The 72,089-nt window shown below is 45.2% G+C and overlaps 1 pseudogene across 1 annotated transcript; it reads left to right on the plus strand.

Moving 5' to 3' along the window:
• Window positions 1–12,715: 12,715 nt before the first annotated feature.
• Window positions 12,716–51,835, plus strand: LOC308578133 (protein CIMAP1C-like; annotated as a pseudogene). The gene is made up of 4 exons: window positions 12,716–12,767; window positions 19,823–19,933; window positions 20,554–20,667; window positions 51,086–51,835. The product of its transcript is annotated as a protein CIMAP1C-like (transcript).
• The last annotated feature ends 20,254 nt before the right edge of the window (window positions 51,836–72,089 follow it).

Raw genomic sequence — 72,089 nt, forward strand, 5'->3', positions numbered from 1 at the left:
TCATTTTGCTTTCTCTTTTTTATTGAATTTTGTTGAATCAAAAATCCTCGCATCACAGCTTTGTTTGCGTCCCAGATCACTCTTTTTTCTACATCAGCCTTTAAATTTATTTCAAAATAGTCCTTTAAGGTTTTTTGGGCCTTTCTGTGGATCTCCTCGTCTCGAAACAGGGTGTCATTCATCCTCCATCTGAATTTACCAGTTGTTGTAAGTTTCATCTCCATCTTCACGGCGTTATGGTCGGAGCAAGTCTTTGGGCAGATTTCTATTTTTTTAATCTTTGGAGCCATCCCACTAGTAATCCAAATTTGGTCGATTCTGGTCCAGGTCATCATTGCTTGAGAGAAAAAAGTTCCCTCTCTCGAGAGAGGGTTCCTTGTTCTCCAAATATCTATTAAGTCCATATTTTCAGTCATTTCAAAGAAGGTCTTCGGAAGTCTCCCTTCCTTGGAGATTGTCAGTCTTTGTGCCTTGTCCATATTTGTAGAAACCACACCATTCATATCTCCCATAATTACTACGTTATAGTCCAAATAATCCATCAGAGTTTCATGCAACTTCTTGAAGAATTCCGCCTTCCCTTCATTTGGTGCATAGATTCCAACTATTAACAATTTTTCTCCTTGTACTTGTATTTCCACTGCCAGGCATCTTCCTTGTTCATCTTTAAACATCATTTTTGGGGCCAATTTCTCTTTTGCATAAATCACTACTCCTCTTTTCTTAACTTTGTCCGATGAGATGAATTCTTGTCCTAATCTTTTATTTATAAGTAGTTTTCTGTGTACCCTGGTCACATGGGTTTCTTGTAAACAGATCAAATCCAATTGTTCTCTTTTCAAAATATGAAAAACTTGGCGTCTTTTCATGGGCATGTTCAGCCCATTACAATTCCAACTAAGGAATTGCAGGGCCATCTTGTTATTTGTCACTTACTCCTCCTACCGCTCCAAGTTGTTGCTCTTCCTCTGATGGTGGTGGTTTAAGCCCAAATGATAGATTCAGAATGTCCACTACTCTTTTTTGCTCTGAGATTGGGTCTACCGTTCCCTTCTGCAGATCCTCGTGGTTTCTCTCCAAGAATTTCCCTTTGTCTTGAATTGTTTTTATTTTCACCTTCTTTCCCTTGTAGTTAAAGGACAGTCCTTGTGGAAACTCCCACCTGAAGAGTATGTTGTTCTTTTTCAGCAGGTAGACCAGATCTTTATAGAAGGTTCTCACCTCCAAAATATATTTAGGGATGTCCTTAAAAATCTGTATATGAGAATTTCCAATTTCCAAGGCCTTTTGGTAATGTAGTTTCAGTATTTTGTCTCTTTCTTCCTTGGATCTGAAAGTAATCAGGCAATCCCTCAGAGTCTTTCTGTTTTGTCTCCTGCCCAGTCTAAATGCTGTTATTATCTTAAATTCTTCTTCCTCCAATTCTTCCTGCCAAAAGTCAGAAAACTCTTGTGTAAGGAACTCCACAAGGCTGTCTCCTTCACTTTCAGGAATTAGTCTTAATTTCAAATTTCTCTCCTTTCTCTGTAATTCCATCAAAGACAAGGCCGCATCATGTTCATACACTTTTTTAGAAAACGGTTCTAATTTTTCCTGTGTCTCCTCAGCAATCTTTCTGGCATCCTCTGCGATTTTACGTGTTGCCGAGTTTTCTTCAATCAGTTTATTTATAGATTCTGTGTTGGATATCACACTTTTCGTATTCAAATCCAGCCTTGCTGTTAATTCTGTTAGTTTTTGTGAATTTTCTGTACTCTGCTGTGTCAAAGCTTCCAGGGATTGATTTATCTTGAGTAACGCCTGTGTCATTGACTCCATGGAGACAGCCGTCACTTTTTCCTGCCCAGCTGCACCTGTCGGTGTTAAACTTGATATTGAGCCTCTTTTCTTCTGTTGCTGTTGCTGCTGTTTTGCTTTAGCTCTCGTAGTTATCTCCTCTGCTGGGCCACTCATGTCCCAAGGACGTTCTCACAGGAACAATTTCCAAATGGAAAATCCCACTGTCTTAATCTGTTATTCTGCAACTGTTACTTCTCAGCCCTCTAGAGGGGGCAAAACATAATGTCCAAGTGAAGGAAACAAAGAATATAGAACAAAGAAACCAGGAAACTTCAATATAAATGCTGCAACACTTTTTCTATGTAGTTTCTCTGTCAACACAGTCCAGTCTGGTATATTGTAGCAGCAAAACCCCAAAACTTTGTATCAGTTAAGTCCTCAACTATGTAGCCTTGTAACAAGTTTCTAAAATCTTTTCACTGTCCTGGTATCTTATTTTGACAGTCTGTCTCAGGGGATTGAGGCAGCGGAAAGTTTTTCTCTTTCAAAAATCATGCAGGTTAATGAGGTTACTTTCCCTCCCCTCTGCCCCTGCCTGCTAGAGAGGAGATTTATATCCAAATGCCAGGCTTAAATAGTCCTATTGTTATTTCCCTTCAGATGCAGCTCTTTGTTTTTCGTTGCTTCATCTGTCATGCAGTCGGGGGAAGGCAGACTTCCTTGATTTTAACCTCCCCCGTTTCCGGCCAAATTTCCAATTTAAATTTAAAAGTTCCCGATAGTCATTCAATCCGAATTCAATTTGCAGGAAGGAATCGGCGCTCTCCGTCAATGGCGACGCGGCTTCACTCTGCGGGCTGGGTAGCGACTCTCAGCACCGCGCTCTCCCGATGCCGTTCCGGAGCCTTTAAAAAGGCAGTAAAGGGGGGCGCTTCTGGTGCCCACCGAGTCTCCTTGTTCACAGGCATCCGCGCCTGTGATTTTAGGGGTCCCCCACTTGCCGTAGCGGGTCAGACCCGAACTCGTGGAGCAGTCCTCCTCCGGAGCTCGGAAAGAGGACCGCCATTAACGCTGGCGCCGACCGGAAGTAAAGGCTTTCTGGGAAATGATCTATAATGAGTTAAAAAAGGTATTTAAGTATACCTTCCTTAAGAAACCAGAGGCCTTCCTTTTGGGCATTGTCGGCCAAGGGGTGTTAAAGAAAGATAGAACCTTTTTTATGTATGCAACAACAGCAGCAAGAATACTCATTGCAAAGCACTGGAAGACCCAAGATTTACCCACACTGGAAGAATGGCAGACGCAACTGATAGACTACATGGAACTGGCTGAAATGACTGGCAGAATCCGGGACCTGGGAGAAGAGACGGTGGAAGAGGATTGGAAAAAATTTAAAGACTATTTACAAAAACACTACAAACTGTATGAATGTTAGGAGAATGCACGATTGAAAGTAACACGGCAGTAGAAACTTTGTTGTAAAATATATGAGAATAAGTGAGGTTTAAGGAAATGATGAAATTTGAAGCAATATTATGTTTAAATCAAGCAGTTTAATTTACGATAAAGTTATTTAAAAGTTGGGACATAATATCCGAGATTTACAAAATAAGAATTGAAATAAGGTAATAAATTGCTGTCTATAACTATGTGACTGAGAACGCAGGGAAGGGTGATGCGAGGAAGTCCAAAGATTATGAAAATATGACTTATGAACAACTGTGTTTTATATGTATTCTTCTTTTATTCTTTGTTTATTTCTTAACTTTGCTTTGACTTTTTCTGTCTGTATGGTGATGGTATTTTATATGTTTGGTGGTTTGTTCGTTATTTAAAAAATTGCAATAAATATTTTATTTTTTTAAAAAAAAGAATTCCTTAACGGACAACCTTCGCCTCGCCTCTCTGCGCGGAAGCCTTCTGCGCAGAGTGGGCGTGCCGAGTGGTGGTCCTCCACCCTCCACACTGACTTCACTGGAAGAGTCTCGGAGCCTCACGTCCGAGCTGCTCTCTGCCTCTCCCTTCTTCCTGGTGTCACCTGGACTTCCTTCCCCAGATGACGTTCTCTCTCTTCCCTTACTTGTCCCCTCTCCTGCAGAGTCCGGGAGCCTCGCCTCTCCCCTCTGCTCCGATGTCAGTTCCCTGACAGTATGTCCACATTGTTTTTTGTTGGAGAACCATGTGGCAAAATTCCAAGAAGTGCAAATTTCAAAAGAAAGCTGCGTTTCAGTGTGCCTCTTGTTTAAGGAAGGGTGAATTGGGTCAGTTTCATGTTAAGGGAACTGAATTTCCTCTCCATCCCTCTGTTCATATTGAGAAACATTCTCTTTTGCTTTGAGGTTCATTTTTTTATGCTTTCTGGACTTTTTGTTTCATTTTAACTGGGATGTGGTCATTGTTGCCCAGGCAGCCTGTGCAAACACCCCTCTCTGAGCTCCTGGGAATGGGGAAAGGTTAGAATACAAATGCTGCAAATAAAACGAAAAAATGGAACCAAAAAAATCAATGAATACTATATCATATGAAGGCAAAGGAATGGGGAACATGGTCTTAGCATGGGCATAGCGAGGACTTTTGTTAGCGGGGCAGAAATGACATGATTGGTCAGTTAAGTATTTCTATTGTTTTATTTGATAGGGAGCAGCTGCCCTCTGTCCCCGCCCCCCTTAGCTATGCCCATGGGTCTTATGAAACAAAATGTGGTATTTTGGGCTTGTGGCTCTCCCCCCCCCCCCCGGGCTGGTAACTTGCAAGGAAGGAGGACTTGTATTAGCAGCACACAAAGAGAGAGAGAGAGAGAGAGAGAGAGAGAGAGAGAGAGAGAGAGAGAGAGGGAGGGAGGGAGGGAGGGAGGGAGGGGGAGAGTATTCTGCCAGAACCATGGTAATATGGAAATAAACAAGTCTGGTTCCACACTTGCATCAGCATCGCCTGGGCAACCTGGGAGCGAATTGCGACATGAGGCATTGTTTATGTTCCAAAAAGGAGGGGGTAGAGGAGGAATTGGAAAGCTGAGTAACATCCCCACTCCTTATTGAAATCTACATCCAGATTTCCATTCCATCCAGAGAAGCAGCATCAGCGGTATGGGTGACTGACACAACCAATTGCTACTTTGATTGGTAACTGAAATCCTAAGACCTTTGTTTGCTGTGTATTAGCATGATTAGGGTTAGGGAGCATAGCAATGCAAAGGCCAGTTGCCACCTCTCTTAGAAACTCCAGAGAATTAGAAAGACACAGAAGAAATTGTTTGTATTCTCCAAATGCTGCCCCACAGACCATGCCACTACAAGGAGATGACAAAAGGCATTGTTTTTGTGCCCTGTATTTAAGTTTTATTCCCCACCCCCTCCAAAGTGCTCAGGGTGAGGGATCAGGCCTGGTCTCATGCTCTGGAGGTGGTGCTCCCTTCATTCTGCTCCTCTGTCCTGAAGGGCTCTGGGATTAGGGTGGACACAGTTGTGGTTTTCCGGGGGGAAGGGTCAGACTTATGCTTGGAATGTCTGGAATCAGTATTTTGGTACCTGGAAAAGGGCAGGTGACAGCTTACTCATGCCAAATATAAGCAGGATATAAATGTAAGAAAACAACTAGCTAAATAAATACTCCCCCTTCAATGCCATCTAGGTCTTCAGCTGGTGGGTCAGGACTTCCACCATGCAAATATATGGTCAATGATGAAGAAATGGGTCCCCAAATGCATGTTACTGAAAAGGATGGAGATCCCTATCTAGCCTTTCGTCCATCATTGAATCACAGAACTGTAGAGTTGGGAAGGCCCATGAGTGTCATCTAGTCCAACCCCCTGCCATGCAAGAATCTTTTACCCAACATGGTGCTCGAACCCATGACCCTGAGATTAAGAGTCCCATGCTGCACCAACTGAGTTATCCTAGTTACAGATGGGTAGCCGTGTTGGTCTGCCATAGTCAAAATAAAAAAATTCCTTCCTGTAGCACCTTAAAGACCAACTAAGTTAGTTCTTGGTATAAGCTTTCGTGTGCATGCACACTTCTTCAGATACACACACTGTGTATCTGAAGAAGTGTGCATGCACACGAAAGCTTATACCAAGAACTAACTTAGTTGGTCTTTAAGGTGCTACAGGAAGGAATTTTTTTATTTTGAGTTATCCTAGGTTCAACAAGTCTTGTGGCAGCAAATTCCACACATCAATGGTGAGTGTGCTTTGCTGCGAACAAATAAGAACGTAAGAACATAAGAATCTGTTGGATCTGGCCAAAGGGCATCTAGTTCAGCATTCTGTTCTCACAGTGACCAACCAGATGCCTGTGGGAAACCTGCAAGCAGGATCCAAGCACTCTCCTCCCATGTTTCCAGCAGCTGGTATTCAGAAGCAGGACGTAGTCATAGAATCATAGAATCATAGAATCATAGAGTTGGAAGAGACCACAAGGGCCATCGAGTCCAACCCCCTGCCAAGCAGGAAACACCATCAGAGCACTCCTGACATATGGTTGTCAAGCCTCTGCTTAAAGACCTCCAAAGAAGGAGACTCCACCACACTCCTTGGCAGCAAATTCCACTGTTGTCCTGACTAGTTGTCATTGATAGCTTTATCCTCCTCTGTGAATTTATCCAGTCCTCTTTAAAAGCCATCCATGTTGGTGGTCAGCACTGCCTCCTGTGGGAGGGAGTTCCATAGTTAAACTAACCACTGTTTATTGGGGCTTTGCTTAATGCTATCAACACACATGAAACTATTTCCCCAACTCCTGCCTGCTGGTTCCCCTTGCATGTTTCTTTTGGTGTGTTTTCTACATGGCTATTTTGCTATTAATCATTTCTATTGTTTTCCTTCTGCTGTTTGGGATCGTGGTACTGTTGCTTGAGCTGCTTGCAATTATATTTTATGGTTGCAATTTCATTCCATGTTGTTCATTTTAAATTGTTCTGAGCTGCCTTGGGGACCTTGTTGTTGAAAGGCAGGCTGGGGGGGGGGGCAGTAAAATCAGGGGTCGATAAGCTTTTTTTCTTAGTGCAAGGGCCATATTTGATAACCATCTGAGGGCCATGTACCAGTGTTGAATGGGGTTAGATACAAAAACTGGGTGGAGCAACAGGAGGGACTCTTTGTGCATTAGGCTATAATCCAGCTCCACATACCCTCCAAGTTTCTATACCTACCCCTGCCCCCATCTTCATTCAGGAAAGCAAGAGGCTTTGATCTCACATTCCAGCCAGGCAAAAGCACTTGAAGAGGGCACAAAGCAGGGGCAGGGAGGCTTGTGACCTGGAGAGAGTGCTAATGGTCAGAGAGAGAGAGGTCTGGTTGGTGGCATGTGGCTCCTGGGCTGAGCCTCCCATTCCTGGTTTAAATAAACAAAGGCACACAGACCTCTGGATTCACCCTCATTCCCTTAGCCCTTACAGTGCAGGGGCTGCAAAGGGGCTCTTCTCTGTCTGTTGTTGGACTAAAACTCCCATCATCCCATGGTGACTGGGGCTGATGGGAGTTGGAGTCCAACAAGCTCTTGGGATGTTGGCTACCCTGGCCTAGGTACATGCCGTTAAATCACATAAACAAGCAGCAATCTCCATTCTTTTAGCACTTATGGTCCTTATGTGGCCAAAACAGCACCATCTGTGCAAGACGGAGGGCTCAGCAAGCCTGGAGAAAACGGCAAGGTTTGAAGATAGGATAGGAGGGCAGGGCATCAGTTGAAGAAGGAGCAAAAAGGGTTTTCTTGTGTCTGTGTGTTTCTTTGTGGCTGATTAGCTGTTTTCCCTGTGTAAAGGTCAGAGGGGGCAGGGTTTCTGTTGAGGCAGGGGATTAGCTGTGGGAGGAGCTTATCAGAGTTTGCAGGGCATCAGTTGAAGAAGGAGCAAAAAGGGTTTTCTTGTGTCTGTGTGTTTCTTTGTGGCTGATTAGCTGTTTTCCCTGTGTAAAGGTCAGAGGGGGCAGGGTTTCTGTTGAGGCAGGGGATTAGCTGTGGGAGGAGCTTATCAGAGTTTGCAGGGCATCAGTTGAAGAAGGAGCAAAAAGGGTTTTCTTGTGTCTGTGTGTTTCTTTGTGGCTGATTAGCTGTTTTCCCTGTGTAAAGGTCAGAGGGGGCAGGGTTTCTGTTGAGGCAGGGGATTAGCTGTGGGAGGAGCTTATCAGAGTTTGCAGGGCATCAGTTGAAGAAGGAGCAAAAAGGGTTTTCTTGTGTCTGTGTGTTTCTTTGTGGCTGATTAGCTGTTTTCCCTGTGTAAAGGTCAGAGGGGGCAGGGTTTCTGTTGAGGCAGGGGATTAGCTGTGGGAGGAGCTTATCAGAGTTTGCAGGGCATCAGTTGAAGAAGGAGCAAAAAGGGTTTTCTTGTGTCTGTGTGTTTCTTTGTGGCTGATTAGCTGTTTTCCCTGTGTAACGGCACGCGCAGTTAGATCCATCTTTTAGATTTAGGGGAGCTAGTCTCAAACGTTTGTTGGGGGAGATCTAGGTGGTTTTTTTTGTGTGGGGGAAGTTATTTGTCCTGTCTTCAAGCTTTTTATGATGGAGGACTTCTGTAGCCAACCCCAACGACACGATCTCAAGATGGAAGGGGAGGGAACAGCTGCAGTCGCCTGCGATTCCTGCGCAATGTTTGCCATCTTGCCAAAGGTTGCAGGCAGCTTTACCTGCAGCAATTGTATGTTGATTGCCCTCTTAAAAGACAAAGTCCAGCAACTGGAGGAACGTGTAGCTACGCTCCAAAGAATTAGAGAGCTGGAGCTCTTCTTGGAAGCAACAGAGCACACCGTCTCCACCAAGGAGGAGACAGGGGACTCCCCTGAGAAGGAGTCTAGTTCACCAACACAGGAGCCAGATATATGGAGAAACGTGACTCAAAGAAGTAGGAGGCCCAGGCTTCACTCTGATTGCTTAGAAATACACAATCGCTTTGAGGTCCTCTCCCCTAGTATGGAAGACGAAGAGCAGACTCCATTTGAGGATCTCTCCCTCATTACAGTCGATCAGGTATATGAAGACGAGCAGCAAAGTCAGTCCTCAGGGAATGTGCAGGCGACCTTGGAACGGACAGCTCACGGAAGAACCCCGACCAAACCCAAGAGGAGGCGTGTAGTGGTGATAGGGGATTCCCTACTGAGGGGAACAGAAGCAGTGATCTGTGGGCCTGACAAGATGTCTCGGGAAGTGTGCTGTCTCCCCGGGGCTAAGATCCAAGATGTAACTGAACGACTGCAAGGAATCATAAAACCCACTGACAAATACCCCTTCCTCTTGGTTCATGTGGGAACCAATGACACTGCAAGCAATAGCCTCCAGAAGATCAAAAGAGACTACGAGGCTCTCGGCAGGAAATTGAAGCAACTAAATGCACAAATTGTCATCTCATCTGTCCTCCCAGTTGAACGACGTGGCCCAGGGAGAGAGGGGAAAATAGTGGAAGTGAACAGCTGGCTTCGCAAATGGTGTAAACAGGAACGGTTTGGATTCTTAGATCACGGACTGCAGTTTCTTGAAGATGGACTTCTGGCAAGTGATGGGCTGCACCTCACAATGGTTGGGAGAAATGTTTTTGCCAAAAATCTCAGAAACCTCATCAGGAGGGCTTTAAACTGACTAATATGGGGGAGGGAGACAGTGCTCCTGAAGGTAGGAGTCTATCAATTAATGAAGATGATCATCCAAATGTCATAGACCAAATGGAGCAAACAGCACGCGGACCTAGTGGTGGGAGGAAAAAATCCTTAAATAGGAGACACGGGGGAATGATTAATGGACTTCAATGTCTGTACACTAATGCGCAAAGCATGGGAAATAAACAAGATGAGCTTGAGCTCTTGGTACAGCAAACTAAATATGACATAATAGGCATCACTGAAACCTGGTGGGATAAGTCCCACGATTGGAATGTAATAATGGGGGGATACAATCTATTTCGGAGAAACAGACCAGACAAGAAAGGAGGAGGAGTGGCGTTATATGTCAGGGATGTGTATACCTGTGAAGAGATCCAAGATTTAGAACCTCAAAGCCAAAGTGAGAGCATTTGGGTCAAAATTAAGGGAGAGAAGAATAACAGAGACCTCATTGTGGGAGTTTACTATAGATCCCCAAGCCAAACGGAGGACATAGATGATGCCTTCCTGGAACAGATGGCCAAGCATGCAAAAGGAAGGGAGATAGTAGTAATGGGGGACTTCAATTACCCGGATATTTGTTGGATGTCAAACTCAGCCAAGAGCATAAGGTCAAACAGATTCCTCACTGGCCTTGCAGACAACTTCATTGTCCAGAAAGTGGGAGAAGCAACAAGAGGAACAGCCATTTTAGATCTGGTCCTAACCAATGTTGATGACCTGGTTAGTGGGGTAGAAGTGGAAGGATCATTAGGCGCGAGTGATCATGCTCTTCTGAAGTTTACTATACAGCGGAAAGGAGCAGCCAAGCATACTAGGACTCAATTTCTTGACTTTAAGAAAGCCGACTTCATAAAACTTAGGGAAGTGCTGGGTGAGATCCCATGGACAACAATACTAAAAGGAAAGGGAGTTCATGATGGCTGGGAGTTTGTTAAGAGGGAGATACTAAAAGCACAACGTCAGGCAATACCAATGAGACGGAAACATGGAAGGTGCCTAAAGAAGCCAGGGTGGCTATCTAAAGAACTTTTAACTGAATTAAGATTAAAAAAGGATGTGTACAAAAAATGGAAAAGGGGGGAAAGCACCAAAGAGGAATTCAAACAAATAGCCAGCACGTGTAGACACAAAGTCAGAAAAGCTAAAGCACAGAATGAACTCAGGCTTGCTAGAGAGGTTAAAAGCAACAAAAAAGGCTTTTATGGGTATGTTCGTAGCAAAAGGAAGAACAAAGAAACAATGGGGTCACTCAGAGGAGAAGATGGTGAAATGCAAACAGGGGACACAGAAAGGGCTGAACTACTCAATGCCTTCTTTGCCTCAGTCTTCTCCGATAAAGAAAACAATGCCCGACCTGAAGAATTTGGAGCAAATGATTCAGCAAAGGAAACACAGCCCAGAATAACTAAGGAGATAGTACAAGAATATTTGGCTAGTTTAGATGTATTCATGTCTCCAGGGCCAGATGAACTGCATCCAAGAGTATTAAAAGAACTGGCAGATGTGATCTCAGAACCACTGGCAGTCATCTTTGAGAATTCCTGGAGAACAGGCGAAGTCCCGGCAGACTGGAGGAGGGCAAATGTTGTCCCTATTTTCAAAAAGGGGAAAAGAGAGGACCCAAATAATTACCGCCCAGTCAGTCTGACATCAATAGCAGGGAAGATTCTGGAGCAGATCATTAAGCAAACAGTCTGTGAGCACCTAGAAAGGAATGCTGTGATCACCAATAGTCAGCATGGATTTCTGAAAAATAAGTCATGTCAGACTAACCTGATCTCGTTTTTTGACAGAATTACAAGCCTGGTAGATGAAGGGAACGCAGTGGATGTAGCCTACCTTGATTTCAGCAAGGCATTTGACAAGGTGCCCCATGATATTCTTGTAAAGAAGCTGGTAAAATGCGGTCTTGACTATGCTACCACTCAGTGGATTTGTAACTGGCTGACTGACCGAACCCAAAGGGTGCTCATCAATGGTTCCTCTTCATCCTGGAGAAGAGTGACTAGTGGGGTGCCACAGGGTTCTGTCTTGGGCCCGGTCTTATTCAACATCTTTATCAACGACTTGGATGATGGACTCAAGGGCATCCTGATCAAATTTGCAGATGACACCAAACTGGGAGGGGTGGCTAACACCCCAGAGGACAGGATCACACTTCAAAACGACCTTGACAGATTAGAGAACTGGGCAAAAATAAACAAGATGAATTTTAACAGGGAGAAATGTAAAGTATTGCACTTGGGCAAAAAAAATGAGAGGCACAAATACAAGATGGGTGACACCTGGCTTGAGAGCAGTACATGTGAAAAGGATCTAGGAGTCTTGGTTGACCACAAACTTGACATGAGCCAACAGTGTGACGCGGCAGCTAAAAAAGCCAATGCAATTCTGGGCTGCATCAATAGGAGTATAGCATCTAGATCAAGGGAAGTAATAGTGCCACTGTATTCTGCTCTGGTCAGACCTCACCTGGAGTACTGTGTCCAGTTCTGGGCACCACAATTCAAGAAGGACACTGACAAACTGGAACGTGTCCAGAGGAGGGCAACCAAAATGGTCAAAGGCCTGGAAACGATGCCTTATGAGGAACGGCTAAGGGAGCTGGGCATGTTTAGCCTGGAGAAGAGGAGGTTAAGGGGTGATATGATAGCCATGTTCAAATATATAAAAGGATGTCACATAGAGGAGGGAGAAAGGTTGTTTTCTGCTGCTCCGGAGAAGCGGACACGGAGCAATGGATCCAAACTACAAGAAAGAAGATTCCACCTAAACATTAGGAAGAACTTCCTGACAGTAAGAGCTGTTCGACAGTGGAATTTGCTGCCAAGGAGTGTGGTGGAGTCTCCTTCTTTGGAGGTCTTTAAGCAGAGGCTTGACAACCATATGTCAGGAGTGCTCTGATAGTGTTTCCTGCTTGGCAGGGGGTTGGACTCGATGGCCCTTGTGGTCTCTTCCAACTCTATGATTCTATGATTCTATGATTCTATGATTATAGGATAGGATAGGATAGGATAGGATAGGATAGGATAGGATAGGATCCCTCAGAGGAGAACACTCCCCCCTCCCCAAATAGCCCAATGTGAACTTAGCATACTTATTGGAAATTGAATACTGTTTGGGGTGGGGTAGAACGGAGTAGCTGGAACCCTGAGCTGCAACACTCCATGGTGCAACATTTTATTGCAGGTTGGACTTGCATTCATTCATTTACTTTCATTCCCCAGAGCACTGGTGACACATACGACTCCCCACTGCAGTGGGCACACTCCAATGCCGACTTCCAGAGCCAAAGGTGCAGCTCAGCCTGTTAGTTGTCTTTCTGGTATCTCTAAGCATCCAGCCAGAGTGCCGGCCATCAAGAAGCAGTATGCGTCCATCAGTGCCAAGTATAAAGGTGAGCTGTGGGAATAGATGGGGCAAGAGAGAGAAGGAGATCAGGAATACAGAGGTACCTATATCTTTGCCAGTCTGGATGTGTTCAACAGCATTGTTGAAAGACCCTCTGGCATCTGGTTAGCCCCTGTGAGAACAGGATGCTGGACTCGGTGGCTGGCTGGCTTGATCCATCAGGGTTCAAAGAAATTTCAAAGAAATTTTATTGCGGCCGTAGGCCCATACAGATAAAAACAAGACATAAATAACAGTTTTTGCACGTGGGAAAAAACAGCCACTAAAACACCACTATAACAATAAAATACTGTAGTATGGAATGGAAGGAAGGAATGACATGCTGCACCTTAATTAACTTGTAGTGCTCCTTGGCAGCGCTTTTGGGTAAGGACAGCGACCAGGAACCTAGCCACTTTCAGTGTCGTATGGATGTCCTTATCCTGCAAGATTTGGGCAAGGTGGAATTTTGGTGGGGTACCCTCTAGCTTCTGTATGATTAATCCCAACAAATTTGCCCGTGGCACATTGAACAAGGGGCAAGTGAACATAATGTGCTGAAGCGACTCCGGCGTCTCCTTATCACATTCGCACATGGCGGAGGCTTGGCCCTTTGAGAATCTATGTCTCAGGACATTAGAGGGGAAAACGTTAAACCTCGCCTTGGTGAAGGCCAGCCTATGGGCAACAGACGAAAGGGAGGAGAGGTATGATGGAACGCAGTAAGTTAAAGTGATACCAATGTTCTGGGGCGAACAAACACCTCCCCCCAGCGTATAATTTCGCTGTAAATCGATGTCGTCCAGTCTTTGGCGGATCAGTCTTTGAGCAGTGATTTGATCTAGTTTTAGGGAATCTAGGGGAGAGATTCCATAACTCAGGAGTTTGGCATGAATTCTACTAGTCCAAAGGCTGGAGAATTCATCTCGCCATAGGCATTGGACAAGGTAATGGTCTGGTAATCTGTGCCACAATGATAACCAATAATTGAAGACTTGCTTCCACAGGCAAGTTTCTAAGGATGCGATCTTCAATTCTAATCGGATGGCTGCGTTGCTTACGCACAGGGGGAGCATTAGGAGCCGACGTAGGAATTGGTTTTGCAAAGTCTCAAGAGGAGCAAGATCTGTCATCACGGCCCAGAGCGGGGCAGCATAAGCAAGCACGGGAACCACTTTTGCCTTGAACACCTTTAGGGCCGAGGGAACATTGCAAAGCTCCATCCGAAAAGAAAAATCGGAGGAGCGCATATGACAGAGTTTTGGCCTTGTTGAGTAGGTGTTGAATTTGTGCTTTCCACCCCAAATTGTGTTGAAAAATAACTCCTAGGTATTGAAATTTTAGGACTTGCTCTATTTTTGCTCCACCAAGCTTCCATTTGTATAATCTCCGATTTCTGGCGAAAATCAGAATCTTAGATTTAGCATGGTTGATGGTTAATTGGTTGAGTTGACAGTACGTGGCAAAGATCTTCAGAGCTCTGGTTAGTCCAACACGTGTATAAGATAGAATTACCGCGTCGTCCGCGTATAAAAGGAGTGGACAGCGGTAATCCGCTAGTCTAGGCGCGTGTGTACTTGGAGATGAGTTGACTAGGGGTGCTCGCATGTCGCTGATGAATAGGTTGAATAGGCAGGGAGCTAATATACATCCTTGGCGCACTCCCTTGTTTATTGGAATCGAATTTGTGAGGTCGCCCGCAGGAGTAAGTCTCACTCTGGCAAGGGTACCTTCGTGGAGCTGGCTTATAAGCCATAAGAGTCTTCTATCGATGCCCTGTTTTGCAAGTTTCTCCCAAAGAATATTTCTAGGAACGCTGTCAAAGGCTGCCTTTAGATCTAAGAAGGCAGCACAAAGGTAGCCCCGGGGGGGGGGGGGGGGACGAGTACTTCCGTGCCAGATGGTAAAGAACTATCGCATGATCAGTTGTTGAACGTTTAATTCTGAACCCTGCTTGTTCGTGACCAATCTGATTAGTCTCGTCTGCCCATCGCAATAGTTTAGTCAGCAAAAAGCTGGCATAAATTTTCCCTATGATCGAAAGGAGGCTGATGTTACGGTAGTTTTCCGGCTCCATTGGAGAACCTTTTTTATGAATTGGTACTATAATGGCCTCCTTCCATATTTTGGGGATGAGACCAGAAGCGTTGATTGCGTCGAAGGTTTTGGCCAAGATGTCAGCCCACCATTTTGGGTGTAGTTTGATGGCTTCAGCAGGGATCAGGTCGGGCCCTGGGGCTTTGCCCGGTTTCAGCTGGGCTATTAGCTTGGCTATTTCATCCGGATCGGTGGGAGGCCAAATAGGTAGGTGGGAAAACAGATGCATCAGATGGTCGGAGGGAGCATCTGCCTGTGAGAAACATTTCTTCAGGAACAATTCCCATGTCGGTGCTGGGATGACTGCCCTTGGGAATTTCCTCGCCCTTCTGTTAATCAAAGACCAGAATTCCCTGGATCTATGTGGTTTTGAAGCAGTAATCAAGGCCTGCCAGCGATTGTGTTGCCACTCGCGTTTGGCAGTTTTCTGCGTGCGTTTGTAAACTTGCTTGGCTTGTGCATAACTAGCTGGCAGAGTAGATGCATCGGAGGTCTTGTACACATTATATATAGCACGGAGGCGCTGTCTTGCTTGTTTACACTGAGAATTATACCAGGGGGCACCGTAAGTATACTCGTTTCGATTTAATATTTTGGGTGGTAGCCTGAAGAAGGACGTAAGATCAGTCGTATGGTGGTGGAAGCGTTTCAACACTATGCTATACTCGTCTGAGGCAGAGTCTATGTTGGAATGGGGCCCGAGGATTTCTTTTTGAAAGAATTCCTGATACCTTTGAGCCTGGGTCTCCGACCATTTGATTCCTCTTACTTGGAGAGATTCGTTGGTTACCATCTGGGTCGCATGTCTATGGGCCTCTGACTGCCAGTTCAGGGAGAGCTTGGCTACAAGGGGAAGATGGTCACTAGATTGTACATTCTCGATCTTAAAGGTGGAGATACACTTAAGTATATCACTGGAAACCAGCAGGTAATCGAGAACGCTGTTTGATTTAACGCTCAGATGAGTGAAATCCCCTGGAATATCAGGGAGGCATGTTCCATTTAGGGGGACCAGATTTAAACGGATGGCCATTTGATAGAGGAGTACTCCAGCCTCGTTAACTCGTTGGTCTTTAGAAGTTCTCCTCATGATATGTTCCAGCTCATAATTATCAAGGTTTGGGGTAACCCACCATTTGGCTTTGGTTAGCGAGTCCCAATTTGCTGCTGTGCGGGCATTAAAATCGCCACCTATTATGGCCGGGGTGTTAGGAAACTTAACATAGCATGAGAGCAAATGCTCTTCTAGCGAGCCCCATTTAGAGCCCAGTTCGGAGGAAGAGCCCCCAGGTGGCAAGTAAGCATTTGTAACTAGAAGTGAGATCTTTTCCCCCGCAATCAGTCCAGTAAGGGCATAAGGAGGCAAGGCCTGTACTAGAGTAAGTTTAGAATGTAGGTTGAGGGAGATGCCTATTATTAGGCCCCCTTTAGGGCGGCCTCCTTTCAGGGAGGGGCAGGCAGGGAGTTCTAGAAGCTCAAAGCCATTTAGGGAAATTTTCTCTACTTCCCACGATTCTTGGAGCAAGATGATATGAAACAGGTTAATATACTCCAGAAATTCTGGGTCAAGTTTTTTCCCCCTCCAGCCCGCAATGTTCCAGCTGAGGACTGATAGGGGGGAGTTCCTGTTGTGCCCAATTCGCTGTCATTTCAGGGAGAGATGTGAGTCCTTTGGAGGCAGGGCAGACCCCGCAAAAAAGTCAGTTATTTTACTTTGCATGGCAGGCACCTGCTGAAGGTACCTAGTCTTGAAGTTGGTAGTGAAGTATTCTGACTGAGGCGACAAAACGGGTCTCCCGCTGGGTAACCCAAGGGTGGACACTTCAGTGGGAAACTCCACAGGATTTGCTGAGACTGCCCCACCGCGAGGGCTGAAGGTCGCCAATGAAACCATTTGATTTATATGTCCGGCCGGGTCTTCAATCAAATCCGGGCCATTTTTTGATGTAGGTGGAGCACTCCCATGACCTGATGCTGGTGAAGGTACAGGGGATGCTTGGCGTACTGGTACCGTTTGTATGTCGGGTCTATGCCGCTCAGGGGAATAAGAGGACTCCAGTTCCGGCATTGATGGATTAGATGGTAAGGAATTGTTTTGGTGGAAGGAACTCTGAGATACACTCCTCAGCAGGGGACTCTTGGAGGGCGAGTCAAAATTTATCAAGAGTTGCGGTGAGAGGCCAACTTGTGGGGCAAGACCTGGGTCTGCCAGGCGTCGGTGGGTTTTGCCCACAAATGGGGGAGACATGGGTTTAGGAGCAGGACTAAGGTGAGGAAGACTTCCTGCTTCCTTAAAACACGACTCCGAAAAGCTGGCAGGGTAGTCCTGAAAAGTGGGCAGAACTTTTCCGTTCTTCTGGACATGTATGAGCTGATGATTAAGTACTTCTAGTCTATCAATTATTTCTTGTTATTCTCTCGTTGGAAGGTCGCCAAAGGTGGCTAAAAGCTCTCTTTCCTCCGGCGGGGTCAGAGAATTACTTGCGCCAGTGGGTTTCTTTAGAGCTCGTGGGGGCGTAGGGTAAATCCAGTTTCGGTGCGGGTGGATATCCTCCGGGAGAGGAGGCTCAATGTCCTGAGGTACTCCCGACCTCTCCGACAGAGTCCGCTCCGTGCCGTGACCGGCAAGTAGAAGGGGGTGGATCATGCTATCCATAAAAACTCTTGTTGGGATGATATCATACCTAGCCAAGAGTGATTTCTGCCTGATGATAGCTGAAGGGATCCTTGGAGAGTAAAACGCAAGCATCACTTTCTGTTGCCTGAGGTGCTGGTTCAAGGGTAATACTGCAATGAGATCACATTGTGAGATTTCTATGTTTAGGAGATTGCTTAGATGCTTTTTAACCCCACTCAGAGTAAGCAACCTTGGTGACCCTGCCCCGATGTTTAGGCAGATTTTCTTAGGTTGTAGGGACAACGCTTGGTGTTTCAGTGCAGGATTTGGTTTATATTTAGGGATCACACTTCTTTTTTTGGTTGAAGGTATGGACCTCTGGCACTTCAATTCCCCTGTGTCTACAGTTGGTTTAAACTTTGACCAGGAGTTATCAATTTTCTGTTCGAGGTTACATAGCTGGGAGGATAGCACATCAATCTTCTTGAATATGCAATTAAGGGTTCTGACCACAAGATGGAGATGTTCATGTTGTTCTTGTCTTGCGCAGTCCTCAGCTCCGGCGTCCTGCACCACCCTCAGTGGGACACACCCTCTTCCTCCAAGCTTGCCGTCCGCAGATTTAATCTGAGGTAAAAATAATTCCTCTGGTGTTGACATTGTTTCTGGAGACGTTAGAGGGTAGAAACGGTTCTGAGTTTTCACCCTATAGCAGAATTCAATGGGGTCACTCCGTTTGCCAGGCACGGGGGGGTCGGTTTTTAATTGTTTGGCTCTTGGGGAGGGCAGAGCCTCGTCACAATCCCTTAGGCGTTTGCCTTGGCCCATCGTTATAAGTCTTTTAAAATAGCGGTGCTTAAAAGGTAGTAAAAAGTGGTAGAAAGGTAGTAAAAAGTGGTAGAAATAAAAACAACAACTGAATGTGAGCTGGCGGAGAGCCAGTAAGTCGAAGGCTGCTTCCAAGGCTGCCGGAGAATACAATTATCTGCTCATTAAAGCTGATTTACGATGCAGGCTTTACAGTTATCAACAATGTGAACTCCTGGCATGGGCTCCAACACCCTGATACAATCTTCAGCAAAAACTTGCAAGGCTGGGAGCCACAACACAGATTTTAAAGAGGATTCGAGATGAACTCCGGCAAATGCGTCTTACCTCATCGCCATCTTGACGCCGCCTCCCATCAGGGTTCCTTTTTTGTTCTTGTGGAAACCAAAGAAGGAAACTGATCTACATTTCTCAGTCACCATCAGAACTTTCTTCCAAGAGTACTGCTAGCATGCGAGACAGTGCATATTTCCTTGTTAATAAATAATAATAAATAATAAATTTTATTTATATCCCGCCCTCCCCAGCCGAAGCTGGGCTCAGGGCAGCTAACAACAATAAAATAATACAACATTCTAAAATCATTTCATTATAAAATTTATTCAAATCAAATTGATGGCAACCATTGGGCTAGAGTTCTGTGAAGATTGCCAAAGGAGGGAGTCAGGCTAATAATATTTTTTTTCTTTTGTTTTCCTTTTCCTGTGGCTGGTATGTCACCACTGCTGTTGTCCTACCAGGGTAACGCTTGTTTAAAGGGGATGAAGGAAGGGGGTTGGGAAAGTACAGGCAGAGCATAGGTGGTTGAGTAAAATGGGAAATCTTCTCTGGCTTGAATTATAGTCCGAGCCACAGAAGAATTCAGGTGCCTTGTAATGCTCACTTCCTATTGCAATGCAAATATCCTGGCCCAAGGCTAGCGAGATTTTACCAGAGGGAGAAGAAAAGTATGTTGTGGGACTTCCATCAGCCCCAGCCAGTCTGGTTCAATGGTCAGAGATGATGGGAGTTGCAGTGCAGCAACACCTGGAGATCAAACACATCCATTCTTAAGGAAATTAGCCCTGAGTGCTCACTGGAAGGACAGATTGTGAAGCTGAGGCTCCAATACTTTGGCCACCTCATGAGAAGACTCCCTGGAAAAGACCCTGATGTTGGGAAAGATGGAGGGCACAAGGAGAAGGGGACGACGGAGGATGAGATGGTTGGACAGTGTTCTCGAAGCTACAAACATGAGTCTGATCAAACTGCGGGAGGCAGTGGAAGACAGGAGTGCCCAGCATGCTCTGGTCCATGGGGTCACGAAGAGTCGGACACGACTAAACTACTAAACAACAACAACAACACCTAGAGAGCTGTAGCTCCAAAACCCAATATATTATTCAATATATTATTCAACACAATATATTATTCCATTTTGCCCTTTTACCCAGTGTGGCAGCTCATAATCTGCAAATGCTAATGGTTCCGGGTTGTCTTCCCATTATTTTATTCCTCCCCCCCTTGTGGTTCTCTTGCAGGGCCAGGACCTGGGAAGTATGGTAGGTAGCCTCTCACTGGCATTAAGGACCATGACTTCACCAAGTATGCTGAGCCAGCCTACACAATGCGTGTGAAATCCAGTGAAAGATGTAAGATGCTGACAAGTTAGGTTCTGTGTTATTTGGGTTTTCCCAACAGCATTAACTGACCCACAGGGTGAAGCTGGCTAAACAACTGTTAAATTTGCTGGCAAAACATTTGAACAGAGATTGACAACCTGTGTTTTTGGGACTCTCTAATTATCGGGGCCACAGTTGATGGGACCTGGGTGATCCATGATCAAGAGCTGGTTGGCTTTCCAAAGTTTCCATTCCAACTGGATCAATGGCACTGCATGTAGGGGGCTAATGTAGTTGTTTCTTGACTACAACTCCCATCAGCCCCAGTCAGCATGGTCAAGAATGATAGGAGTTGTAGTCCAGCAAGGGCTGGAGGGTCTTATACTGCTGATTATTATGGTTGCACAAAAATCAGGGTTCTCAGTTGTACAGCTGTGGACCTTAGTGGGAAGAGGATGATCTACACTTAAGACATGTTGAAGGATAACAGGAATGGAGGTGCAGGGGGGCGGAGCTTAACATATTCACTGCTATCTAGCTAGTGGGTGCCTTTAATTGATATCGGATAGGAAGTCAGTCATTGCAACCAAGCTAAATAGCTCAGAATCCACACCATGCCTCATGCAGACAGTTCTTCTTTCCTTTGCAAGTGATCTCGATCACGGAGAGTCCTGGGCCCTGCTACTATGTGGACCCAAGCATTTCCCGTCTAGGGATATGGAGACCAGTTTCATTCCGCATGGTGCAAGAGAGAAAGCGGGCATGTAAGTTGAAAGATGAGAGATACTATGATGGTCAAGATGGGGCTGGAGTGGCATCTGTGCAATTTTGTGATGAAAATGTTTCTTTCTCACCTTGTGCAAAGAAGGCTTGTTGGTCAATCCCTGAACATGAAAGAGAGGGAATGAAAAAGAATGAGTGTGAGTGAATGAGCAGGTGTGTTATGCATGAAAATGGATGTGTGGGAGCATTATGTGTGGAGCTGTGGTCTTAAACCACTGAGTCTCTTGGGCTTGCTGAGCAGAAGGTTGGTGGTTCGAATCCCTGAGACAGGGTGAGCTCCTGTTGCTCTGTTCCAGCTTCTGCCAATCTCGCAGCTTGAAAGCATACCTGTGCAAGTGGATAAATAGGTACTGCTCCAGGGGGGAGGTAAACGGCGTTTCCATGCACTCTGGCTTCTATCACAGTGTCCCGGTGCACCAGAATGCTGGCCACATGACCCAGAAAGCTGTCTGCTCCTTCAGCCTGAAGTGAGATGAGCGCCACACCGCATAGACGCCTTTGACTATGTATGTAAGGCCCTTTACCTTACATTTACCTTTTACCTGCATGCTTGTGGATTTGTGTATGAATGACAGAGAGCAGGGGTAGACTTTGGTAATACGGTTTTCTAAGTGAGGACAAAATTTGGCACTTCCCCCAATATATTTTATTTCCACAGTAATTCCTTTTGGTACAGTTGCTTTTTAATGGGGTTTCTCAGTAGGTACCCACATGAATATAAGTATTAATTATTACTATTATTATTACTATTATTATTGCTACTACCAATATTATTATTACTATTATTATTATTTTATGCCCCCTTGGCTCAGCACCCTGAGCAGGGGAACAGCCTGCACTGCCCTAGATCTGGCACTACAGAGAGAAGCATATGAAAAAGAGACAGGTGGCCTCACCCTCTTTTTTTATCAGCCACACTCACTGTTTGTCCCAGCCCCACTGGTTTGCAGGCCCTGGAAGGTTGACTGCATGGGAGTGTTGTCCATAGGCTGTAAAAGTTTATTCACTCTTTGATTAAAAAAATATTTCTGAGTAGGGGGTTTTCAAGAACCAGACAGGAAAACCAGCTATGTACAGAGACCTTACCTAAGTGGGCTGTTTGATGTGGGAGATTGTCTGGGGTGATATCAAAGTGTAGTTTAAAAGTGTCTGTGACGCCCATCCATCCCTCCATTCATTCCATGTGTGTGTGTGATCCCTATTGCTTTCCAGCTATTGGCCTTGACCGAGTGGGGCTGCTCTGGATAAAGGGGCATTCAAGGAACTGGGGGAAATATAGTTTTCCTGATTGGTGTTCCACCAAGTCAACTGGGTTGAAAAACACTTTTTACCATTAGGGTGTCTAAGTGTCCTACTTTACAGAGGGCAGTCCTCTAGCCAAAGGGTTCTTCCATGTGCTATATATATCAATAGTAACACCTTGAACCTGGCCTGGTAGCAAATCAGCAGCCAGTGCAGATCTTTGAGCACAGGTGTTATATGCTGACAAGGTCTCACTCCTGCCAGCAATCATGTTGCAGCATTCTGGTCAATCACGCTGGAAGTCTCATCTTCCTGATGCCAAGGGACCATAAGATGTTGAGCATGTGGCTGATGAACGGACAGAAAGGAGAGCCACCAAAAACAGCATAAGGGAAAACAAGAGGGTCATGTTGCTTTAGAGTCATAATCTAGGAAGTAGTCTGGAGGGTACCTATGGAATTAACAGTAAATGACAGTGAATTGCAAGGGAAGATGTCATGGAAGAGATTAATAGCAGTGCACTCTTAACTCCACAGGTGATGAACTTAGTTGGAAAGGCTGCTAGAAGAGGAGATTGGAGGACAATGCCATGATTTTTAAAAGTGGGGGGGATTTTCAGTCAAGGCAAGGAGGATAGTGCCTCTTCCTCCAACATCCTCAAAATCACAACAGTTTACAAATGATTCAGCTTAAGAACAAATAGAATTCTCAAATTTAGAGAGAGAAAGAGAGAGAGAATATGCAAGGCTTGTCATCTACAAGGAGGAGCAGAGTATTGTAGCAAATACATGGGGAATGCTTTTCCCTTTCGTTTGAGAAACATCAATGGAAGCTTGGGATCTACTAATAGATCAATAAGTGGGTTTTTTTTACTCCTAACATTAGCAAGTAAAACAGCAACTTAAAAAACAAACAAACCCTGCATGGCAGATTGCTCCTTCTCTTTAAGCCTCAATGTTTCTCACCTGTCAGATTTTACATCCATCATTCCTGCCTCCTCCTGTGCTCCTGTAGGATATGATGTATCTGTTACAATATAGAAGCAATGCGGCCGCGAGCTGGTAGCTTGAAAGCAAAACATAATGGGAATGTTGGGACTGTTCCGTGGGAAACAGAGGGACAGTCAATTAACAGTGCAGAGAGCACCGGAATTAGCTGAGAGCGTAATATGAGCTGTACAGGAAGTACAGGTGGAGTTTGTCTCTCGGCTGTTGGAGTTTGAAGAGAGCAGTCGTGTTTTTCTGTAACGCTGCAAAGACAGAAATAAAGGCATGTAAATACGTTTCTGTCTATCTCTTTCCCCTGCCTGGGGGGGGGGCAGGAAAGAGGGGGGGTGTTCTTCTCACGCTGAGAAGGATCGCCTATCACGACCTAGCCTGTATCCTGCTGGGGAATGCAGACAGGGAGGTCATCAGGAGATCAAGCCGGGTGCCTAGAGAGTTGCCAGTTTCTCCTAATAAAGGCTTGATTCCCAACATCTGGTAGCAGAGGATGGTTTTGATCCATGAAAGCAACAAGAGAGGTTGATGGAGCATACTTCATCCTCTGCAAGGAGATAAGGAAGATATGGTAGCGTGCGGATGGAAGCACCGGAGGAGGTGTTTTTGCTGAGCAACGGAACCCCTAAGGTATGCTAATTTTATGGCTGTGAGAGTGAACGCGAATTGAGACATTCTTCGGTTCACTGAGTGTCTGCTTTTTGATGAAACCAGCACTGAAAGAGAGCCACATATTTCGCATACCTGAGTCTTGATAAGCCTGGAATGTCCAGTTGCTAAGCAACGAAACGTCAGTAAAGTGGAAAGTTACCGGCCAACAACGGAAGAGGGGCTGGGACTGTGAGAGTCTGGTAAACAGCATTTGTTTTGTCTAATATCTCACTGCTCTTGAAAGGACTTTCAAAACAGCCTGTGTTTAACTGCCAAGTGAGGCAGTAAACAGCCAATAGACTCTTGGAATTTTACAGGCTCGAGAGTGAGAGCTGAGGCTTGGATTCAAAATGGATGCCAAGAAGGGAGGAGGCTTACCTTACCCACCTCCACTGACTAATGACAATTATTCCTCATGGTCTGTAAAGATGAAAGCCCTGCTTCAGAATCAGAGGATTTTTGGGGTGATTGAAAACCCCATCCCTGCTGCACCAACGCCAGGTTGGAATTCACAGAATGTGAGAGCCAGGACGGCCATAATTCTGTGTATCTCAGATGATCAACTCGTGCATATTCAGAATTTGCAATGCGCGCGTGAGATTTGGCAAACGCTGCTGTCAGGGGTTCAGGAGCAGAGGCACAGGAAAGGGAGGAAACAGAGAGCGAGGGGGAGGAATCCGGAGGTAATATGAGCGATGACAGCGGCCCGAGATCTCTGAGTCTTTCCAGTGAATCGGAAGATTCACAGAAAGGGGCGCCAGTGGTCAGAGCAAGGGGGGCGCCTAGGGGGACACCCCAGGTAGAAGGGACCAGAGGGGACTCAGAGAGCAGCAGTTGGAAATCGGGACCAGCTTCCCCACCAGAGCGCAGTAGGGGGGAGGGGTCCCAGGTATCGGGATCTGGCGGCTCGCCGCAAGCGGGAGGGCAGGAGTTAGGATTGGCCACACCTCCATCGGGGAGCGAGGAAACAGTCAAGAGGAAGGTTGAAGGCTGCGCGCGCGCGCCAAGTTCAAATGCACAGGAAGCCCGCCGCAAGGAGGGAGAAGAGTCGGGGGGGGTCAGCGTCAGAAGAGTCCAGGAAGGAAGAGACCACGGGGGGTAGAGGGACCCAGAGGAGAAAGGAAAGACGGAAGAGGTGGAGTAAGGCTAGAGTATTAAGTTGGTGTACAGGAGGCGGAGACTCAGACGGAGCTTCGCCGGTCTAGCTTCTAAGACGTAGAGCTGCGCGCTGCGGCTTGAAAATGGAAACTGTAGCTCAATAAAGAAGTTTGTACAATACTGCCGGCTAGCGTGGTCCTCTGAGAGCTGGGACCTGGAAGCGGCTCTGACAGCTGCGTAGAATACATCAAAGAGATGCTGGTTCTTCAGCGTTGCTGCATTTTGAAAAGCTGACCAATCTAAGGCTAGTGCCAGATGGAGATGAAATTCTTACGCCAGCAGATGGCGGAATGCAATTTCCCTCTACAGGAAGAGATATTCTGCTTCATGATTATTAACAGCCTTAATCGGACTTACGCTGCTGCATCGTGAGTGTCGGAGAAGGCCTCTCCCTCCTCAGGCTCATTCCATCCGGCCTAGGGGGCGGGGCCCAGGCTCACCTTCGCCACAGCTTTAAGAGGCCTCATTGGGGTCTGGGACATCGCTGCTGCTGCATCGTGAGTGTTGGAGAAGGCCTCTCCCTCCTCAGGCTCACTCCATCCGGCCTAGGGGGCGGGGCCCAGGCTCACCTTCGCCACAGCTTTAAGAGGCCTCAATGGGGCCTGGGACATCGCTGCTGCTGCATTGTGAGTGTTGGAGAAGGCCTCTCCCTCCTCAGGCTCACTCCATCCAGCCTAGGGGGCGGGGCCCAGGCTCACCTTCGCCACAGCTTTAAGAGGCCTCATTGGGGTCTGGGACATCGCTGCTGCTGCATCGGAGTGTCGGAGAAGGCCTCTCCCTCCTCAGGCTCACTCCATCCGGCCTAGGGGGCGGGGCCCAGGCTCACCTTCGCCACAGCCTTAAGAGGCCTCATTGAGGCCTGGGACATCGCTGCTGCTGCATCGTGAGTGCTGGAGAAGGCCTCTCCCTCCTCAGGCTCACTCCATCCAGCCTAGGGGGCGGGGCCCAGGCTCACCTTCGCCACAGCTTTAAGAGGCCTCATTGGGGTCTGGGACATCGCTGCTGCTGCATCGGAGTGTCGGAGAAGGCCTCTCCCTCCTCAGGCTCACTCCATCCGGCCTAGGGGGCAGGGCCCAGGCTCACCTTCGCCACAGCTTTAAGAGGCCTCATTGGGGCCTGGGACATCGCTGCTGCTGCATTGTGAGTGTCGGAGAAGGCCTCTCCCTCCTCAGGCTCACTCCATCCGGCCTAGGGGGCGGGGCCCAGGCTCACCTTCGCCACAGCTTTAAGAGGCCTCATTGGGGTCTGGGACATCGCTGCTGCTGCATCGGAGTGTCGGAGAAGGCCTCTCCCTCCTCAGGCTCACTCCATCTGGCCTAGGGGGCGGGGCCCAGGCTCACCTTCGCCACAGCTTTAAGAGGCCTCATTGAGGCCTGGGACATCGCTGCTGCTGCATCGGAGTGTCGGAGAAGGCCTCTCCCTCCTCAGGCTCACTCCATCCGGCCTAGGGGGCGGGGCCCAGGCTCACCTTCGCCACAGCCTTAAGAGGCCTCATTGGGGTCTGGGACATCGCTGCTGCTGCATCGGAGTGTCGGAGAAGGCCTCTCCCTCCTCAGGCTCACTCCATCCGGCCTAGGGGGCGGGGCCCAGGCTCACCTTCGCCACAGCCTTAAGAGGCCTCATTGGGGTCTGGGACATCGCTGCTGCTGCATCGGAGTGTCGGAGAAGGCCTCTCCCTCCTCAGGCTCACTCCATCCGGCCTAGGGGGCGGGGCCCAGGCTCACCTTCGCCACAGCCTTAAGAGGCCTCATTGGGGTCTGGGACATCGCTGCTGCTGCATCGGAGTGTCGGAGAAGGCCTCTCCTGAGGTATCTAATCATAGCCTGCATTTTTATCAAGGCTTATAGTTTGATTAGGGTCTGTATTTTAAAATGAGCTTAAAGATTTTCAAATGTTTTATGCCAGGCAGAAGTACTTTGACAAGATGTTTATCCTCCTGGACAAGGGGCCCCCCTGATTTATAGCAGAAAACAATTCTCAAAGTCGTAAAAAGGGAATTACAGGCTGAGACCAAGGCTACACTGACCCTACATAATTAATAGTAGGTAAACATTAAAATAAAACCATGTGCCTTAAACTTGAGCCATATCTTCTTAAGGTTAAAGGCCAAGAGTAAATGGAAAAGAAAACAACTGGCTGAGAAGGGAAGTGTAAATAGAAGAAGAGGCTTTTATTTTGAGGCTGTAAACTGGTCCATCCTTTCCTTTGAGAAGGTTTATTCTTCTAAAAAGCTATCTATGGTAATGTATGAAATATACTGGCTTAAATATAATTATGCAAAGGATCTAGAAAGAAAGAAATGTTAAATTCTTATTTCATAGAGTCATATTGCTGTAGGAGACCAGAGGGGCAGATGAACCCAGCCCCCTGCCAGACAGGAGACGCCATCAAGCACTCCTGATATATGGTTGTCAGGCCTTTGTTTAAAGACCTCCAAAAAGGAGATATTTCATTGATGATGCATGAGAATGTGAACCCAAGATCCCTGACATCTGTCTAAGATAAAAATTTAAAACTATTAACCATCTGTTTTGGAGGGCCATAGGGCAAGGAGGGCAAGAGGTGAGCTGGTAATTAAGGTTCCTTGTTGAGACAAATGTAAGATATATGACTACTTATTTGTCATTTATAGATAGAAGAATATATAGCTTTTTGTATCCCATAAAAGGCAATAGGAAATGGGTGTATCTTTTAGGATTGGTTATAGCAATCAGCCAATAGGAAATTCAACCAGGCTGATTGGACAGAGGCAGCCAAAGGAGGAGCAAGGGGGCTGGACTGAGGGAATATAAGTGCTGGCCATAATGACAGGAGACCAGGCCAGAGCTTGGTAACCATATACCACTGTGCCTCTCATTTATTTGTCTGACAAATAAATTATTATTTTAATTTCTCTATTGCTGCGTTGAATATTTTATTCCAGCTAAGCGTTAACCACAAGCAGGGTGCTACACTCCCTCCTCAGGCTCATTCCCATCCGGCCTAGGGGGCGGGGCCCAGGCTCACCTTCGCCACAGCGTTAAGAGGCCTCATTGGGGTCTGGGACATCCCTGCTGCTGCATCGTGAGTGTTGGAGAAGGCCTCTCCCTCCTCAGGCTCACTCCATCCGGCCTAGGGGGCGGGGCCCAGGCTCACCCCCGTAATAGCTTTAAGGACACTGCTGCTGCTGCAGCAAATGTTGAAGATGTTTATATATATATTAAGGTGTTTTAAAGGTGTTTTTATTGTTTACTTTGTTGTACCACCGTGAATGGTGGTTTTTATCTATGTATTTTTGTTTGTTCCGTCTTGTTTTGTTTTTGGGGTTGGACATCGAGTGGGGTGGGGATTGGTTTTGTTTGGGCATAATTGTTTTGGTTGTTTTGTTTTCTAATTTGTAAATGGAGGTTAGTATGAGGCTTGGGATTGCTACCGTGGAGGGGCGAGGGAGGTATGGAGGTGGGGGCAGATGTTATAGGCGAAGGGGATTGAGATACGGATATGCTCGTACCCCTTCCAATCTGCGCCCCATCTCGAGGGACGAGGGTAGGGTGAGCAAGGATTACTCACCTCCTTCACTGGTGTTGTGCAATGCCAGGTCTATAGGCAACAAAACCGCTACCCTGCGAGATTTCTTTACCTCGCAGGGGGTTGACCTGGCTTGTGTGATGGAGACCTGGGTGCACGAAGGGGTAACTGTTACCTTACGAGAGATGGCGCCCCCGGGTTTCTCCGTCCTCCACCAGTCACGGACTGTGGGCCGGGGGGGAGGGGTGGCAGTATTAATCCGGGAAGATTGTTCTTTCAGGGCTCTACCATCACCATTGATCCCCGGCATTGAATGTGTTGGCCTAGTGTGGGGCTCCGAGGAGAGCTTGGCTGTCTGGCTGGTGTACCGGCCACCTAGCGTACCAGCAGCCACCCTGTCAGGCCTGTTGGAGGCGGTGGCCGGCTGGGCCTTGGAGTTCCCTAACCTATTGGTATTGGGAGACTTCAACTTCCACGCTGATGCCACTCCCTCCTCACAGGCTCTGGACCTGGTGTCTTCCATGGCGACACTAGGGCTCTCCCAGTTTGTTTCGGGCCCCACACATCAAGCAGGCCACACGCTGGATTTGATCTTTGGCGCCGGTATAGATGTGATCATGTCTCCTTCGATGAAGGTGCCATGGTCTGATCACTATGCTCTGAAAGCCAGGATTGATGTTCCACCCCCACCCTGCTTAGGTGGCGAGCCGATTTGGGCTCGCCCGCAGAGGCTGATGGACCCTGATAGATTCCGTCAAGCCTTGCGGGACCTTTCTCCCCCTGGCGACTCATTGACTGAGCTTGTTGAGGGCTGGAATACCCAGCTCCTGGCAGCCATCGATGAGATTGCACCTAAGCGCCCTCTACGACCCCGCAGAAACCGGGCTCCCTGGTTTACCGAGGAGCTTCGGAAAATGAAGCGGGACCTCAGACGGCTAGAGCGAGTATGGCGGGGTGCCCGTGACGGAGCCTCAAGAACATCTTATAGGGTTTTTATGAAAACCTATGAGATGGCAGTGAAGGCCGCTAAGAAGTCTTACTTCTCGGCTTGCATTGCATCCGCTAGCTCTCGCCCGGCGCAATTATTTAGTATAATTCGGTCTTTAACATCCCTTGAAGGACAGCCAAATTTAAATAACAATCTGACACACAGCTGTGAGGCATTTGCGAGCTTTTTTGCGGAGAAGGTCCTGTTGCTCCGCCATGACCTCCCTGCCAATTTGGATACAATAAAGGAACTGGAGGCCCCTCGACTGTCCTCGGGTCCAGTATTGGACCACTTTGACCGGATATCTCCAGCCGATGTGGACAGATTCCTCCAAGCTGGAAAGCCCACCACCTGTCCTCTTGACCCGTGCCCGTCATGGCTGATTAGAGCGTGTCCAGACGAGGTGCGGGCCCCCCTGGGGGATATCATCAATTTGTCCCTTGGCACCGGGATATTCCCAGGGGAACTGAAGGAGGCGGTGGTGCGTCCGCTCTTAAAGAAAACATCATTAGATCCCTCAAATCTATCCAATTACCGCCCGGTCTCGAATCTTCCATTCCTGGGTAAGGTGATTGAGAGAGCGGTTGCTGAACAGCTTGGTAGGTTTCTGGATGAAACATCTGCTTTGGATCCATTCCAGTCCGGCTTCCGCGCTGGTCATGGGACCAAGACGGCTCTGGTCGCCCTAACAGATGATCTCCGCAGGCAGCTGGATCGAGGCGGGTCGGGGCTGCTGATTCTTCTAGATCTGTCAGCAGCCTTTGACATGGTCGATCACGAACTCCTGGACCACCGCCTTGCCGACGTGGGGATCCAGGGCACAGTCCTTCAATGGCTGCGCTCGTTTCTCTCTGGTCGGGGACAGAGGGTGGCGCTTGGGGGGGAATTGTCATCGCGCCACTCCTTGGTGTGTGGAGTGCCTCAGGGTGCAATTCTCTCCCCGATGCTTTTTAATATCTTTATGCGCCCCCTCGCCCAGCTTGTCCGGAGTTTTGGGTTGGGTTGCCATCAGTATGCTGATGACACCCAACTCTATCTGTTGATGGATGGCCATCCTGACTCGGCCCCAGACACACTGACCAGATGTCTGGAAGCTGTGGCTGGATGGTTACGTGGGAGCCGGTTGAAGTTAAATACTTCGAAGACAGAGGTCCTCTGGCTGGGGCGGGACGATATGGGATTGAGGGGGCAACTCCCATCTCTTGCGGGGGTGCAATTAGTGCCAGCACCGTCCGTTAAGAGTTTGGGTGTAATCTTCGATACCTCCCTCTCCATGGAGGCGCAGATTACAGCTATAACAAAGGCGGCATTTTTTCATCTCCGCCAAGCTAAGCAGTTGGCCCCTTATCTCTCTCGCCCTGACCTAGCCACTGTGATCCATGCGACGGTCACCTCCAGACTGGATTATTGTAACTCGCTCTACGTGGGGCTGCCCTTGAGACTGACCCAGAAACTCCAGCGGGTGCAAAGTTCTGGAAGACACCAGATTTACCCACACTGGAGGACTGGCAGACGCAGCTGATGGACTACATGGAGTTGGCAGAAATGACTGGCAGAATCCGAGATCTGAGCGAAGAAACAATGGAGGAGGACTGGAAAAAATTTAAGGACTATTTGCAAAAATATTATAAGTTGTTTGAATGTTAAGATTGTGCACGATTAAGAAACGTTATGCTTCTGCAATTTATTTAAGTAAATGATAAAGTAAGTAATGACGAAAAAACGAGATAAATTAGAAACAAAATATTATGTTTATTAAAAGTGTCAAAATTAAATTACAAACTTCTGAAATTGGCAACATAATAAATTCAAAGGTACAATAAGATGTGAAACAAGATAACAAATTGCTGAACTGGCTAGAATAATGAATGCAATGTTGAGAGGATGTGAGGAGGTCCAAAAGAAAGTGAGTTGTTGAAGGACGTTGTGAAAGATATTTAACTTTTTCTTCTTTTTTTATTTTTCTTCATATATAAAAAAAGTTTCTTGCATGTTGCTATGTAAACTAATCTGTTAACCTATGGAAAGAAACGCAATAAATTTTTTTTTTTTTTTTTAAAAAAAGAAACTCCGGCGGGTGCAGAATGCCGTGGCGAGACTCCTTATGGGGTCTTCGCTGCGAGATCACATTCACCCGGTACTATACCAGCTGCACTGGCTCCCGGTGGAGTACAGGAGAAAGATACAGTGTTTATAGAGTGCTGGTTTTAACCTTTAAAGCCCTATACGGCCTAGGACCCTCGTACCTACGGGACCGCCTCTCCTGGTATGCCCCACAGAGAAACCTACAGTCTGCCAATAATAACATCCTCAAGGTCCCAGGCCTCAGAGAGGTTAGGCTGGCCTCAACTAGAGCCAGGGCCTTCTCGGCTGTGGCCCCAATCTGGTGGAATGCTCTGTCACAAGAGACTAGGGCCCTGCGGGACCTGACATCTTTCCGCAGGGCCTGCAAGACAGAGTTGTTCCACCAGGCCTTTGGTCAGGGCGCAGCCTGACTCCCTCCTCTGGCAACCTGCACATAATTTTGCTTAATTGGTTGCCTTCAATTTGATTTAATTAATTTTTATAATGAAATATTTTTAGATTGTGTAACTATTTTACTGTTTGATTATTTGATTGTTGTTAGCCGCCCTGAGCCCGGCTTCGGCTGGGGAGGGCGGGATATAAATAAAATTTATTATTATTATTATTATTATTTATTATTAAACGGTTGCAAGTCAGCTTGGTTCTCTACTTGCCGCAGAACTCACGACGGAGAGAATCTGCGCCGTGATTCTCAATGAGAAAGATCGCCTTGCTGCAATAGATGTCAAAGACAGGGGGAGAGAAGCTCGGAGTTCTGACACCCCCACTGCTATTGCTAGTGAAGAACAGGCTGTTGCTTTGAACGTTGTCCATTGTTTCAATTGTGGACAGACTAGGCATCTTCAGCGGAATTGTAAGAAGCCATGTCAACACAAAGGAGCTAAGGGGAGCTCTGCAAAGCCTGAAGCGTCAGGCAAAAGTCGTACCAAGTCCCAGGTGAAACCTGCAAAAGACTTCCGGTCAGCACCAGCGACAAATGGCGGATTCCCTCTGAGCTCCGGAGGGAATCGGCTCCACGGGGACAGGGTCTGACCGCTGCGGCGAAGCGGGACCCGAAGAAATCTCAGGCGGGGAAGCCTGAGAACTTGGAGACTCGGCGGGCTCCGTTTGCGCCCCCCTTTTTAAAGGCTCCGGAACGGAAAGGGGGTGTGTGGCGCGGAGAGCGCTGATTTCTTTCTGGACAATTGGAAGCTAAAGCAACTACCCGTGAGTAGGAGTAAGCAAGTAATTGGAAGAAAAATTTAGTTAATTTGGCACCGAAACGGGAAAGGCACAAACAGGAAGTCTGCCTCTTCCGACTTGTAAATAGATTAAAGTAAAGAGACTGTAAAGCTGTAACCCTGAAAGACGACTTTTAAAGGTCAAATCCAGCACCAAAAAAGACGACTCCCCTCCGGTTTGCAGGAGTGGAGGGGGGAGAACCGAGCATTATTTTACCTGCAAGAAAAGAGGGTGTAAATATATTTCTGCTGTCTCGGAAATCTGGGAACGGACTGCCTATGACAGGGAAGGTCGACCAGTGGGAAGAATTGTCTGCATGTTAAGGGTAAAGAATATTGACACTTTGAGAAAGATACAGTGTTTATAGATCTGCCTTTGACTATAAAGTAACTTTTTAGAGACACTGAAACTTTTCTAAAAGCATTGAAACTCTGGCTTTTGAGGGATATTGGAACTTTTAAGAACTATACTTGTTTTTAACAGTTGCATAGTGAAGTTGGAAGGGTGTCCCCCTAGAGGAGACTACGTTGTAACAACTATTTTGTCATCAAGTTACCAAGCTCTGGAAAATTACTTTGCAAAACAAACTCACCAAGCGTGTGACTGACCTTGGGCTTGTTATGGCAGATGGGAAAGGGAAGATAGAGCTGGTGAGTGGCATACAGGATAAAACTACCAGATCCGGCAGACAATACAAGACTGATATTACTTTTCAGAGAAGGGCCTCAACATCCGGAGCGGCAGGCACAGTAGGAGCTGCTGCTTCGCAAGTAAAATCAAAAGCTATGTCATCTGAAGAGCTATTGGCTCAGGCACTTGGCAAAATTGATGCATCTTTGGAAAAATTAGCCAAACAGGTTGCAGAGACAAATAAACAAGTAGCTGGGGGCTCAGCAAAAATAGATTTGAACACTCCAAGTATTAATGAACTGGGGAACAAGGTGAACTCCAATACACAGTCCATTGAAAAACTATTAGAGGAATCGGCCTCGACTCGACAGATTGCAGAGGAAGCTAAGGATATTGCAACTGCTGTTCAAGAGAAGATACCACCGGTATATAAGAAATTAGAGGATCACGACCTGACACTCTCTATGATTGAATTACAAAGAAAGGAGAGAAACCTAAGAATTAGAGCAGTACCTGAAAGTGAGAAAGACAACTTGATAGACTTCCTTACAAAGGAATTCACAGACTTTTGGCTACAAGACCTGGGGAAAGATGAATTCAAGATAGTGAGTGCATTTAGACTCAGCAAAAGACAAGGAAAGAACAGAGCAAGAGATTGTTTGATCACCTTAAGAACAAAAGAAGAAAGAGATAAAATCTTGAATCTGCACTACCAAAGAACCTTGGAAATTGAAGACTCATTTGTTGAGTCCTTCAAGGATATACCTAAACACATTTTGGATATAAGGGCTTATTATAAAGATCTTGTCGGCCTACTTAGAAGAAATAAAATACTCTTCAGGTGGGAATTTCCCCAAGGTTTATCTTTTAAATACAAAGGAAGGAAAATAAGAATAAGGACAGTGAATGATAAAGACAAGTTTCTGAAAGATCACGAGGAGGACTTACAGAAGGAAGTGGAATCAGGAGAGGAGCTGACTGCATCAGGAAAAGGAATTCTAGACATAGCAAACTTGTCATTTGGATTCCCGGGCCCAGGGAAAGACACACCACCGACAGAAGAACAACAACAACTCGGTGCAGTTGGAGGGAAAGCTAAGTAACTTACCATGGCTCTGCAACTTTTAACCTGGAATTGTAATGGACTGAATTCCCCTTGGAAGAGGAAATCTGTTTTTCATGTATTAAGGAAAGAACAATTGGACTTGATTTGTTTAAAAGAAACACATGTAATGAGGCTACACAGGAAAATGCTTATTAATAAGAGATTGGGACAAGAATTTATTTCGTATGACAAAGTTAAAAAGAGAGGCTTGGTGATATATGCAAAGGAGAAATTGCTACCAAAATTTCATAGAATCATAGAATCATAGAGTTGGAAGAGACCACAAGGGCCATTGAGTCCAACCCCCTGCCAAGCAGGAAACACCATCAGAGCACTCCTGACATATGGTTGTCAAGCCTCTGCTTAAAGACCTCCAAAGAAGGAGACTCCACCACACTCCTTGGCAGCAAATTCCACTGTCGAACAGCTCTTACTGTCAGGAAGTTCTTCCTAATGTTTAGGTGGAATCTTCTTTCTTGTAGTTTGGATCCATTGCCCCGTGTCTGCTTCTCTGGAGCAGCAGAAAACAACCTTTCTCCCTCCTCTATGTGACATCCTTTTATATATTTGAACATGGCTATCATATCACCCCTTAACCTCCTCTTCGCCAGGCTAAACATGCCCAGCTCCCTTAGCCGTTCCTCATAAGGCATCGTTTCCAGGCCTTTGACCATTTTGGTTGCCCTCCTCTGGACACGTTCCAGTTTGTCAGTGTCCTTCTTGAATTGTGGTGCCCAGAACTGGACACAGTACTCCAGGTGAGGTCTGACCAGAGCAGAATACAGTGGCACTATTACTTCCCTTGATCTAGATGCCATACTCCTATTGATGCAGCCCAGAATTGCATTGGCTTTTTTAGCTGTCGCGTCACACTGTTGGCTCATGTCAAGTTTGTGGTCAACCAAGACTCCTAGATCCTTTTCACATGTACTGCTCTCAAGCCAGGTGTCACCCATCTTGTATTTGTGCCTCTCATTTTTTTTTTGCCCAAGTGCAATACTTTACATTTCTCCCTGTTAAAGTTCATCTTGTTTGTTTTGGCCCAGTTCTCTAATCTGTCAAGGTCATTTTGAAGTGTGATCCTGTCCTCTGGGGTGTTAGCCACCCCTCCCAGTTTGGTGTCATCTGCAAATTTGATCAGGATGCCCTTGAGTCCATCATCCAAGTCGTTGATAAAGATGTTGAATAAGACCGGGCCCAAGACAGAACCCTGTGGCACCCCACTAGTCACTCTTCTCCAGGATGAAGAGGAACCACTTATACCGAAAACAGAGACTGAAAAGACTCAACTTAAGAACTACCGTCCCATATCCTTATTAAATGTGGATTACAAAATTTTTGCTGATATTTTGGCTAAGAGGCTGAAAAAAGTACTGATTGAAGAGATTTAGATAAATTTATTGTCATTGTCCGTATATACACAGTATACACAACAACGAAAATCAAACACCCACCCAAAGACTGGGTTCACATATACATTTGCACATATCTCCGACACTCTCATCCTATTCAAACATAATCTATAAAAACATAAAATCCAGAATATAACATGACCTATTAAGGCATAACATAACCTAAAACATAACCTAAAACCTATCTCATTCCTTCCTACTCTCTTCTTGCTAAACCTTGCAGCTGGCCCTGAGATCATTATTTAGTGCAGTCAGAGCTCTTGGATAGAAACTATTCAGAAGGCGTGTGGTTCGTGTTTTCATTGTCCTATATCTTCTGCCCGAAGGCAATAGTTCAAAGAAGTTGTGAGCAGGGTGGGTGGGATCTCTCAGGATATTATGTGACTTCTTCAAAATGCGAGACGTGAAGATCTCATCCAGGGTTGGTAGTCGGAGCCCAATAACATTCTGGGCAATTTTAATTGTTCTCTGTAAAGCTTTTTTATCCGTTTCAGAGCTGCTCCCATACCACGATAATATACTATAGGTTAAGACACTCTCAATGGTACTATGATAATAGGACAGAAGTAGGTGCTGGGATAGATTCAGTCCCCTGAGCATTCTCAGGAAATACAACCTCCCCTGCACCTTCCTCACAACCATATTAATATTTGCAGTCCATGAGAGGTCCTCCGAGATATAAATGCCCAGGTATTTAAAACTACCAACCCTCTCCACTTCCTCGCCATTTATGTGCAATGGTAAAAATACACTTTTCTTTCTCCTAAAGTCAATTATGAGTTCTTTGGTTTTTTTGGTGTTAAGCATGAGATTATTTTCTTTACACCATTTCATAAGGACCAAGCGGGTTTTCTGCCGGGAAGACATTTATCTGATAATCTGAGGAACGTAATTGACATTTTGGAAAAGTTAGAAGTGAATATAAACACTAAAGCAGTTTTGATATTCGTGGATGCAGAGAAAGCCTTTGATAATATATCTTGGAGTTTTATGAAAAAGAACTTGCAGGGTATGGGGGTAGGCCAAGGTTTTGAAAATGGTATAGGTGCAATATATTCTGAACAAAAGGCTAAATTAATTGTAAATAATGTGGTTACGGAACAATTTAAGATAGAAAAAGGAACACGACAGGGGTGCCCAATTTCCCCATTGCTTTTTATATCGGTCCTGGAGGTTCTGCTCAATATGATCAGAAGAGACCGGCAGGTTAAAGGTATACAGGTCGGAGCTAAACAATATAAATTGAGAGCATTTGCAGGTAACCTAGTTTTGACGTTACAGGAGCCAGAGTCTAGTACCAAAAGAGTATTAGAATTAATTCAAGAGTTTGGTCAGGTGGCAGGATTTAAATTGAACAAATTAAAAACTAAGGTTTTGGAGAAAAACTTAACATCATTGGAAAGAGAGAAGTTCCAGAATGAAACAGGTTTGACTGTGGTTAAGAAAGTGAAATACTTGGGGATTAATATGACAGCTAAAAATGGAAATTTGTTTAAAGATAACTATGAAAAATGCTGGACGGAAGTTAAAAAAGATTTAGAAATTTGGTCAAACTTGAAGCTTTCCTTGTTAGGTCGAATTGCTGTTATAAAGATGAATGTATTGCCAAGAATGTTATTTTTGTTTCAATCATTGCAAATTTTGGACAAAATGGACTGTTTCAAGAAGTGGCAGAGAGAGAAAAAGGTTCTAGAAATAATCCAACAGTTTGGCCAGGTAGCTGGATTTAAGTTGAATAAACAAAAAACCAAAGTTTTAGGAAAAAATTTAACAGATACCGAAAAGGAGAAATTCCAAGAGGAGACAGGGTTGACAGTGGTCAAGAAGGTGAAATACTTAGGGGTTTATTTGACATCTAAAAATGTGAATTTGTATAAGGATAATTATGAAAAATGTTGGTCAGAGATCAAAAAAGATCTAGAAATATGGTCAAATTTGAAATTGTCAATGTTAGGCCGAATTGCAGTGATCAAAATGAATGTATTGCCTAGAATGTTATTTTTGTTTCAGACCTTGCAGATTATTGACAAGATGGAATGTTTTAAGAGGTGGCAGAAAGATATTTCGAAATTTGTCTGGCAGGGCAAGAAGCCCAGAATAAAATTTAAAATATTAACTGATGCAAAGGATAGAGGTGGATTTGCCCTGCCAGACTTTAAACTCTACTATGAATCAGCGGCATTTTGCTGGCTGAAAGAATGGCTGCTTCTTGAGAACACAGACATTTTGGATTTAGAAGGTTTTAATAACGTTTTTGGGTGGCATGCATACTTGTGGTATGACAAGGTTAAAGCACATAAAGCATTTAAAAATCATATTGTCAGAAGAGCATTGTTTAATGTCTGGATAAGATATAAAGATTTACTTGAAAATAAAACCCCAAGGTGGTTGTCACCGATGGAAGCAAAGGCCCAGAAAAAGCTCAATATGGAGGCCAAATGGCCGAAATATTGGGAAATTTCGGAACAAGAAGGAGATAAACTGAAATTACAGAGTTTCGAGAAATTAAAAAGTAAAGTGAGAGATTGGCTCCATTATTATCAGATAATGGAGGCCTACAATTTGGATAAAAAAGTTGGCTTCCAGGTGGAAAATACTAAACTGGAAACAGAACTGTTAGAACCCAAAACCAAGATTTTGTCAAAAATGTATAACTTGCTGTTGAAATGGAATACTCAGGATGAAACGGTTAAATCTGTCATGATTAAATGGGCACAAGATGTTGGACATAATATTAATTTTGCTGACTGGGAACAGTTGTGGACCACCAGAATGAAATTTACGGCATGTAATGTCTTAAGAGAAAATATTATGAAAATGATTTACAGGTGGTACATGACCCCAGTCAAGCTCGCAAAAATCTATCTATCATTTGCCCGATAACAAATGTTGGAAATGTAAAGAAATGGAAGGTACATTCTTTCACCTTTGGTGGACGTGCCCAAAGATTAAGGCTTTCTGGGAGATGATATATAATGAACTGAAAAAGGTATTTAAGTATACCTTCCTGAAAAAAACAGAGGCCTTTCTCCTGGCCAATTGGTGCCAAAGAAGGACAGAACTTTTTTTATGTATGCAACGACAGCAGCAAGAATACTTATTGCAAAGTATTAGAAGACGCAAGATTTGCCCACTTTGGGAGAATGGCAGATGAAGCTGATTGACTGTATGGGACTGGCAGAAATGGCTGGCAGAATCCGTGACCAGGGAGAAGAGTCGGCAGAGGAAGATTGGGAAAAAATTAAGGACTATTTACAAAAATACTGCAAAATTAAGGAATGTTGAATGATGTTGGATTGAAATTAAGCGGTTTTCAGCTGTAATGGTAAAAGGAATTTGATAAAATGGTTTTCTATTATTCAAAGTTATAATAATCTAAGAAAATAAGGTTTTTTTTCTTCTTTTTCTTTTTAAGCTGTAATGCTTTCAGATAAGGATTTGCTGTATGAATAATCTGAATTGGATATACAAGAAGGGGAGGTATGAGGAGGTCGGGGAAAGATGTTATGAGAAAATAAGCTGTGAAATTTATGTGTTTTGGGTTTTTTTGTTCTTTTTTCTTTTTGTTTGTAAAAATTGGAAACTCTAATAATTTTTTTTTTAAAAAAAGAAAGAAACCTGCAAAAGCATTGCTGTCAACAAAAGCCGCATTTTCAACGGAGAACGCTTTTGTTCTTGACACGGGATGCACACAGCACATGACATCGCACAGAGATCTGTTTTCAACATTTAAGAAGCAAAGCTTCACTGTGAAACAGGCCAATGGCCAGGAGCTGAAAGCGACCGGGTTTGGAACTGTGCATCTTGAAAGTCTGAACTTGACTATAAACAATGTGTATTTGGTTCCTGATGTAAAGTTCAATCTGCTGAGTGTTTCGCAGATCACAAAGAAAGGACTGACTTTGTCCTATGATAGAGAAAGCTGCAAAATCTTCAAAGATGGGCTGTATTTGTTGACTTTTAATCAAAATGATTGCATAAATTGTAATGCATCTGAATCTAACATGATTTCTTTCGCAGGTGTGTAGAATCATAGAATCATAGAGTTGGAAGAGACCACAAGGGCCATCGAGTCCAACCCCCTGCCAAGCAGGAAACACCATCAGAGCACTCCTGACATATGGTTGTCAAGCCTCTGCTTAAAGACCTCCAAAGAAGGAGACTCCACCACACTCCATGGCAGCAAATTCCACTGTCAAAAAGCTCTTACTGTCAGGAAGTTCTTCCTAATGTTTAGGTGGAATCTTCTTTCTTGTAGTTTGGATCCATTGCTCCGTGTCCGCTTCTCTGGAGCAGCAGAAAACAACCTTTCTCCCTCCTCTATGTGACATCCTTTTATATATTTGAACATGGCTATCATATCACCCCTTAACCTCCTCTTCTCCAAGCTAAACATGCCCAGCTCCCTTAGCCGTTCCTCATAAGGCATCGTTTCCAGGCCTTTGACCATTTTGGTTGCCCTCCTCTGGACACGTTCCAGTTTGTCAGTGTCCTTCTTGAATTGTGGTGCCCAGAACTGGACACAGTACTCCAGGTGTGGTCTGACCAGAGCAGAATACAGTGGCACTATTACTTCCCTTGATCTAGATGCTATACTCCTATTGATGCAGCCCAGAATTGCATTGGCTTTTTTAGCTGCTGCGTCACACTGTTGGCTCATGTCAAGTTTGTGGTCAACCAAGACTCCTAGATCCTTTTCACATGTACTGCTCTCAAGCCAGGTGTCACCCATCTTGTATTTGTGCCTCTCATTTTTTTTGCCCAAGTGCAATACTTTACATTTCTCCCTGTTAAAATTCATCTTGTTTGTTTTGGCCCAGTTCTCTAATCTGTCGAGGTCGTTTTGAAGTGTGATCCTGTCCTCTGGGGTGTTAGCCACCCCTCCCAGTTTGGTGTCATCTGCAAATTTGATCAGGATGCCCTTGAGTCCATCATCCAAGTCGTTGATAAAGATGTTGAATAAGACCGGGCCCAAGACAGAACCCTGTGGCACCCCACTAGTCACTCTTCTCCAGGATGAAGAGGAACCATTGATGAGCACCCTTTGGGTTCGGTCAGTCAGCCAGTTACATATCCACTGAGTGGTAGCATAGTCAAGACCGCATTTTACCAGCTTCTTTACAAGAATATCATGGGGCACCTTGTCAAATGCCTTGCTGAAATCAAGGTAGGCTACATCCACTGCGTTCCCTTCATCTACCAGGCTTGTAATTCTGTCAAAAAACGAGATCAGGTTAGTCTGACATGACTTATTTTTCAGAAATCCATGCTGACTATTGGTGATCACAGCATTCCTTTCTAGGTGCTCACAGACTGTTTGCTTAATGATCTGCTCCAGAATCTTCCCTGCTATTGATGTCAGACTGACTGGGCGGTAATTATTTGGGTCCTCTCTTTTCCCCTTTTTGAAAATAGGGACAACATTTTCCCTCCTCCAGTCTGCCGGGACTTCGCCTGTTCTCCAGGAATTCTCAAAGATGACTGCCAGTGGTTCTGAGATCACATCTGCTAGTTCTTTTAATACTCTTGGATGCAGTTCATCTGGCCCTGGAGACTTGAATACATCTAAACTAGCCAAGTATTCTTGTACTATCTCCTTAGTTATTCTGGGCTGTGTTTCCTTTGCTGAATCATTTGCTCCAAATTCTTCAGGTCGGGCATTGTTTTCTTTATCGGAGAAGACTGAGGCAAAGAAGGCATTGAGGAGTTCAGCCCTTTCTGTGTCCCCTGTTTGCATTTCACCATCTTCTCCTCTGAGTGACCCCACTGTTTCTTTGTTCTTCCTTTTGCTACGAACATACCCATAAAAGCCTTTTTTGTTGCTTTTAACCTCTCTAGCAAGCCTGAGTTCATTCTGTGCTTTAGCTTTTCTGACTTTGTGTCTACACGTGCTGGCTATTTGTTTGAATTCCTCTTTGGTGGTTTCCCCCCTTTTCCATTTTTTGTACACATGCTTTTTTAATCTTAATTCAGTTAAAAGTTCTTTTGATAGCCACCCTGGCTTCTTTAGGCACCTTCCATGTTTCCGTCTCATTGTTATTGCCTGACGTTGTGCTTTTACTATCTCCCTCTTAACAAACTCCCAGCCATCATGAACTCCCTTTCCTTTTAGTATTGCTGTCCATGAGATCTCACCCAGCACTTCCCTAAGTTTTATGAAGTCGGCTTTCTTAAAGTCAAGAAATTGAGTCCTAGTATGCTTGGCTGCTCCTTTCCGCTGTATAGTAAACTTCAGAAGAGCATGATCACTCGCGCCTAATGATCCTTCCACTTCTACCCCACTAACCAGGTCATCAACATTGGTTAGGACCAGATCTAAAATGGCTGTTCCTCTTGTTGCTTCTCCCACTTTCTGGACAATGAAGTTGTCTGCAAGGCCAGTGAGGAATCTGTTTGACCTTATGCTCTTGGCTGAGTTTGACGTCCAACAAATATCCGGGTAATTGAAGTCCCCCATTACTACTATCTCCCTTCCTTTTGCATGCTTGGCCATCTGTTCCAGGAAGGCATCATCTATGTCCTCCGTTTGGCTTGGGGATCTATAGTAAACTCCCACAATGAGGTCTCTGTTATTCTTCTCTCCCTTAATTTTGACCCAAATGCTCTCACTTTGGCTTTGAGGATCTAAATCTTGGATCTCTTCACAGGTATACACATCCCTGACATATAACGCCACTCCTCCTCCTTTCTTGTCTGGTCTGTTTCTCTGAAATAGATTGTATCCCCCCATTATTACATTCCAATCGTGGGACTTATCCCACCAGGTTTCAGTGATGCCTATTATGTCATATTTAGTTTGCTGTACCAAGAGCTCAAGCTCATCTTGTTTATTTCCCATGCTTTGCGCATTAGTGTACAGACATTGAAGTCCATTAATCATTCCCCCGTGTCTCTTATTTAAGGATTTTTTCCTCCCACCACTAGGTCCACGTGCTGTTTGCTCCATTTGGTCTATGACATTTGGATGATCATCTTCATTCATTGATAGTCTCCTACCTTCAGGAGCACTGTCTCCCTCCCCCACATTAGTCAGTTTAAAGCCCTCCTGATGAGGTTTCTGGGATTTTTGGCAAAAACATTTCTCCCAACCGTTGTGAGGTGCAGCCCATCACTTGCCAGAAGTCCATCTTCAAGAAACTGCAGTCCGTGATCTAAGAATCCAAACCGTTCCTGTTTACACCATTTGCGAAGCCAGCTGTTCACTTCCACTATTTTCCCCTCTCTCCCTGGGCCACGTCGTTCAACTGGGAGGACAGACGAGATGACAATTTGTGCATTTAGTTGCTTCAATTTCCTGCCGAGAGCCTCGTAGTCTCTTTTGATCTTCTGGAGGCTATTGCTTGCAGTGTCATTGGTTCCCACATGAACCAAGAGGAAGGGGTATTTGTCAGTGGGTTTTATGATTCCTTGCAGTCGTTCAGTTACATCTTGGATCTTAGCCCCGGGGAGACAGCACACTTCCCGAGACATCTTGTCAGGCCCACAGATCACTGCTTCTGTTCCCCTCAGTAGGGAATCCCCTATCACCACTACACGCCTCCTCTTGGGTTTGGTCGGGGTTCTTCCATGAGCTGTCCGTTCCAAGGTCGCCTGTGTTGGGAAACTGCCAGGGAGATAACGTCCATCACGGCCCCCAAGCCGGAGTTCGGAGATTCCATCGGCCTCCCGTAGTCACGCAGATCCAACAGTTAGGGGCACAAAGCCTTTGGAATTCCTAGCCACATTCCAGGGCTTGGTGCACCCTCTTTCAGCAGAAAGCACAGTCAAAAGCTTGCACCGCAGAAGAGCAGAAGAGCATTTTTACAGACTTTATTTAGAACATGAACAGAACAAAAGAAAACACGTCCATTCTCAGTCAGCGTCTCTGACCATCTGACAAAAACGAAAGGAATATCTGAACAAAAACATCCTGTGATCAGGACATGCGCAGACTCTGTGACTCCCCAAAGCCTGCTCCCTTTAAGGTGGAACGGAAATATCCTAACATCCTCCCCCTTTCCGTGTAACCTGTTGTACCTGTGGTTCACCCAATTGCAACCTTTGTACATAAGCCTTAAGTTGTTCTTTGTTAACAACCTTAGACAACAGATCAGCAGGAATTTCATTTCCTGCCATGTAGGACACCCGAATCAGTCCTTTCTGAATACACTCTCTTGCACGATGTAGCTTAATCTGCAGGTACTTGGTTCTCTGCTTGCAACTCTCCGAGTTCAGCAAAGCCAAACAAGATCTATTGTCTTGATACACTTGTACAGGACATTTCACAGACACTCTGATGTCCTTAAACAGTTGCATCAACCATTCACAATCCATGAGTGAAAATGACAGAGCATTGAGTTCTGCTTCACAGGAACTTAGGCTCACTGTTGTCTGCTTCCTGCACAACCAGTCAAACAGGCAGTGGTTGTACATGTAGCATACTCCAGAAGTGCTTGTACCATCCGTGGTGTCACTTCCAAAACTTGCATCTGCAAAGATTTCAAGACCTCCAGTCTTCTGACTGGTGAACCTCAGCCTGTAGTGCATAGTCCCTTTCAAATAGCGGGCTATGCGCTTCAGAGCTTTCCAATCCTGAACCGTAGGATTGTTGGCATGTCTGCTAAGCAGATTACAGCTTACAGCTATGTCAGGTCTTGAACATCTGGCAATGAAATTTAGCTTGCCTAGAATGCATCTGTATAGCGTTGTGTCAGAAAACGCTTCAGCAGTACTGTCTACCTGGTAACCTGTCACCATCGGTGTGTCTGCTGGGTTTGCATCAACCAAATTCAACCTGGTTAATACATCAGCAATTTTCTGTGTTTGGTGTACCAGAAAATTACCTGCTTGGTCCTTCTCCACCTGCAGAGAAAGATAGTTGGATACCTCACCAAGATCCTTCATGTCAAAGTGCTCCTTCAGTTGAGCTAGGGTGCTTTGGTAAAATGCCTGATTCTTCCAAAACATCAGAAGATCATCAACAAAACATAAACAATACAGTTTGTTTTGCCCCTCCTCCTTGACAAACACACATGGATCAGCTTTGCCCTGGTGAAAACCTAGAGAAAGCAATGTCTCAGTGAGTTTTGTGTTCCAACACCTGGCACTCTGCTTGAGACCATATAAGGATTTCCGCAGTTTACAGACCATTCCCTTCTGTATCTCCATCCCATCAGGTGGAAGCATGAGACCATATAAGGATTTCCGCAGTTTACAGACCATTCCCTTCTGTATCTCCATCCCATCAGGTGGAAGCATGTACAGCTCCTCCCCCAAAACCCCGTACAAAAAAGCTGTATTAATGTCATGATGGGTAACATGCAGTTTCTCCTCCGCAGCGATCTTGAGCATTAGCCGAATGCTCTCATATTTGACTGTGGGAGAGTAGGTCTCGTGGTAATCCTGTCCTGGTACCTGTGAAAAACCTCTGGCAACCAATCTGGCTTTGTGTCTGACTACCTTGCCATTCTGGTCTGTCTTGGCCTTGAAGACCCATTTGCTGCCAACCAGTCTCATTCCTGGGACTACCGGTACCAGTTCCCAAGTTTGGTTCCTGTTCAAGGAATCAACTTCAGCCTTCATGGCATTAAGCCAAGGCTCAGCATCTTTAGAGGTTAACTCCTGAACCTCTTTGAAGCTTGAAGGTTCCCATACCTTCTCTGAGCTACCAAGAACAGCAGTTGCTGTCTTAGCAAACTCATCAGCATACCTCTTTGGAGGTCTGCCCTTGGTCGCCCTTTCAGACCTACGTACTAGACGCAAGTCTTCTGGACTCATCTCCTCTTTCTTAGGAGAAAAGTGACCAATGGTGAACAGTGGTTCTTCCAGTTCATTGTCAGACGCATCAGATGGTCTGACTGAGGCCTTTGCGCTCTGGTAGTCTGCTGTGTCATCACTTTCACTGACATCAGCAGCAGCGCCGCCCACTGAACTGGAATCCGAACTCTGATCATCATCATCATCATCATCTTCATCCTCATCATCAGCAGCAGCAGCTTTCTCATCTTTAGCTGCTTGCTTGACATCACCTTCATCCTCCTCTGGGTAACTCTGGAAAATTCCCACATTTTCCCCCCACTTAGGATTGTACTCAACACTCCTTGTGAACTTAATGGACTTAGAGTCAGTCATCCATACCCTGTATGCACCTTTTTCGTACCCCATGAACAAACCATGTGCCCCACGCTTCCCAAGCTTGTTGGTTTGTTGTGTGCGTACCCACATGTCCGAACCAAAGATTTTCATGTGTTTGGTGTTGGGTTTCTTGCCAAACATCTTCTCATAGGGGGTACAACCAATGGGTGATGACAATCTGCGATTAAACGCGTAAACAAAATTCCCCAGAGCCTCCCCCAAAACTTATCAGGGAGATTGGCATCATGCAACAAGGTTTTTATTCCTTGCAGCAATGTTTGATTTGCTCTCTCCGCAAGACCATTCATCCATGGCGATCTGGGCGTTGACATGTCATGCTGGATTCCCTTCTCAGTCAGGAAAGCTTCAAACTGCTGAGAAGTGAACTCCCCGCCCCGATCAGTAAACAAAGAAGAAATATGTTTACCGTGCACATTCTCCAACCAAGCACAGAATGCCTTAAACTTCGGAAACGCTTGCGATTTCTGTTCGAGCAAATACACATGAATGTACCTGGAAAAAGAATCAATCAGAATCATGAAGTACCTTGCTCCTCCTAAAGAGGGCGCAAGTGGACCAACCAGGTCCGCATGTACTAGCTGGTAGGGTTTGGAAGCCTGCCTGCTAGACTCCTTGCCTTTTGGAGCAACCTTCACCTTGTTCTCTGCACAAGATACACACTTCATGTGAAATTTACAGGGTTTGATGTTCAAACCCTCAACCACCTCTGGCATCTTGGCCAGTGCCTTCCAAGAGAGGTGACCAAATCTTCGATGCGCATCGTGAATGCAACCTGCATGAAGAACTTTGTTAGTTTGTGCAACACAACAAGAATCAGCCTTAGATACAACAGCAGTGTCATCATAAGATATATGGAACAAACCATCCATAAACTTTGCATGCAAATAGTCCTCTTTTCCTTTACTGATGACACAGACGCTCCTCTTGAAGGAAATCTGAAAACCACGCCCAGTAAGCTGTGGGACGCTCAGCAAGTTGCTTGCAGCTCCTGGAACAAAAAGTACATTACTGATGGTAGTGTGCAGACTTGCAAGTTTCACAGTCCCTTCTCCTGCAATTTGCAACGTCCTTCCATCAGCCAGGTGGATCTCACCTTCCTGAGGCTTGAAGGAGATAAAGAGATGGCGATCCTTCGAAATGTGGCGCGTACAGCCTGAATCAACAACAAAGCTGCCTTTGGCTGTTGGAGCAGTCCTTACAGCAAGCAAACCCTTGTTTTCCACTGGTGTGGGCTTTTGCAGCTTGCCCCCCTGCTTCTGGTCAGCAGACGTGCCTTTAGCCTTTGGTGAAGCTGAGCCAGCAAACAACGCTTTGTTTTTCCCTTGCGCGGGCTCTTCACCCTCCCTCTGCTCCTGGCCATCTGCAGGCGGCTGCCTGTGTTTACCTTTGCCTTTCCGGCCTCTGCAAAGGCGATGGCCTTGGTTCTCACGAGAACCAGAGCTCTCAGCTGCCGACTCCTTGGCTCCCCCTGGAGGCTGGAATGCTGCCTGGGATGACGTGACGGTCAGCTCCCCCTGCAGCTTGCAACCGGTGCCCTCAGCATCCCTACATTCATTCGCATTCTGGGAAACAGCTAGGACCTCCGATGCAGTCAAACTCTGGGCTGGGATTATTGGCTTGTGAGCTTTCATCAAAGCAGTCCACATCCCACGTGCAGTGGTGTTGCCAGCCAGCGTCTTAATTTCCTCAAGAGATACGGATAGGACTATTACGTCTATCGCTTTCGAATCATGCGATTTCCATCTCTCTGTCAGAGGAACCGGAGGGGGCTCAGAAACGACATGCCACACCCCAAACTGACGCAGCAAACTCTCACACCATTTTGCCCAGGTTTCATAATTCTGCCCATCCAACTTAGGGCATTCAGCATTTGCCTTTGGGCACTGAGTGGCCTCTGAAGCTTCAAAAGCGTGGAAAAACTCCATTCCAGCTTTTACAATTAGCTGTGAGTCTATTTTAACTCGAGAGACTCCTTATCTTGGCAGCCATTAATCACGAAGCCTTTTTGGCTCAGCTCGCAGGCCAATTAGGCCTTGCCGGAGATCAAAGGCTCCTTGCGAGGTAAAACAGAAAAGCGTCCCTTTCCTTTCGCTTTTCCCCCAACATACCTCAAACGCAGTCTGTTGCAGCTTTACTCTCCTGTAGGTGCTATGAATCTGGGCCCGAAACCTTGTTGTTGGGAAACTGCCAGGGAGATAACGTCCATCACGGCCCCCAAGCCGGAGTTCGGAGATTCCATCGGCCTCCCGTAGTCACGCAGATCCAACAGTTAGGGGCACAAAGCCTTTGGAATTCCTAGCCACATTCCAGGGCTTGGTGCACCCTCTTTCAGCAGAAAGCACAGTCAAAAGCTTGCACCGCAGAAGAGCAGAAGAGCATTTTTACAGACTTTATGCTTTTCTGCTCTTCTGCGGTGCAAGCTTTTGACTGTGCTTTCTGCTGAAAGAGGGTGCACCAGCCTAGGAATGCAGCCTGAATTTCCAAAGGCTTTTGTGCCCCTAACTGTTGGATCTGCGTGACTACGGGAGGCCGATGGACGTCCAGAACTCCGGCTTGGGGGCTCATGATGGACACTAATGGATCCAACAGTTAGGGGCACAAAGCCTTTGGAATTCCTAGCCACATTCCAGGGCTTGGTGCACCCTCTTTCAGCAGAAAGCACAGTCAAAAGCTTGCACCGCAGAAGAGCAGAAGAGCATTTTTACAGACTTTATTTAGAACATGAACAGAACAAAAGAAAACACGTCCATTCTCAGTCAGCGTCTCTGACCATCTGACAAAAACGAAAGGAATATCTGAACAAAAACATCCTGTGATCAGGACATGCGCAGACTCTGTGACTCCCCAAAGCCTGCTCCCTTTAAGGTGGAACGGAAATATCCTAACATCCTGCACATTCTCTGAGGACTGACTTTGCTCCTCGTCTTCATATACCTGATCGACTGTAATGAGGGAGAGATCCTCAAATGGAGTCTGCTCTTCGTCTTCCATGCTAGGGGAGAGGACCTCAAAGTGATTGTGTATTTCTAAACAATCAGAGTGAACCCTGGGCCTCCTACTTCTTTGAGTCACGTTTCTCCATATATCTGGCTCCTGTGTTGGTGAACTAGCCTCCTTCTCAGGGGAGTCCCCTGTCTCCTCCTTGGTGGAGACGGTGTGCTCTGTTGCTTCCAAGAAGAGCTCCAGCTCTCTAATTCTTTGGAGCGTAGCTACATGTTCCTCCAGTTGCTGGACTTTGTCTTTTAAAAGGGCAATCAACATGCAATTACTGCAGGTAAAGCTGCCTGCAACCTTTGGCAAGATGGCAAACATTGCGCAGGAATTGCAGGCGACTGCAGCTGTTCCCTCCCCTTCCATCTTGAGATCGTGTCGTTGGGGGTGGCTACAGAGGTCCTCCATCATAAAAAGCTTGAAGACAGGACAAATAACTCCCCCCCCAAAAAAAACGTCCAGAAGACGACGCAAGTAATCAAAGCTTTTCAGCGAGTGTATGCTGATGTGATTGGTCCTCTAGCACCATCTAGAGGCAATGCAAGATATTATCTTGTGTGTGTGGATTATTTCTCTCATTATGTGTGGGTATATATATTGCAGAAACCACAAGAAGCCTTAGAAAGGTTTAAAGAATTTTGTGACAAGGTTAAGAATGTTCATAATGCTAACATTGATTGTCTTTTCACAGATGAAAAGCCAGTTTTTCTTTTACAGGATTTTCAGGATTTCCTGGATAAGAAAGGGATAAGGCACAAGACACAAGACTGCTGTTTCTGCAGAAGCATGGAACAGAAGTGTCTGTGTGCAAGTGAACAAAGAATTGTAAAATGGCATGAAGGCACAATTGCTGAGTTCACATTTGCCACATGAGTATTGGGCGGAGTCGATATTGTGTTATTGTTAGTCTTGATTGAGAAAGGTTTCAAAAGATTTGGGAAGTTCTCCTTTTGAGAAGCTGTTCCGTAGAAAACCTTGTGTTGCCCATTTTAAGGTTTTTGGGTCTCATGTGAAGACAGAAGCTCCAGGTGGAGTAAAGAATGCTAGAGGCATTTTTGTGGGTTATGAAAAGGGTCTCTACAGAGTAATTTTGTCTGAATCTGGTCAGGTGATTCTCAGAAAATTTCTAGAGAGTGCTCCTGAACAGGAGAGAGTAATTGTTCACACATTTCCCACTGAGGACAATTCAGATGTTGATGATGATTTTACTGATTACAGTGGTACTCAGAGTGACAGTGATAGCTCAAAGAGCTCAGTTGACACAGTCATTGAGAGGAAATCTCACACAATGGCTAGACCTTCACAAATGAAGGATGAACCACTGTTTACTATTGGAACTGGTTCTCCAAAGAGTCCTGAGACTGAACCAGTGAGCAAAGAGGATCAGCACCTCATACGTAGGTCTGAGAGAGTTACAAAGGGTGTACCACCCAAGAGGTATTCAAAAGAGTTTGCTAACTTAGCTGTTGCATGTGTTACTATTGTTGACAAGTCAAGACAGGTTGAAGCTGTGTCTAAGTCAGAGACAAAGACACAACAGGGAGTTGCTAAGTGTAACACTACATTCCCTAGCCAAGGTAATGCAGATGCACTCATTCCTTGGAAGTCAGACTACCAGAGAGGTACACTGGGAAAACCAGTGGCGGGTAGTTCCAAGGGTGGAACTGAAACAACAGGGGAGTGTTATATGTATAACAACTGTTTGTTTTCTTCTCTGGATCACGCTTTGCTCGCAGCGCACATTGATTCATATGGGGGAGTATGTTACGATATAGAAGCAATGCGGCCGCGAGCTGGTAGCTTGAAAGCAAAACATAATGGGAATGTTGGGACTGTTCCATGGGAAACAGAGGGACAGTCAATTCACAGTGCAGAGGGCGCCGGAATTAGCTGAGAGTGTAATATGAGCTGTACAGGAAGTACAGGTGGAGTTTGTCTCTCGGCTGTTGGAGTTTGAAGAGAGCAGTCGTGTTTTTCTGTAACGCTGCAAAGACAGAAATAAAGGCATGTAAATACGTTTCTGTCTATCTCTTTTCCCTGCCGGGGGGGGGGGCAGGAAAGAGGGGTGTGTTCTTCTCACGCTGAGAAGGATCGCCTATTGCGACCTAGCAATGCAGACAGGGAGGTCATCAGGAGATCAAGCCAGGTGCCTGGAGAGTTGCCAGTTTCTCCTGATAAAGGCTTGATTCCCAACAGTATCCACAGGTTTATCCACATGCTCGACAGTGGGGAGCACCAAGTGAGGGGTGTCACCTCCTATCTGCTCTTGGCTTGCAGTTATATCTTGTACGCCTGCCCCAAATGAGTACTACGTGGAGAAGATACACCCACTTGAAGAGTCGAATGCACCAGCGTACACTATGGGCCTTTGAACGCACTACTGGGTGAGCAGCCCAAACCCAGCACCCAACCAATACACCCTTCCACAGACACTGGGTCCAAAGCTGCCTGTCAAACCTGCAGCTCCCTGCCTCTCAATGGCATCCAGTGCCTCTGTGTGGGGCTATGCTAAAGACCTGGTGAGAGGGCCTGGCCCGGCAATGAATACCATACCTGAACCAGATGTTTACCTGTGCCACCAGCCATCCTACAGCATCTCCCAAAGGTTTGCTTCCTCCAGCAAGAACTATACACCAGGACCCCCTGACTACAATGCGGAGCTGGTCACCACCGACAAACCCAGAGCCCCACAGTTCAGTCTTGGGATTCGTCACTCTGAGTATTCTCATGGCACACCTCCAGTTTGTTTACTCAAAGAGTGAGGGTGGACTCACAGGCCACAGAGGTGACTTGCCCCTTTGGGTAGACCCACCTCCAAATAATTCCATTGTGACACAGTGTCAGGAAGCAGGTGTAAATAGCTTGTTTCAGAGGGAGAGATTCTGATGAACTTTGAACACGTTTGGGCTATGCCAGGGTCAGGTAATTGGGGAGGGGGACTAGATAGCCCTCCTTTGTGAGACAGGGGGTCTGCCTTGGTTCTTGGCAAAATCCTTTCTCTATCCTTCCTCCTTCCAGTGTGCATTACTAGTGAAGTGTTTCTCACCCCACCACTTAATTCGCTTTCTGTTACAGAAGATTATTGGGAAGAAGGCTAAGATGCTCTTTTTGCTCATATAAGAAATAGTTTTATAATTTTATAAGTATTACCTTTTTTTTTTTACAAAGCTCCATAAATATTTATTTTCCTTGCTACTATTCTATTTACACTGAGAATGAAATGCAAAATGAGAGAGCTGTTTTTAATATTGTGTTTTACCAGTGTATATTGAAGAGCCTTCCAAAGAGTGAATTTATAGGGCAGTCTATGTAACTTGTTTACATGTTACTTGCTTTGCGTAAGTAAGTAAATAAATAAATCCAATTTAGATCGCAGTTTTGGATTTTGTCAGCTTGGGATGACTAATGTACCTTCTAACATGCCATCAAACCACATTCATTATGCTCTCAATTGATAAATGTAGGCTACATTGATTATGTTTATGAGCTCTGTGCATCCCTTCCCCCTCCATACCCAGGTGATTCAATGTATGAAAGGGAGAGTGAGACTGGGCTGCTTAGGTATCGTTTTCTATCCTAACCTCTTATTTGTTGCATGCAGCACCATTTCTGTTCTGCTACAGTTTGTCTCCTGCCAGCAAATATGTTATTTGTCATCCAACAAATATGTGGGTAATTGAAGTCCCCCATTACTACTATCTCCCTTCCTTTTGCATGCTTGGCCATCTGTTCCAGGAAGGCATCATCTATGTCCTCCGTTTGGCTTGGGGATCTATAGTAAACTCCCACAATGAGGTCCCTGTTATTCTTCTCTCCCTTAATTTTGACCCAAATGCTCTCACTTTGGCTTTGAGGTTCTAAATCTTGGATCTCTTCACAGGTATACACATCCCTGACATATAACGCCACTCCTCCTCCTTTCTTGTCTGGTCTGTTTCTCTGAAATAGATTGTATCCCCCCATTATTACATTCCAATCGTGGGACTTATCCCACCAGGTTTCAGTGATGCCTATTATGTCATATTTAGTTTGCTGTACCAAGAGCTCAAGCTCATCTTGTTTATTTCCCATGCTTTGTGCATTAGTGTACAGACATTGAAGTCCATTAATCATTCCCCCGTGTCTCTTATTTAAGGATTTTTTCCTCCCACCACTAGGTCTGCGTGCTGTTTGCTCCATTTGGTCTATGACATTTGGATGATCATCTTCATCAATTGATAGACTCCTACCTTCAGGAGCACTGTCTCCCTCCCCCACATTAGTCAGTTTAAAGCCCTCCTGATGAGGTTTCTGAGATTCTTGGCAAAAACATTTCTCCCAACCGTTGTGAGGTGCAGCCCATCACTTGCCAGAAGTCCATCTTCAAGAAACTGCAGTCCGTGATCTAAGAATCCAAACCGTTCCTGTTTACACCATTTGCGAAGCCAGCTGTTCACTTCCACTATTTTTCCCTCTCTCCCTGGGCCACGTCGTTCAACTGGGAGGACAGATGAGATGACAATTTGTGCATTTAGTTGCTTCAATTTCCTGCCGAGGGCCTCGTAGTCTCTTTTGATCTTCTGGAGGCTATTGCTTGCAGTGTCATTGGTTCCCACATGAACCAAGAGGAAGGGGTATTTGTCAGTGGGTTTTATGATTCCTTGCAGTCGTTCAGTTACATCTTGGATCTTAGCCCCGGGGAGTCAGCACACTTCCCGAGACATCTTGTCAGGCCTACAGATCACTGCTTCTGTTCCCCTCAGTAGGGAATCCCCTATCACCACTACACGCCTCCTCTTAGGTTTGGTCGGGGTTCTTCTGTGAGCTGTCCGTTCCAAGGTCGCCTGCACATTCCCTGAGGACTGACTTTGCTGCTCGTCTTCATATACCTGATCGACTGTAATGAGGGAGAGATCCTCAAATGGAGTCTGCTCTTCGTCTTCCATGCTAGGGGAGAGGACCTCAAAGCGATTGTGTATTTCTAAACAATCAGAGCGAACCCTGGGCCTCCTACTTCTTTGAGTCACGTTTCTCCATATATCTGGCTCCTGTGTTGTTGAACTAGCCTCCTTCTCAGGGGAGTCCCCTGTCTCCTCCTTGGTGGAGACGGTGTGCTCTGTTGCTTCCAAGAAGAGCTCCAGCTCTCTAATTCTTTGGAGCGTAGCTACACGTTCTTCCAGTTGCTGGACTTTGTCTTTTAAGAGGGCAATCAACATGCAATTGCTACAGGTAAAGCTGCCTGCAACCTTTGGCAAGATGGCAAACATTGCGCAGGAACCGCAGGCGACTGCAGCTGTTCCCTCCCCCTCCATCTTGAGAATGTGTCATTGGGGGTGGCTACAGCGGTCCTCCATCATAAAAAGCGTGAAGACAGGACAAATAACTCCTCCCACAAAAAAAACCCTAGGTCTCCCCCAACGAACTTTTGAGACTAGCTCCCCTAAATCTACACGATGGATCAAACTGCGCGCGCTGCTGCCCTGCAAGCTCTGATAAGCTCTTCCCACAGCTAATCACCTGCCTCAACAGAAACCCTGCCCCCTCTGACCTTTGCACAGGGAGAACAGCTAATCAGCCACAAAGAAACACACACACACAAGAAAACCCTTTTTGCTCTTTCTTCAACTGCTGCCCTGCGAACGGCGATCTGGCACTTCTCCCTCTTTACCTTGAGCGCGGCCTCCTGGAACCTGGTCAGTACGGTGTGGAGGCGCTCGAACAGCTGCTGGTGTGAGTCTGCGGACACCAAGACATCATCAAAATATGGTACCATGCCCGGAAGCCCTTGCAGGAGACGCTCCATAAGGCTTTGGAAGATCCCAGGAGCCACATTTACTCCGAATTACAAACGGCGGCAACAGAATGCCCCTCGGTGGGTGACGATTGTCGGGGCTTCAGCGGTGGCATCATCGACGGGCAGTTGTTGATGGGCTTGGGCAAGGTTCAGCTTAGCAAAGACCTTACCCTCATCCAAGGAACGCAGCAGGTGTTGAACAATAGGAACCGGGTAAGCGTGCTGCTGAAGTGCCTTGTTGATTGTGCACTTGTAGTCGGCACAGATTCTCACCAACCCATCCGGCTTGACAGGCGTGATGATGGGGGTTTCCCACTTGGCGTGGTCAACTGGCTCCAAAACTCCTTGGGCGATCAGCTTGTCCAATTGTTCATCCACCTTAGCCTTGAGAGCAAAGGGAACCCGGCGTGGCTTTAGCTTGATGGGGGCGACTTGTGGATCAAGGCTAAAGGAGATGGGCGTACCTGTATATTGCCCCAAGTGCCGTCAAAAACCTCAGCAAAGTCTTTGACCAGATCCTCAGTCTCTGCGTTAGAGATGCGGTTGATGCTGGTGACTTCCATCAAACCAGTCTAGCCCTAGGAGGCTTGGCCGCTGACCTTCGACCACCACCAGTCAGAGCAGGCCTGAAAAATCCTTGAAGGTGATCTGGAACCGGCCAACGCCTACCACGGGAATGTTGTTTCCCTGGTAGTCTCTCAGGTGTACACGGTGAGAGTCGAGTTGCCTTTTAGACACTCTGGGTACCAGTCTTTTGATGGTGCTCCAAGACACGATGGACAGGGCAGACCCAGTGTCAATCTCCATGTCACATGGAGCTCCTTCAATGAGCACCGTGACGTTTAGCTTGCGTCGCGTAGGCGAGTCGGTTTGGCTAATAGTGGTTCCAGACGGGCAGTGGCAGTTGGTGAGAGCGAAACAGCTTTCCTTGGCGGACTGGAGTGAAGACTTGGACTTGTGAGGCAGTGAAGGGGGGGTGCCGGACGGAGCCAATCGGCAGACCTTAGCAATGTGGCCCCTTCTGGAACACTTCCGACAGATGGCATCTCTGAATCGACACTTGGCACGGGAATGGTTGCCTCCGCAGCCGGCATATTCCGATTGACCTTTGGACTTCTGTTGGAACTTCCTGCGCTCCCGCTTTATCTGGTGCACGTCATCGTCTTCACTGGAGGATGCCTCATCACTGCTGGCCTCTTCATGATGCACTGGAACTGGCTTCCTAGCAAGACGTGGGCTGCTGGCTTGAGGATCAGCAGCTTCCGAGGCCACGGCCTCCTCAATGGCTTTCTGCAGCGTGAGGTCTGGTTTGGTGAGGAGACACCGTTGCAGACAGATGTCCCGGACCCCGCAGGCGAATCGATCCATCAGGGCATCGTCTAAGTCTCAGAACTTGCAGTGCATTGCAGCCTGTCGCAGGGTGGTGGTGTAGTTGTTGATTGACTCCCCCGCTGCCTGGTTCCGGTGGTAAAACGCATGGCGGGCAGCAATCTTGGATGGCTTTGGCGCGTAGTGGTTGCGGAGCTTCTCTTGAATCGTGTCCCACGGAGCTGCCTGGACTGCTTCAGGTGCAAGCTGCTTCAGGTGCAAGCAATGCTCAGGCCATCTCAAACACCTCAGGCCCACAGAGGATTCTTCTTTCTATGTAGATGGAACCCAAAACAACCTGTTTTGCTTTGTTTAGCCTTATTACACTTCGCTTTGCTATTTGTGGGTGAATGAACAATTTGTTCAGGACCTGAGACAGTGGTGGGCAACCCAAATTCCCTTCTAAATTCCCTTCCTGGCAGGAACTACATGGTACAGCGCTGCAGATCTATGCTATGCATTCTTCAGTCTCCCTCTAGCCCCTGAGAGTCAATTCCTCTTCGCCTTCACCTGGGGACCTAGTTAACTAACCTGGACCAGACTACCCCAGGGTTATGCGGAATCACCCGCTATATTTTCTGCAATATTACACCAGGATTTACAGGATGTACATCTGTCTGGTCTACCTATCTGCTCTATGTAGATAACATTTTAATATGTTCTACCAGCGAGGAGGCGTGTAAATTAGACACAAAACACCTCCTTCTCGAGCTAGCATATAAAGGACACAAGGTGTCCCCTAAGAAGCTGCAATACTGCAAGCAGGAAGTAAAATACCTCGGACATATCCTGGGGATAGGCACCCAAAGCCTACCAACTGACAGAATAGAGGCAGTCACCAAAATCCCCCTCCCCAAAACAAAGAGACAATTGCCAGGCTTCCTTGGTATGGCAGGCTTCTGCCAAGCTTGGATTGCCGGCTACAGCGAAATAACTAAACCCCAGTCCACTATGACCCGCCAAGATCATCCTGATGAACTGATTTGGGGAGAGGAAGCCTATAACACCTTTGAAAGCCTTAAGAGGGAATTACGATCTGCCCCCGCCTTGGGCCTCCTGGACTATCGCATCCCTTTCAACCTATTCATTCATGAACAAATGGGGGTAGCCTCAGGAGTTCTTACCCAGCCCTTCCGAGATCAAGAAAGGCCAGTGGCATATTACAGTCTATAACTCAATACTGCAAAGGGAGCAGTGAGTTGCTTGAGAGCCATTGCTGCCACTGCACTCCTCCTTCAAAAGGCTCAAGAGACAGTGTTGGGACATAAGATCACAATACACGTTCCCCACGCAGTCTCAACCCTTCTAGCTCTAAGGGGCTGCCACCACTTCTCAAACCCACGTCTAAACCGTTATGAAGCCCTCCTGTTAACTCCATACAATGTCACTATTAAACAGGTCAACTCCCTAAACCCAGCAACCCTACTACCCCTCCTGTTGCGTTCGCAAAGTAAAGGAAGGATTGAACTCTGATTAATAAGAATACACACAGAGGCTTGAACCAGCAAGACTCTGGGAAGGGTGCATATAAATCGTCTCTCTCTCTCTCTGTGCCTGTCCATGTGCAGCCCCTGGCCCAGGCCGTTTTATTCACAAAAGAACTTTTTACAGAGTGTTCGTAAGAACCAATCAGATTTCTTCTGAGCATTTCCACAAACCCACGTGGGGACAAGTTAAACTACTAAAACTAATTAAGCACAAATATTTCTGGGGTAAACAAAGAACAGAACTACAAAGAGCATATGGCAACCCCGGAGGTAATAAACAATCAGTACATATGATAAGAAGGATGACCAGGAGGACAGCGGATCATTATCACCTTCATGTGAGATCTGTTTCCTGGCCCTAAGATTAACATCCTAAGATTAATATATAAGAAACTGCTTCAAAGAAACTTGCCCACTATCTTTATGGCCCATGATGCCTGCCTGGTGAAGCAACTGCTGTGTACGTGACATGTGAGGAAGAGAGGAATGGAACAGGGATGCAGGGGTGTAGATTGATCAAGAATCATATCAAAATATGATATGTCAGGAAAAAAGCAGCAATGTGAGAGCGAGCTGCAGGTGGCTGCAAAGCAAAACAGGATGTTGATGTTTGGGACTGTACCATGGGAACGAAGGGGCAGTCTATTCACTGTTCTGAGCACCGGATGTTAGCTCAGAGTGTCATCTGACCTGGACTGGAAGTACAGGGGTGGAGTTTTTTCTCTCTACTGTTGGAGTCTGATGAGTGCAGACGCGTTTCTCTGTACTGCTGCAAAGACAGAAATAAAGCGATGTAAATAGAATTCTGTCTGTCTCTTTCCCCCTCCCTGAGGGAGGCAGGGAGGAGGGAGGAGTGGTGTGTCCCTCTCACGCTGAGTGGGATCGCCGATAGTGACCTAGCCTGTATCCTGCCGGGAGACGCAGACGGGGAGGTCAACAAGGATCTTAAGCCGAGTGCCTGGAGAGTGGCCAGTTTTCCCTCTGATAAGGCTTAAGAATCCAACATAAACCCAGTCAACGCAATGCTTTCATTGCTGACACAGATGGCTTACCCTATATCTGTTATAATTCCTCATAGCAATCCCACCTGATCACTACATCTCTGGATATTTGCACTCCTACACCCTCCCAGATGATGGCACCCTGCACCATGATTGTACAAAGATAGTCCAACAAGCTGAGAAACCCCGAGAAGATTTAGACCACCTCCCTCTAGAAAACCCTGATCTAATACTCTACACAGACGGCAGTTCCAAAGTCATAAACGGGGAAAGGAAGACTGGATATGCCGTAGTCTCTGACTTCAAAGTCTTAGAAGCCAACCCTATATATATTTTTTTTTATAATAATTTTTATTACATTTTTTTACAACAGAAAAAAGAAAGAACATAGAAAATAGAAAGAAAAAAGAACAGAAAGGTCAAACCATTTCAACAACTTATTTCAAATTTCCATCGGACTTCCCCACATCTCCCGCCCAGTGCATTCTTAACAATAAAAATTATCAGCAAGTTATACCCTTGTTTCTTGTGTTTCTTTGTACTTTCAATTGCAATTTTAAGTTTAAATCCCTTATTTTCCATTTACTCTAAAAATATAGCATATTATCGTTTTTACCCATTTAAACTTTGATTCTTTCATGAATATTATCCAATTTCTTATATAATCCACTCTCATTGCTGGGGCTGACCTTCCAAATCATACGGCATCTCACAGTTCATATAACTTATAATACTTTTGCAAATAGTCCTTAAATTTTTTCCAGTCCTCTTCCATTGCTTCTTCTCCCAAATCTCGGATCCTGGCAGTCATCTCAGCTAGTTCCATGTAGTTCATCAATTGCGTCTGCCAATCCTCCAGTGTGGGCAAATCTTGAGTCTTCCAATATTTGGTGATAAGGATCCTTGCTGCTGTGGTGGCATACATGAAAAAAGTTCTGTCCTTCTTTAACACCTTCTGGCCGACAATGCCCAGGAGGAATGCCTCTGGTTTCTTAGGAAAGGTGTATTTAAACACCTTTTTTAACTCGTTGTAAATCATTTCCCAGAAGGCCTTCACTCTTGGGCAAGTCCACCAGAGATGAAAGAATGTCCCTTCAGCCTCCTTACATTTCCAACATTTATTATCGGACAAATGGTAAATCTTAGCAAGCTTGACTGGGGTCATGTACCACCTGTATACCATTTTCATAATGTTTTCTTTCAAGGCATTACATGCCGTAAACTTCATACCGGTGGTCCATAACCTTTCCCAGTCCTCAGACATGATGTTGTAACCAATGTCCTGAGCCCATTTTATCATGGCTGATTTAACTGTCTCATCCTGAGTGTTCCATTTAAGTAGCAAGTTATACATTCTCGATAATAACTTGGTCTTTGGTTCTAACAATTCTGTCTCAAGTTTCGATTTTTCCACCTGGAATCCTGTTTTTTTATCTAGCTTAAAAACCTCATTAATTTGGGCATAATGAAGCCAGTCTTGCACTTTACCCTTTAATTTTTCAAAGCTCTGCAACCTCCAGTTGTCTCCAATGTTTTCTATTATTTCCCAATATTTCGGCCAACCGGCCTCCATATTAGGTTTTTTCCGAGCCTTGGCCTCTATTGGTGATACCCACCTCGGAGTTTTGCTTTCTAACAAGTCTTTGTATTTTTTCCAGACCATAAATATTGCTTTTCTGACAATATGGTTTTTAAACATTCCATATGTTTTTGCCTTGTCATACCACAAATACGCATGCCAACCTAGCGAATTATTGAAGCCTTCCAGATCTAGGACATCAGTGTTTTCTAACAAAATCCAATCTTTCAACCAGCAGAAGGCCGCAGCTTCATAATATAACCTTAAGTCTGGCAGGGCAAACCCCCCTCTCTCCTTTGCATCAGTTAATATTTTAAACTTTATTCGGGGCTTTTTGCCCTGCCAAACAAATTTAGAAATATCCCTCTGCCACTTTCCAAAACATTCCACTCTGTCCACAATCTGCAAGGCTTGAAACAAAAACAACATTTTTGGCAAAACGTTCATTTTTATAGCTGCAATTCGGCCTAACAAGGATAATTTCAGTCTTGACCAAATTTCTAGGTCTTTTTTAACTTCTGACCAACATTTCTCATAATTATCTTTGAATAAATTCAAGTTCTTGGAAGAGAGATTGACCCCCAGGTATTTCACTTTTTTAACAATATTTAGTTCTGTTTCCTTCTGAAACCCCTCTGTTTCAATAGTTGTCAAGTTTTTCCCTAACACCTTAGTTTTTTGTTTGTTCAACTTAAAGCCCGCCACCCGACCAAATTTCTGGATCAATTCCAGAACTCTTTTTGTACTAGATTCTGGCTCCTGTAATGTTAAAACCAAATCATCTGCAAATGCTTTCAGTTTATATTGTTTCACTCCGACCCGTATTCCTTGTACCTGCCGATCCTTCCTTATCATATTCAGCAAAACCTCCAGGACTGAAATAAACAATAAAGGGGAGAGGGGGCACCCCTGGCGTGTTCCTTTTTCAATCTGAAGTTCTTCTGTCACCACATTGTTCACTATCAACTTAGCTTTTTGTTCAGAATAGATTGCTTCTATTCCGTTCTCAAACCCCCTTCCCACTCCCATCCCTTCCAAGTTTTTCTTCATAAATTTCCAAGAAATATTGTCAAAGGCCTTCTCCGCATCAATAAAAATTAACACTGCTTTAGTGTTGATATTTGTTTGTAAAAGTTCCAGAATATCGATAATATTCCTAGTGTTATCAAACAAATGTCTACCTGGGAGAAAACCTGCTTGGTCCTTATGAATTACTTCATTTAATACTTTTTTAAATCTGTTTGCCAAAATATCTGCAAATATTTTGTAATCCACGTTTAGGAGTGAGATGGGACGGTAGTTCTTAAGTTGAGTCTTTTCAGTTTCCACTTTGGGTATCAATGTGATGAATGCTTCTTTCCACGTTTCTGGTGCCCTCCCTCCCCCCATAATCTGGTTACAAACCTCCAGTAATGGTTGTATCAAGTAGTCCTTTAACATCCTGTAGTACTTGGAGGTAAGTCCATCAGGGCCTGGAGATTTGCCTAGCTGCATATTCTGGATGGCAACCTCAATTTCCTGTTGTGTTATTTTACAATTCAAGATTGATCTCTTCTCTTGGGATAGTTCTGGTAGGCCATTGTCTTTCAAGAATTGTTCTATCTCAGTCAGTTCCTCGGGCCCTTGGGTGTACAGTTTTTTAAAATATTTCTGGAAGCACTTTCTAATTTCTCCCGGTTTCTGAATACTTTTTCCTTCAACTTCTAAGTTGGTAACATAATTTAGTTTTTGTCTCTTTTTCAACTGCCAAGCTAGCAGTTTCCCACATTTATTTGCAGATTCAAAAGATCTTTGTTTCATTTGTTTGATTTTCCATTCCACTTCTTGGTTGATCAATTTCATATATTGTGACTGATGGAATTTAATTTCTCTTAGAGTCTCTTTTGATTTTGGATTCAATCTTAATTTTTTCTCTCCATCTCTTATCTTCTCTAATATCTTGTCCTTTTTCCCATTCCAGAATTTTTTCTTGATCGTGTTTTGTTGTATCAGAAACCCTCTCATAACAGCTTTACTTGCGTCCCAGATTATTCTTTTTTCCACCGAGGTGTTGAGGTTAATTTCAAAGCAGTCCTTTAAAGCTTTTTGGGCCTTCTTTACAATCTCTTGATCTCTTAGCAGGTTGTCATTCATTTTCCATCTGAAGGAGTCGGCAGTAGTAAATCTCATTTCCATTTTCAGAGCGTTGTGGTCGGAGCAGGTCTTTGGGCAGATTTCTACTCTTGTGGTCTTAGGTGCCAGCCCTCTAGTTGTCCAAATTTGGTCGATTCTTGTCCATGACAGGTGGGCCTCAGAGAAGAAAGTTCCTTCTTTACCTAGGGGGTTTCTCGTCCTCCATAGGTCAATCAAATCCATATTGTCAGTTAGTTTGAAAAAAGTTTTTGGTAGTCTTCCATCTTTAGTCAGATTCTGGTTCTGTGACTTGTCCATATAGGTAGAGACCACCCCATTCATGTCTCCCATCATGATGATGTTAGAATAGTCCAGATAGTCCAGTAATGTCTCATGAAGCTTCTTGTAGAATTCTGATTTCCCCTCATTTGGTGCGTAGATTCCTAAGATCAAAACTTTTTCTCCTTGGATTTGTATTTCAATTGCCAGGATTCTTCCTTGTTCATCTTTAAACAGAAATTTTGGTGATAAATTCTCTTTTGCATAAATCACCACTCCTCTCTTTTTAACTCTGTCTGATGAGATAAATTCTTGGCCTAGTCTTTTGTTTATTAACACTTTCCTGTGAAGCCTAGTCACATGAGTTTCTTGCAGACAGATTATATCCAAATGTTCCTTCTTCAAAATATGAAAAATCCTTTTGCGTTTTTCCGGGGAATTTGCGCCATTAATATTCCAACTATACAGCTGCAGAGACATCCTGTAACAATCTGTTGTTGCTCTTTATGGGGCGTCTTCTTTCTTGTCCAAATCCGAGGGTGCTGGCTCTTTTCCAGACTCAGGTGGAGGCCAAGGAGCAGCTACTCCTTTCTGCAGGTCTTCTCCGTGGTCGTGTAGAAACTTCTGGCTGTCCTCTTTCGTCCTGATTTTAATCTTCTTTCCTGTGTAGTTGAATGATAGGCCTTGTGGAAACTCCCACCTGTAAGGTATTCCGTTGCTTCTCAGAAGTCCAGCTAGATCAGTATAGTTAGATCTGAGATCTAGTAGTTGTTTAGGAATATCCTTGTAGATTTGTGCTCTTCTGTCCTGGATCTCAAGTGCTTTATTAAAATGTAGGTCAAGTAGTTTGTCTCTCTCCTGCTTGGTCCTTAAGATGATCAAGCAATCTCTAGGCCTGTCTTTCTTGACAACTCTTCCCAATCTGAATGCAGTTGTTATTTTAAAGTCTGTATCTTCCTCTATACCCCAGAATTTAGAGAATTCTGCTGTCAAAAAGCCGGTCAAATCCTCTTTCTCAATCTCTGGGATAGAGCGTAATCTTAAATTATTTTCCCTGTTTCTCAGTTCCACCATAGACAGGTAGGCCTGCTGGTCGGTGATGTGTTTGTGTAGCGGCCTTACCTCTCCTTTCAATTCATCCACTTTCTGAATTGCTTGACTTGCTTTTTCGTTTGCAGCCTCGGCCAATTTCCGGTTCTCAGATGTTGCGTCTTTTAAATTCCCAATTTCTTGTGAATGCTTAGCCACTTGTTCAGATAGTTTAGTAATTGAGGATGTGGCTAAGTCGATTTTTGCTGTTTGGTCATCAACCTTCTTATTCAAAATTGCAAATTGTTGTAGCATTTGATCTAGAAGAGTGCCAGATCCCCCTGCTGCCATATCCTCAGTCGTTGGCTGGTCAGCTGCCTTAGATGGGGCTGTTGTTGGAGGTGCAGCTCCCTGTAGAACAGCAGGGACCGAAGATCTGCGAGACTGGGAAATCAAAGTTGTTTGTACAAATTGGCCTTTCCCTGCTTTCGACGCAGCTCTTGTTTTTGGAGGGTCGCTCATTCCCCACCTGTCTTTGGATTCAAGGTCAAACTGTCAAATGTTCCATGGGAAAGACAGGCCTCAAAGTAAATAACCAAACCACAGAGAGTCAAAACAAAGTTAGTTCTCAGGAATTTGTAAGTCCCAAAATCCACTAGAGGGAGTATTGTTGCAGTTCAGGAAAGAAGGAATAAAGTTTTAGCCGCCATTAAAGTTCCTGCAGCTGAATAAGTTAACAATAGTCTTTAAAAAAACTTTTTTCCCTGGCAGAGCCCTTTCAATGTTACCACAATATTGTATCCAAAAGTGCAAGATACAGTTGTTTAATTGTATCTTTCCAATGGTGCCTTTATGTGTCCATTTCAACTTTATAAAAGTATCCGCAAAGCGACCCTTTTCCCCCTGCCAGCCCGGGACTGGGTTTTTTTTTTTCCTTAAAGTTTTTAGAATCCACAAAAGGAGAGGATCTCCAAGTTAAATCAAAAAGAAAAAAGAGAGCTTGCCTTTCCCTTCAGTTGCTAATTCCACCAGACGCATGAAACATCCCGTTTTAAAGTCTCTTTCTATTGCTTCCAGCTTGTCTGATCCTTTGCCTTTGATCATAAGCACTACCGGGAGACGGACTTCCTTTTTCTCGTCTCCCGCTTTCAGCCAAATTTCTAATTTACAGTTCCAAATTAATACTCTTCTTACTCACGAGTAGATGATTTAGGATCCAATGCTTAAGGAAGAAAGGTCGGCGCTCATCGACAACAGCCGCGCGGCTTCGCTCCCGCAGAAAGAGCGATGTACTCTCAGCACCGCTTCCCCTCCGCGCTTCCGGAGCCCCTTACGGGGTCCCTTCTTCGTTTTGGGGGTCGCTCCAGGTGCCCGCCGAGTCCCACGGCCACGAGCTCACTCTGCTCGTGGTTTATCTTGATGGATCGTCGCTGTGCCGTAGCGAACGATCCTTTCCTGCGGAGCCCCTCTTCAGAGACTGAAGAGGACCGCCATTGCTCGTTTCGCGCCGCCTCCGGAAGTCCATTCCAGAAGCCAACCCTATAAACCCTCAATATAGTGCCCAGGCGGCAGAGTTAATTGCCCTCATAAGGGCTTGTGAGATTAGCGAAGGAAGAAGGACAACACTGACAGCAAATATTGCTTCGGGCTAGTACACACAACTGGCCAGATATGGCTCCAAAGAGGCTTCCTGACCGCAGCTGGTTCTCAGCTCTCCCACGCCGCCCTAGTGGAAAGGTTACTAACAGCCATCCACATGCCCAAAGCAATAGCCATCGTCCATTGCAAAGCACATACAAAGGGGAGGGACTCAGTCTCCAAAGGTAACAGGCAAGCCGACAGGGCAGCCCAAATGGCCTCACTACATCCCCCAGAGGACGAGACTAAGTTCCAAGGTATACAACTCCCTGCCAACATTGACTTCAAACAAATGTACCAATCGGCCACTGAAGAGGAATAAACAATGTGGGAATCCATGGGCGCCAACAAAACGGGTGGCGTCTGGCTCCTCCCAGACGGCAGAACCGTCATGCCAAAAGCCTGGACTCCAAAATTTGTGAGGGTCCTCCACCAACAGACACATTGGGGAAAGGGAAGACTAATAGACCATGTCCAAAGGTGCTGGTATGCTCCAGGGATAGCGGCTGCAGCCACAGCAGCCTCAAAGAATTGCATAACATGCATAACATGAGAGTTTACAGCTGGATTTCATCGACTTACCCCAGTGTCAGGGGTTCAAACATGCCCTAATCATAGTGGACAAATTCTCCTCCTGTGTGGAGGAATTCCCTTGCAAGAAGGCAACCGCTTCAGTACTCGCCAGGGCCCTTTTACAAGATATCATTCCCCGGTATGGAGTACCCCGTCGACTGGACAGTGACTGCAGAGGCAGTCCAACAGGAGGCCCAAGCTCTTCGAATAAAGTGGGAATTCCATACACCCTACCACCCAGCCTCATCAGGACAAGTAGAGAGCATGAATCAAGAGGTAAAGGTACAGCTAGGGAAACTTTGTAGTACCACCGGACTAAAATGGGTAAATGCACTCCCACTAGTTCTCCATAATATTCGGAGTGCCCCCACTGGACCGTTAAAACTGTCCCCCTTTGAACTTCTGTTTGGGAGACCCCCTCCCTCTGTTTATAACACTTTATTTCCCCTCTTGGAACTTGAGGTGGGGGAAGCAGAACTTACTAATTATGTCATTCAGCTCCAAAAACAGCTACAACATCTCCACAAGTATGCTGCCATAGAGGGACAGAATCTACCAATCAACGTCCCAGCACACTCCTTCCACCTGGGGGACTGGATCCTGGTTAAAGTGTACCAGAAGCTGCCCCTTCAACCTGCCTGGGAGGGCCCGTACCAAGTACTTCTAACCTCGCCTACTGCTGTGAAGGTGGGAGAAAAGAACGCCTGACTACATCACACTAGGTGCAAGGCAGCACCACTGCCCCAGGAGGCGCAGGAGAGCCAGGGAGAGGACTACACCTTTGATGCCCCGCCTCCTGCCGCAACCTCCTACATCAACGAGGACGAGGCCCAACAGACCGGACCAGATCGGGGTCAGGATCGGGCCCAACAGACCGGACCAGATCAGAGTCAGGATTGGGCCCAACAGACTGGACCAGATACTACCTCTGAGCCCATCTGGACCTCCGAAGTTGTCCTGGACACAACCGCCATCAAACTACACCTCAAACATGTTTGACAGCTCAACTGACAGCTCCACTGACAGCTCATTGCTTCGTCGCTTTCCTTCAGCGCTCCGTTTGACAGCTCAACCGACAGCTCCACTGACAGCTCACCACTTCATAGCCCAACTCCTCTTTTCCGAGCGCCAACCCAGCCCTCCGTTCATCCTGTTTACCACCCCGCTGCTGAACATGGAATATTGCCCACCCTTTTTATCCTCTCCTCCCTGACCAGGATCTCCGCTTTCGCGTCGAGCCACTGCACTGGATTACAAACAAACTACCATTTCTTGGACTTTCACAGTATCGAATCTGGGGGGAAATCCAACCCTGACTGAATGGGGGACTTGGACTTCTGTCTCTCTGTGTCACTGACTCTGTTGCACCATTCATTAGTACCCAGACTTACCAATAACCAGTACTGGGAACTCTTTATACGAGACCAAAATCTCCAACGTATAGGGTCAGCCATCCTCACTCTCAACCATCAGTATTGGTACTGATATGTACCATGGGGACATATTCACCCAGTGCTTTTCAAGCTGCACTGGCTCCCGGTGGAATACAGGGTCAGATTTAAGGTGCTGCTTTTGACCTTTAAAGCCCTTCACGGCCTAGGACCCTCGTACCTATGGGACCGCCTCTCCCGGTATGCCCCACGGTCCATAAATAGTAACACTCTAGTGGTCCTGGGCCCTAAGGAAGTTAGATTGGCTTCAACCAGTGCCAGGGCCTTTTCAACTCTGGCTGGTGGAACGCTCTGCCTCATGAGACCAGGGCCCTGCAGGATCTGATTTCTTTCCGCAGGGCCTGTAAGACAGAGTTGTTCCACCTGGCCATTGGCTTGGAGCCAATTTGATTCCCTCCCTCTCTTTCTTTTTTCTTTTCCTTCTCCTCCTGCGAGGAGACTACATTTTAATATTTTAATGTTTCAATATTTTATTGTTGTATTTTTAATTTTGTTTTTAAGTTGTAATAATTCAACTTGTTTTTATTATTGCTTGTAAGCCGCCCTGAGCCTGGCCTTGGCTGGGGAGGGTGGGGTATAAATAAAAATTATTATTATTATTATTATTATTATTATTATTATTATTATTATTATTATTATTATTATTATTTTATTTTTTAAAAAAATTATTAGTTTTACAGAATTTTTAAAAACAAACAAACACTAAAAGACATACAAACACGTATAATTTAATAACATTTTTTCATACTCCTCTTTTCTGGGACTCCCCCATACCCCCCCTTTCTGCATCCCAATGTCCATAATTTGGTAGCAACTCCCAATTGTTACTTTCCAACCTCTGTCATCTTAGATATCTCTATGATCTGACCTTCTATCACTGCATCCCCTTGTTCCTAAAAACCACAACACTCTAACATTCATCAAGTTTATAATAGTCCTTAAGGTAGCTTTTAAATTTTCTCCATTCTTCTTCCACTGTCTCTTTTCCTTGGTCACGGATTCTGCCTGTCATCTCGGCCAATGTCATGTAGTCCATCACCTTCATCTGCCATTCTTCCAGAGTGGGTAGATCTTGTGTCTTCCAATACTTTGCGATAAGTATTCTTGCTGCTGTTGTAGCATACATAAAGAAAGTTCTATCCCTCTTTGACACCAACTGGCCAACAATGCCCAAGAGAAAGGCCTCTGGTTTTTTAGAGAAAGTACATTTAAGTACCTTTTTCATTTCATTATAGATCATTTCCCAGAAAGCCTTGATCTTCGGGCATGTCCACCAAAGGTGGTAGAAGGTACCTTCAGTCTCTTTACATTTCCAACATTTGTTATCGGGCAAATGGTAAATTTTTGCCAGCTTGACTGGGGTCATGTACCACCTATAGACCATTTTCATAATGTTTTCCTTTACGGCATTACATGCCGTAAATTTGATACCGGTGTTCCATAACCATTCCCAGTCAGCTGACATAATGTTATGACCAACATCCTGTGCCCACTTAATCATAACCGATTTGACTGTTTCATCCTGTGTATTCCATTTCAGCAGCAAGTTATACATTCTTGATAAATTCTTAGTGTTGGGTTCTAACAGTTCAGTCTCTAGTTTTGATTTTTCCACCTGGAAGCCAATTTTCCTGTCCTGTTTGAAAAACTCCATTATTTGGTGATATTGAAACCAATTTTGTACTTTATGTTTCAATTTCTCATGACTTTGTAATTTTAACTTATCTCCATCCTGTTCTAAAATTTCCCAATACTTCGGCCATCCGACCTCCATATTGAGTTTCTTCACTGCCTTAGCCTCCACTGGTGACAACCATCTAGGGGTTTTGTTTTCCAACAGATCTTTGTATCTTATCCAAACATTGAACAATGCTTTTCTAACAATGTGATTTTTAAAGGCACTATGCAGCCTGATTTTATCATACCATAGATATGCATGCCAACCGAAAGCATTATTGAAACCTTCCAGATCCAAAATGTCTGTGTTCTCGAGGAGCATCCATTCTTTCAGCCAGCAAAAAGCTGCTGCCTCATAGTACAATTTTAAGTCGGGCAGGGCGAAACCCCCTCTTTCTTTAGCGTCTGTCAATATTTTAAATTTAATTCTGGGCTTTTTGCCCTGCCAGACAAATTTCGAAATATCTTTCTGCCACCTCTTAAAACATTCCATCTTGTCAATAATCTGCAAGGTCTGAAACAAAAATAACATTCTAGGCAATACATTCATTTTGATCACTGCAATTCGGCCTAACATTGACAATTTCAAATTTGACCATATTTCTAGATCTTTTTTGATCTCTGACCAACATTTTTCATAATTATCCTTATACAAATTCACATTTTTAGATGTCAAATAAACCCCTAAGTATTTCACCTTCTTGACCACTGTCAACCCTGTCTCCTCTTGGAATTTCTCCTTTTCGGTATCTGTTAAATTTTTTCCTAAAACTTTGGTTTTTTGTTTATTCAACTTAAATCCAGCTACCTGGCCAAACTGTTGGATTATTTCTAGAACCTTTTTCGTACTAGTGTTTGGCTCTTGCAAAGTCAAAACTAGGTCATCTGCAAAAGCTCTTAACTTATAATGTTTAGCTCCGACCTGCACTCCCTTAACCTGCTGGTCATTCCTAATCATATTCAGCAACACCTCCAGAACTGAAATGAAGAGTAATGGGGAGATTGGGCATCCCTGTCGTGTTCCTTTTTCTATCTTAAGTTACTCAGTTATTACATTGTTTACAATCAATTTGGCCTTTTGTTCAGAATATATTGCAGCCATACCATTCTCAAAACCTTGGCCTACCCCCATCCCATGAAGATTCTTTGTCATAAAACTCCAAGAAATATTGTCAAAGGCTTTCTCCGCGTCCACAAAAATCAGTACTGCTTTAGTGTTTATATTCACCTCTAACTTTTCCAAAATATCTATTATATTCCTTACATTGTCTGCTAGGTGTCTTTTTGGGAGAAAGCCTGCTTGATTCTTGTGAATCTTTTCCATCAGCACTTTTTTAAATCTTTTTGCCAAAATGTCTGCAAAAATTTTGTAATCCACATTGAGTAGTGATATTGGGCGGTAGTTCTTCAGTTGAGTCTTTTCAGTCTCTGTCTTTGGTATGAGTGAAATATATGCTTCTTTCCACGATTCAGGTGCCTTTTCTCCCTCAAGGATCTCATTGCAGACTTCTTTTAATGGTTGAATCAGCCATTCCTTCAACGATTTGTAGTATCTGGAAGTCAGTCCATCTGGTCCTGGAGATTTGCCCAATTGCGTATTCTGAATGGCAGCCTCTATCTCTTGTTCTGTTATTCTCTGGTTCAGATCCGTCTTATTTTGATGAGAGATTTTTTGTAATCCATATTTATCAAGGAATTTGTCTATATCTTCTTCATTTTGCGGGCCTTGAGTATAAAGTTTTTTAAAATAACTCAAAAAGCAATTTCTGATTTCATTAGGTTTAGATATATTCTTTCCGTCCACTTCTAGACTTGTAACTGTATTTAATTTCTGCCTTTTCTTCAATTGCCATGCCAGAAGTTTGCCACATTTATTTGCTGATTCGAATGTCTTTTGTTTCATTTGCTTTATCTTCCATTCAATCTCTTGATTCATCAATTCCATGTATTGTGTTTGATATAACTTAATCTCTCTTAAAATCTCCTGGGACTTTGGTTTTACTCTTAATTTTTTCTCTCCTTTTATCTTTTCCAAAATCTTTTCTTTTTTCTCATTTTGTTTTTTCCTCTTTATTGAGTTTTGTTGAATCAGAAAGCCTCGCATCACCGCTTTGCTTGCGTCCCAGATCACTCTTTTTTTCACATCAGTCCTCAAATTTATTTCAAAATAGTCTTTTAAGGTTTTTTGGGCCTTCATAAGGATCTCCTTATCTCGAAAGAGGGAGTCATTCATTCTCCATCTAAATTGACCAGTTGTTGTAAGTTTCATTTCCATCTTCACAGCGTTATGGTCGGAGCAAGTTTTTGGGCAGATTTCTACCTTCTTAATCTTTGGAGCCATGCCACTAGTAATCCAAATTTGATCAATTCTGGTCCAGGTCATCATTGCTTGGGAGAAAAAGGTTCCCTCTCTCTCCAGAGGGTTCCTTGTTCTCCATATATCTATCAAGTCCATATTTTCCGTCATTTCAAAAAAGGTCTTAGGAAGTCTCCCTTCCTTAGAAACTGTTAGCCTTTGTGCCTTGTCCATGTTAGTGGAGACCACGCCATTCATGTCTCCCATAATTATCATATTGTAGTCCAAATAGTCCGTCAGAGTTTCATGAAGTCTCTTGAAGAAGTCAGATTTGCCTTCGTTTGGTGCGTAGATTCCAACAATCAAAAGTTTTTCTCCTTGTACTTGTATCTCCACTGCCAGATATCTCCCCTGCTCGTCTTTAAACATCATTTTTGGGGCCCATTTCTCTTTTACATATATCACAACTCCTCTTTTTTTAACTTTGTCTGATGAGATGAATTCTTGTCCTAGTCTTTTGTTTGTAAGTAATCTCCTATGAGCTCTGGTTATATGAGTTTCTTGTAAACATATCAGATCCAATTGTTCTCTATTCAAAATGTGAAATACTTGTCTTCTCTTCAAAGGCCCATTGAGTCCATTACAATTCCAACTAAGGAATTGCAGAGCCATCTTGTTATTTTTCTGACACTCCTCCAACAGCTCCAAGTTGTTGCTCTTCCTCTGATGGTGGTGGTTTTTGTCCAAGCGAGAGATTCAGAATGTCTAATGCTCTCCTCTGTTCTGCAATCGGGTCCACAGTCCCCTTCTGCAAGTCCTCTTGATTTCTTCCCAAAAATTTGTCTTTATTTTGAATTGTCTTTATTTTCACCTTCTTTCCCTTGTAATCAAAAGACAGTCCCTGTGGGAATTCCCACCTGAAGCGGATGGAGTTTTTCTTTAACAGAAGAGCTAAATCCTTGTAGAAGTTTCTTAAATCCAAGATATATTTTGGGATGTCTTTAAAAATCTGTACAGC

The sequence above is a fragment of the Podarcis bocagei genome (assembly GCF_964188305.1).
Source record: "Podarcis bocagei genome assembly, chromosome: W".
Taxonomy (NCBI): Eukaryota; Metazoa; Chordata; class Lepidosauria; order Squamata; family Lacertidae; genus Podarcis; species Podarcis bocagei.